The following is a 72,089-nucleotide window of genomic DNA, read 5'->3' on the forward strand; positions in this document are numbered from 1 at the left end:
TGAAGACTCTATCACAAACTTCCTTTCCCGTTCACAAACGACACCACCGACGATAAATCCCTACTATTCTCCGGTTGAAGAACACGGTTGTGGGATCGTTTTGTTAGTGAAAATAAGGAAATTTCACTATAGAAAGAAAGAGAGTAAAAGAGAGTTGAGGTGGAAGAGTTTAGGTCAGAAGTTGTGGAAGCATAAGTTTTGCAAATTTAAAAAACAAAGCCATTTATAGGGAAAACACATGCAAAATCTCATTTTGCATGTCTTCTACCTCAAACTCCACTAGCATGTAATCTCTAGGTGTCAAGCTTGGGAAGTGCCACTTCAAAGTCCACTTAGTTAGTGGAAAAATCCAATGGAAAAATCCAACAAATAGATTTTTCCACTAACTAATTTTTTATTAAAAAAATGAAATACAATTTCCCAAATTTAGAAATTATTTAATTAAAACAATTTCAATAAAATAAAATAAACAAATTTAATATCACATATTGAATTGTTTATGACACCTAGCTTTGATTAATCACATTAATCAAGTTTAAAAAACACTTTCATGCTAATGATCAAGTATACTATAAAAAATAATTAATTAATAAATAAATTATTTAATTATAAATTATATCTCATATAAAATATAGTTTTTCCTAAAACCCGAATTTGAACATTTCAAATTCTTATTTCACTTAGTTCTTCAATTTTGTCCATATTGAGTTAGCAAAGAGAGCTAATGGGCCTACAGATCATGGCTCTAACGATCCAAGATTAACTGGTCAAACTCTTTAACCTAGTTAATCAATATTCGTTAACTAACAGGACTGTCCACTATAGCCTATAGTTGCACTCCCCTCACTATAGATATATTATGTGTCCATTTGATATAACCGTCGTCGATAAGTTAATCTTTCACAGATTGTTCGTAACCTCGGCTAGGTCAAATACCAAAATACCCCTAAGTTACATCTTTTCTCCTTAAGTACCACTGTCCCTCTAATGAACAATTGATTTAGGATCTTAATTAATAAATCCATTCCCTCTCAGGCCAACGAGAGGACGGGGCCCCTTGTTCATGACCCGGGATCAGTCTTTAAAGGGACAACCTTTCTATTATCCCTAAAATGGGTAGAAACGAATTTTATCTTGCAAATTCTATGTACCCAGTCATCTATCCGGTCTTATCCTTGAAATGGGAGGCATATTCAGCAGCGATGTTGAGCTTATGTTTACCTATGCAGATCAAGGGACAATCGTGAATAAATAGGAGTTCGTAGACAGCTCAGGATTAAGATCAAGTTATCTAGGTCATCAAGAAGTGAAATTAATCAGTGTTAACAGTAAACGGTGTTAATACGTAACAATGATTATTTCGTGGTCTGTCTTACACAATCTCATCGTGTAGAATACCCCCACTCACATGTTTCTACATGAATGAATTGATCACATCGTTTATGACACTTTACAACATTTGTACCGATCATAAAGCGGGTGATATTCAATAGTAACTCCAAAAATAGGTACCCAACCTAATCCAAGTACTATAAATGGTTTAGGCTATTTTACTCGAACTTGATCGAGTTTATGTCTCCACATAAAGTCCAAGTATTCATGACAATAGCCAAGGGTTCATAGTTTATTGGATTTAGAGTTATTAAACAACCAACAACACTTGTTTGAATAAACTTTATATATGTTTACTGTTTACAAAACTACGAGTTTTAGGACATACAACCCAACAAATGGTAGGCTTGTTAAGTCCGCGATCTGGTCACTCTCACCCATACAAATCAAAGGACCGCCTTCATAGGCAGGAGTTCACAACTCACTCAGGATTCAGGTCATGTTACTAATGGTCATCTTGGTGAAATGAAAGTCTCTATTATGAAGGGCATTATATAATGAGACTAAACATTTTGTGGTCTGATCTTTTACAAACTCCTTTGTATAGAATATCTCCGCTCACATGTCTCCACATGAATGATCATGATCAGATCATTTGTAGCACTTTACAATAATTGTAACATCTACAAAAGTCATACTCGTAGTGTCACCAAGATAAGGTATCCAGCCTTATCTATCTACTACAGACCATTTAGGTTATCACTTAAACATGATCCACTTGTATGTCTCTACATACATATTTAAGCTACAAAAATAACTTTGGATGTTAGTTTATTAGTTTTTGGTTAATGAAACTAATTTTGAAATAAAACATCACATATTTTATTACATACACAATTTGTAAATTACAATTACAAACTATGGGAACCTACAAGATTTAGGGCATCAACCCCAAGAATCTCCCACTTGACCTAAAGCTAGTGGGGTGTACAATGTAAAAGTCATACTATAATACAAAGTACATAAAACAAGAAACGAAGGCACAAAACACCCAATACATATCTTCCACTTGCCCTAGTCTAAATGCGGCATGTCCCATAGACTCATACTCTATAGGTAACCCTCAAACACCTTAGTCGTGAGGACCTTTGTAAATGAATCAGCAACGTTGTGCTCTAGAGCTATCTGCATGACGTTCACGTCCTCTCAATGCACAATCTCTCGGATGAGATGATACTTCCACTCTATGTGCTTTCCGTGTTTGTGACTCTGAGGCTCTTAGGAATTAGGCACAACATCACTATTATCACAATAAAGTATGATGGGTTTTGAAATGTCTGGAACAACTTTCAGATCATTCAGAAACTTCCTGAGCCAAACAACTTCCTTAACAATTTTACAAGTCGCTACATACTCAGCCTCCATGGTGGAGCAACAATGCACCCTTACTTGGTGCTCCTCTAAACTGCTGCTCCTTCCTTAAGAGTGAATACTGATATTGATGTGGATTTTCTAGAATTCTTATGAGTCTGAAAATCAGAGTCTGTATATCCTATAAAGATCAGATCCTTAGAACCATACACGAGCATATAGTCTCTCGCTCTCCGTAGATATTTAAAGATATTTTTAATTGCAGTCTAGTGATCATATCCTTGATTAGACTGATATCTACTAACTATCCCTTCTTACGTGAGTTGCTCAAACAATCCCAATCAGCCCCTCTCACGGTAGAAGAACAGATAATGACTATTTATACCGGAACTAATGGCATAACAGATGTCATGTCTAATAAATAACATTGTATACATTAGGCTGCCAACAGTCGATGCATAGGGGATCCATCTCATTTCCTCAACCTCTTGAGGTGTCTTAGGACATTATACCATAGACAATGTAACTTCGTGCTTGAAAGGCAATAAGCCTCTCTGGGAGTTTTGCATCGAATATTTGACAATCATCTTGTCAATATACAACGCTCGAGACTAAGCTAGCACTTTGTGTTGGGGTCGATGCCCTAAAGTCTCATGTCTTGTAGTTTGTAAACACATTTTGTACGAATGCTTGTGATGTATAATATATGATATTTACTTTACTTCTTGACTTTGCACATTGGATGTTTTATTTGCTTTATCATAAACCAATAAACTAAAATCCCTGGTTGTCTTTATATAACTTAAGCATATATGTGGTGACATACAAGTGGATCATGTCTTAAGTGATAACCAAAATGGTATGTAGTATATGGATATATGAGGGAAACCTTATCCTAGTAACGTTACGGACGCGACCCGCTTTGTGGCATAGTTACAAATGTTGTGACTTATCACAGATGGTCTGATCCTGATCATTTGTGTAGAGGACACGCGAACGGGGGCGTCCTATACAAAGAGTTTGTATAAGATCTAACCATAAAGTGTTAGCGTGTCGTCATATAACCCCGTTCATGACAGAGACTTCACTTCACTAGGATGACCATAGGTAACATGATCTCAATCCTAAGTGAGTTGGGAACTCCTGCCATTGGGGCGATCCTTTAATTTGCTTGGGTGCGAATGGCCAGAGCACTGACTCAAACCTACCACTTTAGGGATTTGTCTGATTTGGAAGCTGGGAACTCAACTTCACAAGATGAAGTTCACTCCTTCCCCAAAGTAGGGGTAAGTAGATAGATTGCTCCCCTAAGGGTTGATCCTGGGGCTTGAACAATGTGGCACCACACACCTTCTCATGGCCCGAAAGGTGTTTACACATAGTAGGACTATGTTGTATTGTTCATTAGAGGGACCAGTGGTACTTAAGGAGTAAGGTATAACTACAGAAGCAAAACGGTAAATTGGCTCAGCTGTACTTACGAGCATTTGTGAAGGATCATCGTACTGATGATTGGTTATATCCAATGGACATAGAAATATATCTATAGTAAGAAGAGTTCAGTTGTCGGTCTTTAGTGAAATTCCTGACAGTTAATGGATGGTGGATATCGTGGCTAAAGAGTTTAGTCAGTTATTCACGTACCGTTGGAGCTTCGAGCCATAGATCCATAAGGTCCCCTTGGTAGCTTGGATACAAGTTAAGAATCAGTTTTTGGGTCAATTTGAAATGTTCAAATTGACAAGAGAGAGTTCGATTATATATGATATAATTGAACTAGTTAATTATATGTGATATAAATGACTTTATGTATGAAATACATTAATTTGGAGGAAATTGAATATAAACATGATTTATATCTAGTGGAGGAAAAATACTACAGTTAATATATGATATTAAACCATAGGTTATGAATATAATGTGATTATATTTAGTATTTATTAATTGGACAATTATGGGATAATTGGTCGGCGTCTCTTCTATTTTCATAACTGATGAGTAAGATGAAGAATCGTTTTGAGATGCTTAAATAGCTCATGGTGTGTTGCGATTTGAAGTGAGTCATCGCTTAGTAAATCAGAGCCTATACGATAGTGCTGAACAATCGCTTACACCCGCGCACGCTACTTACTAAACGATCGCTTATCTTTTACTAAACGATCATTTAGCGCCCGAGCTTTACTAAACGATCGTATAGACGATCGCTTCGCTTTTCCTACACAATCATATACTTCACTTAAACAATCAAGCATTTTGTCTATGCGATAGACGATTCTTTCTCCCACATGCTTGATCGTTGTATACGATCTCTTTTCCTCCTTCCCTCTACCAAATCCGAACAAAGTCTACCCTTTGGATTCTCACTCCAAGAATACTGAGGGCTCCAAGTGGTGGTGTTGTCCCCGTTTCCTTCTGTTCGTGTGGAGACTGTTCATGGTAGACGATTGGGTGTTGTTGAATGTTAGCTTGTCGTTCCAACGAAAGCAAGATTTTCTGTGAAGAAAAGTCTTCAACTGGTATGATCTCTCGGTCTCTTATTTATTGATCCTTTAAGCATGCCAGTAATTTAGCATTGTGAATGCATATCTGTATGTTTGAATGTATATGTCGAAATTCTGTCACAATGAATTGGAAAGATCTGTTTCCGCTCATAGGTAATCTTGTATAAGAGTTCCTTCACTTTGTTCTTTCGATCTCTAAAGATCTAAATACCTAAAGCTAACTGAGCCTCTCCTAAATCTTTCATTTGGAATTAGGTCGCTTGCCAATTCTTAACTCCAGTCAGTAGATCTACATTATTCCTAATGAGTAGGATATCGTCCACATACAACACTAAGAAGGTTACTAAACTGTTGATGATCCTCTTGTAAACACGAGGCTTATCAATCTGGTCAAAACTATAAGATTTGATCGCAATATCAAATCTTATATTCCAAGATCGAGAAGCTTGTTTCAGTCCATAAATGGACCAATTAAGCCTGCAAACTTTTTACTCTTGACCTTGGATTATGAACCTCTCGGGCTACTCCTGAACGACAATCTTGACGTCCATTTGCCAAATCTCATAGTCATAATATGAGGCAATGGACAGTAGGATCCGGATAGACTTTAACATGGCAACAGGTAAGAAAGTCTCTTCATAGTCGATTCCCCCAACTTGGGTATAACCCTTTGCCACTAGTCTATCCTTGAAGGTTTGCACCTTTCCATCAGCACCACGTTTTATCTTGTAGATCCATTTTCAACCTATAGGTTTAACCCTATCAAGTAGATCTACAAGATCCTAACCCGAACTGAAGTACATTGACTCCATTTCGAGATCCATAGCTTTGATCCACTCATCTTTGTCAACATCCTCCATTTTCTTCTTTTAGGACAATGGATCCTCAATATCTTCGTCAGCTACCATAGCTAGGATTTCCGTTAAACCCATATAACGAACAGATGGGTTCGCAACCCTCCCATTACATCGAGGTTCCCTTAACACTTGAGGTGGATTTGAGCTACTAGATGATGAAATTTCAACAACTCTTGTTCAGATGTTAGGTTCTTCAACAACTCTTGTTAAAGGTTCAGTAGATTCTTTGGAAAGTGCATTCAACACAACTCTACTGCGGGGCTTATGCTCCCTTATGTGGTATTCTTCTAGAAAAGTAGCGTTTATCGATACAAACACTTTATTTTCCTTAAGATCGAAGAAGAAACTACCTCTTGTTCCTTTGGGGTAGCCTACAAATAGACATAGTTTTGAACGAGGTTCCAGATTCTTAAAATTTGCCTCAAGCACATGTACTGGCCAACCTCAAACTCTGAAATAACGTAAGCTAGCTTTACGACCATTCCATAACTCCAAAGATGTTCTGGTAACACTTTTGGATGAAATGCAGTTCAAAATATACGTTGCAGACTCTACTATATAACCCCAAAATGAGTCAGGTAAGGAACCATAACTCATCATAGACCGAACCATGTCCAACAAGGTTCGATTTCTCCTTTCTAATACACCATTCTGCTGAGGTGTACCAGATGCTGAGAATTGGGATACAATTCCATGTTTTATAAAATAGTTTTGGAATATCTGATCCATAAACTCTCCACCTCAATCAGATCGAAATGTCTTAATAGTTCTATTTAATGCATTTTCCACTTCAGCCTTGAATTCTTTCAACTTTTCAAAAGATTCAAACTTATGTTGCATTAAATAAACATACTCATATCTTGAATAATCATCAGTGAAAGTGATGAAATATTCAAAACCTCCCCTTGCTTTAACATTCATCGGGCCACAGGGTCTGAATGTACCAGCTCTAGAGGTTTTTTTGCCTTGTGACTTTTTCTAGTAAAGGGTCTTTTAGTCATTTTGCCTTCAAGGCATGACTAACACATAGGTAAAGAATTTTTCTCCAACTCACTTAGAAGTCCATTCTTCACCAGCCTTTCAACCCTATTGAGATTAATGTGTCTTAATCTCAGGTGCCAAAGTTAGGCATTGACTTTAGGAGAAATTTTAAATCTTTTATGTTGAGTTACCGCAGTTTTAAACATTTCAGTGTTATGGAGGGATTTAGTTGCTAACGGACTTAACACATAAAGATTGTTTTCAAGTTAATCAGAACAAATATCAACACCATTTTTTGGAAATAAACACTTTATTTACATGGAAGTTGATACAATAAGATTGTTCTAATAAACACTTTACAGAAATTAAGTTCATTTTTAAACCAGGAACTACAACACATTTTTTTAGCAAAATGAATTTATTCTAGAAAGTCAACTAGAAATCTCAAGAGATGTCCAAAAATCCCATGGGGTCAAGGCCCCGAGGGGACTTAATCCTCGAATACACCAGGAATGGGGGAGAGAGTGGGAAATTTTTTTTCTCATTTGCAATTTGAGGTCGGGGACAGGGAGTATATTCCCCAATCCCGACCCTACCCCTTGTCTCTGCCCCACCCCAAATTTTGTGTATATAAATTATAAATTTATAATATATATATATATATTGTAGACTTTGTTAGGATAACTATGGAGGTTTTAATTATTTAAGTTTAATACTTTATTAATTTAATTCCTTAGATGTTGTAATATTTAAGATATGATATTCTAATTGTTGAATTTTAATTTATAAAAATTATGAGAATTTAGCATTTTAATTATATCTTTTTAAATTGAATGTGTATTATTGTTTTTATTACCAATATTGATAATATTTTATTTAAATGAAAGTTGTATTGGACGTGTTTAAGGAATTTTTTAAAATATATATTTAATTGAAATAGAAAAGAATTATCAGAAAAGATGATGGCAGAGAAATTTCCATGCGGGGAACCCGATTCCCGCCTCGTTCCCCATGGGAAAATTCCTAGGGACAGGGAATGGAATAGAGGGCGGGGACGGAAAGGGCTTCCCCATCCCCGCTTCGCCCCGTAGACATCTCTAAAGACCTCCCACTGCCACAGTCGAGAGGAGATGCCCAGTTTCAACTTGCATCATAATCTCACCAGCATCAAGTTGCCGCCAAGAACTAATTTCCTAAAATGAAGAACAAACGTGGTTAGTGACGTCAAAATCTATAATCCATGCAAAATCATCATTCTTCACTAGACATGTTTCTAAAACAAGTAAATCATATTCACCATGCTTAGCCTTCTTCTTTTTCGCTAAGTACTTGGGATAGCTCCTCTTTCAATGTTCTACTGGTTGCAATGGAAACAAATTCCCTTTGCAACCTTGACTTTTTTTTTTGCAACAGCTGGTGGGTTAGCTTTTCCCTTTCCACCTTTCTTCTTCTTCCACTTTTTGGTGTCAGAAGAAAAAGGCGAATTTATTCCATAGGTTGAACCTTTGTGGAACTTTTTAGTGGATGGGGTGACGTTAGATTCACCTTCTATCCCTTAATTTTCATCAAGGACTGAAAGGTCTGTAGCTCGTTGAGCAAGGTGGTCAGGTTGTAGCCAATCCTGTTCAAAACAACATTGCTACGGAAGTGTAGGAAACTTTCACGTAAAGATTCCAAAATGAAACTAACCCGTTTAGCTTCATCGATGACGGATCCATTTATCTCCACCACGTTGAAGTGGACCATCATATTGAGAACATGTTCTCAAAGAGATGCCTCTTCTTGCATACGGGTATTGAAGATGTGTTTTAGAGTGTCTTGCCTAAGTTGTGCGGACGGTTTTCCAAACATTCCCTTCAAGGACTCTATGATCTCACAGGCTGTGAGCATGGGTTCATGCTTTTTGGCCAAGACTTCAGAAAGACTTGCCAAGATATATGCTCGGGTCTTTTCATTTATTTGTGTCCAACGCTCATATGCTTCTCGAACATTTCAAGCAACATTTGGAGCTGGAATGGGAGAACAGTCCTCCATCAGGACAAAACGAACGCCATCGATTATAAGTATTGTGTTGGTCATGTTTTTCCATGAATTGTAGTTTTCGCCCTTTAATTTATCAGCGACAAGTAGATTTAAGGCCACAAAAGTCATTGTGAAAAAAAATTGGTGAAACCATACAAATTATTTATTATTAGTTTATTTGCATTAAACCAACAAGACAACCAATCAATTTTTTCGCAAAAAAATCTAATGTACCCTAAGTGACATCTATTTTACAATGATGTTTCAATGAGGTAGGACAAAAGTCACCGTAAAGTGATCAAGTGCCCTTTTACTGAAATGAGACATTCTCAACCAATAGACAGAACAACTTCTTATTCTCGTAATTATCAGTCACCATTATTCAGTCTATAATTTGTTAAACTCGCTTAACAATTCTTGTAAGTGTAATCCCTTATTTTAACTCCTAAAGTTCCGTCCCAATGAGCCAACCGTAGGGAAAAACTGATTGAAACATTAAATTAAAACAACCCTATCTATTTCTAGAGTTTGAATAAAGCGTCATGCAAAAATGCGATCCTTTAGGGGGACACCCACGGTCCCATAAGACCATGCATGAAAATTTACTTCAAATTAATGAGAGAGACCGAGGGATATATTGTCACACGTCCTGCTCCTAGCTACTATAAACACTCTCTCCATTCACCTTCATATTGATCTATACAAATGCTACCCATAGGGGGACACCCATGGTGCCTCGAGGCTGAATATAGGCCTCACGGTGTGAACTTTAAGGAGAAATGTGAAGAGAATAAAATGAAGTATCATATATCCCATTTTCCTCCTACTGAGTATTTTACATAGGGTTAATTAACTTAGGAAAATCCAGCTACTAATTTTATCTAAGTGGTTGTTTAATGTTCCCAAAAACAAAACTTGCCTTTGGATAGTTAAATAATTTTGATTAAGATTTGTTAAACTCTTTAACAAATTTCAATCAAACTTGCATGCATATAACAAATCTATCTAATTCACCTTTTCAGGTAAGTTTTCCAAGTAAAGGTGTTACGTTTCCGTCATCTTAAATACCCAAGCCTAAACAGAATCCGCCTTAGACAAAAGGTCCCTTATAGATACATTTGTTATAGATTTAATCTTTTATTAAGAATCAATTTAATCCTATTAAACCGAATAAAAGATTAAACTTATATTTTTAATCTCATTAGAAATGTGATCATAGGTCTATCTGACTCATGTTTTAAAACAATTTTAAAAGATGATTTTAATCTAATATTTGCATGCAACTCTCTATTATTGATTTTAATTTCTAATTTCATCTTGTTATAACAATTATAAGCAAATGAAATAAATTAAAACCATACATTGCATGTAAAGCATACTTAGGTAATTTCATAACAATTATAAATTATCTCAAAGTGGTGACATGCTTCATGCAATTTCATTTCATTACTAACATACATAACAATTATATACTAAAGTAATGAAATTATTAATAATATACTTTAAACATACATTCATAATATATATTATAATTCGTATAATATAAATGATGCATGTATATGTTATCAATGCATGAATGCATATATTATAACATTTATACTATATGATGCATGAGCATGTATCTAAACATATATTATAACAATTATAAAATAAATGATACATGAAAATTAAATGCATAATATGGTGAAATTTTATACTATATGACATACAATATGACATATAATAATAAAATAATCATAAATCACATGCATAATTTAAAAGGACAATTAATGGACCGAGATTGGACACCTAAAAGGAATAAAAATCTAATTGTTACAAATTAAGAGTCAGTCGGTTTGAAACAAGTAAATCGGGTCTTAAACTGCTCGACTCGAACCGCCCAACTATGATCACCCACATCCATCGCATAGCAACAAACATCCAATGTTATCGCATATCAACGATAGCACAAAAGTATCGCATAGCAACAATCATCCAATGTTATCGCATATCAACGATAGCACAAAGGTATCGCATAGCAACGATAGCACAAAGTTATCACATAGTCATAATCGCATAATGCTATCGTATAGCCACGAACACATAGGGATATCGCATAGCCACGATGGCATAGTGTTATCGCATAACAACTCACGCCAATTGCTATTGCACAACAGGCATCATCTAGCAACGAACAAACGAGCTTTCTTGTGCCTCCAAAGTGGACTTCATTTTCTCCAAAAAAAATTTCACCAGGAGTAACACGAACTACTCAAAACTTTAAATACATACTCGATCACAATTAAATGCCCAAAAATATGGGCTCTTACAAACCAATTTGTAAATTGAAAGCGATAAATCCATACATCTCAATCCTGAAAACATCCAATAATTGTAAAACCATACATTCTATAGAACATTCATCACATGAATTATAGAATGAAAAATTCCATCAAAACACTGTAAAATTAATTCGAAATTTTGGAGAAAAAAATTGGGCCAGAAACCGCGCTCTAATACCAATTGAAGGTCCTTGAACAGAAGCATGGGAATCATACCAAATATCCAAAATTTACAGAACATAAATTTTACAGCAAAAATAAACAACTTATGCATTTAAAAGATATTTACAGATGCTTAAAAAATAGAACATGAAAGAAAAAAAGGGTTTAAGAAACTTTACCCTTGAAGAACTCTTCTTCAAGAATTTCATTCTCTGAATCTTGTCACGATCGATCTTGAACTCTCTATCCGTCAACGAGGACATCACCACAAATATTTCCTCTGTATTCTTTGGATAAGAATCTAGGAGTTTTGTGGACTCTAGCTATTTTAGAAGAGAGGGGTTTGAGAGTATTGAGAGGAAGAGATATGTTTCATTTTTCTCACAGAACTCTTCTGTGTATCTATCTCTTGTAAAAAACACACAGGGGGAAGATGAAGAACTACCTTTTTTTTTACTCCCCACTACCATGTTTTTTTAGAGAAAATAGGGAATGGAGTTACAACTCCCTCCCAAGAAGATTTAAAAGTAAAATAAAATAAATTTATTTATTTTCATAAATCAACTTAATATATATTCACTACCTTATCATATATATATATATATATATATATATATATATATATATATATATATATTAAACTATATGTTATATCAAATAAAACACATAACTTATAGATTCTATATTGTATCAAATACAATATATCCTATAGTTTCTATTCTCTCACCAATGACATTTAATATAAATCTCATTTACATTAAATTTAATTATGTGAATCAAATTCATATAATTAATATTTGAATCATATTCAAGTATTTATATATATATATATATATTAAACTATATGTTATCAAATAAAACACATAACCTATAGATTCTATATTGTATCAAATACAATATATCCTATAGTTTCTATTCTCTCACCAATGACATTTAATATAATTCTCATTTATATTAAATTTAATTATATGAATCAAATTCATAAAATTAATATTTGAATCATATTCAAATATTTATTTCCTCTCAAATAAACTTTATACTATAATGTATCAAATACATTATAGCAATTATATCATATATATAATTGATTAAATTAATTATATTACATATAATTAATTCCCTCAATTAATTTGAACAATTCAAATTAATCCAAAAATTGATTCTCATTAATTCTTGTTGAGCTACAGAGGGGACCTCATGGATTTGTAGCTTGAAACTCCAACGATACGTGAATAATTAATTAAACTTCTTTAATTAAATTATTCACCATTTGTTAACTGTCGGGCAATCAACTAAAGACCGACAGTTGCACTATTCGCACAGCAGATATATTTCTGTGTCCATTGGATATAAACAATCAATAGTATGATTACCCTTCACAAATTGCTCGTAAGTACAACTGGGTCAAAATTACCATTTTGCCCCTATAGTTACAACGAAGTCCTTAAATACCATTGATCCCTCTAATAAATAGTAAATCATAGTCCAACTATGATTAAACCTTTCTCGGGCTAGAAGAGGGTGTGACACCACATTGTTCAAGCCCTAAAATTAGCCCTTAAGGGAATAATTTATTTACTTGCCCCGGCATGAGGAAGGAATGAATTCCTTCTTGTGTAGCTGTGTTCCCAGCTCCCCAATCAGACGAATCCTCAAAATGGTAGGCTTGTTAAGTCAGTGATTTGGCCACTCTCACCCATACAAATAAAAGGACCGCCTTCAAAGGCAGAAGTTCACAACTCACTCAGATTCAGGTCATGTTACCTATGGTCATCCTGGTGAAATGAAAGTTTCTATCATAAACAGCGTTATATAATGAGACTAAACATTTCATGGTCCGATCTTATACAACTTTCTTTGTATAGAATGTCCTCGCTCACATGTCTCCATATGAATGATCAGGATTAGATCATTTATAGCATTTTATAACAATTATAACATCTACAAAGCGAGTCATACTCGTAGTGCCATGAGGATAAGGTATCCAGCCTTATCCATCTACTATAGACCATTTAGGTTATCACTTAAACATGATCCCCTGTATGTCTCTACATACATGTTTAAGCTACAAAGATAACTTTGGATATTAGTTTATTGGTTTGTGGTTAATACAACTAATTTTGAAATAAAACATCACATATTTTATTACATAAATAAAATGTTTGTACATTACAATTATTACAATCACAAACTTTGGGACCCTACGAGTTTTAAAACATCAACCTCAACAACTTTGATATACTAATGTGTTGTTGGAAGATTAATCTGAGGTTAATCATTTTGTTGATCATAGATGATCATGTCTACTGCATTTTCTAATTTAAGTTCTTACCTTTAACGTTCTAGAGTCCAAGCTATAATGACTTACTTGCTAAATGGATTTGGTTGTTTGTTATTTGAAGTGTGTGTCAGACAAAGTAAAGAAGGTTGTGGCCTTGAATCGGTCATTCAACTAGATTATGTGATAAATAGGTTTAAATCGTTGGTAATTATGGATAATTACCTTGAAATTTCACAGAAAACTCCACTCTGATTTATGAGAAAATTAAATTAGGAATAATTGTGAAAAGAATCTACAACTTGAATGGATTTTTGCTATATAGTCCTCACCTATGTAGGATTTGAGAAGATCAATTTCTACCTAAGATCATTAACTCATTGTTTTTTTTTTTTTTTTTATTAGTTTGGGGCTTTGAAAGCTCTATTCTTATGATAATAAACGGTTGTCTACACAATTAAGAAGTATACCTAAGCTTCTAAAACTTTAACAAATTTAAAAATAGTATTAAACTTCAACAGTTGAAATAAAAATTTTCAAAGTTCAAGGTATAATGCATAACCAACTAGGAACTCGTAGAAGTATTTTTTTTTTAGTTTAACATTTTTATTTTAATTATAAGTTTAGGTTGTGCACTTTTAAAATTGGATTTATTTTGTGTTTATTAGGTTCTTGAATTGTAAAAATATATTTATATTTTGTGATTTATAACCTTCAAATACTGTTGTGAATATGAATAAATAGATCATGTTTTTTTGCATGTTGGTGAGAATTAGATGTATATTTAGAATTGTTGAATAATAAGTCCACTTCCTTTTTCCATAATACATTAAAAAATATGAATAAATAAATTGAGTTGTTCTGTATGTTAGTGAGAATTAGATGTATATTTGGAATTTTTTTAATAATAAGTCCACTTCCTTTTGTCATAATGCATTAGAAAAATATTCTCTTTTAAACCATTTCAAGGAATAGAATACTTAATATAAAAATAATTAAACCAAGTAATTGTTTCTTTTTTATAATTCTTTCAAAGGATGATCTCAACTTAATGAATTAAAATTATGGGTTTTAAGTACTCTTTCGCCTCCACACCTCCCTTCATCTCAATTTTATTGTTTAAATCATACATGTTTTAACTTGTCACATATTAGTTTGTGCTTGGTCAAAATATATATTATTGATGATGGATAAAGAGTGGATTAAGCTTAAGAACAAGTTATCGATCGGGTATGCAGAAGGAGTAGCCCAATTCTTTGAAGTGGAAAAACATGATGTCAATAACTCGGAAAAAACAAGATGTCCATGCAAAAAATGTATGAACGTAATGCAAGAGCCAATAGATGGAGTTGAACGACATTTGTTCATTAATGGAATATTTTCATCGTGTCATTAATGGGTGTATCATGGGACCCAGTTGACCTATCTAGGGGATACGAAAGTCACACATCTCAACTAACACATGATGATGGTTTAAGTACAACAGAGTTTAATGTTTTGGATGAAGAAAATGAAACGTTGAATATTATAAATGATCTTGAATTTAAGTTTTATATCAAGTTTGAGATTGGTATATGGATAAATGCATTATGTACATTATGTTTGGGGGGAGGGGGGGCGCTAAGGTACATTTTGTGTTTTCTTAGGTTGAGCATTGAGTTTCACATTTAGTTTAGTTTAAAGTTGTTATAGGAGCAAATGCATTGTTGACTTGAGCTATACTTACTAACCTTTCAGCATAGTGTTGTAATGCAGCAAAAGTACTCGGATAAAAATAAAAGAAGAAGAGGAGAAAGAACAAACAACACAGAAATTATTGTGGTTCAATCTCAAGGTGAGATTTACATCCACTGTGAAAGGTCTCACAATCTTCTTTATTGATATTCATAACAAGAATACAAAGGAATTCTTTTTGGAAAAGGAAATACAATGTTCGTCATCACAACAACAAGAAGAAAACACTTAAATAGTCAGTGCTTCAAAGTTTGCATACACATACTCGATCCTCGCTAGCATCTTATTCGATGCTCGACCGCTCACTTACTCGCTTACTTGTTACTCACTGCTCACTTGAAATCTTACTTGCTTACTCGATGCATACTTACTTGCTTCCTCAGTGCTCCCCCGAATGCTTGCTCAACCGACCATTGAATTACATCAGGGAAAACACTTCAATTGGGACCACTTTACGCACAATAAAATCCCTTGGAGGAGAAACAATTCATGTGACATACCTCAACCAATCCCATGCAACCTTGCGTAACAGATTTAGTGGAGGAATATTCCTTCTTCCAACTCATTCACAAACAATTTTAAGATAGCCCAAAAAACAACAATAACAATACTTTTTCTCTATAGACTACAAATAGTATATCAAGCCCAATAAGAAGCCAAATTAATGTATTGAAAAGAATAGAAGCCCACCGAATATAATAAAGAGCGCAAATATATTAGGCTAGCAAAAAACTACAACAATTCTCCACCTTGCTACATAATACATCAGTAAGAAAAATATAGGACCTTTCCCAATAACAGAGTTCATAAAGAACCAACCTTGAGAGCCTTCAAACAACTCTTAAGTTTATGTGCAGGTAGAATCTTTGTCAAAGCATCAGGTGATTTTTCAGAGGATGAAATTTTCCCAATCCTTACTCTTTCTTCTATAATTACATCTCTTATGAAATGAAATCTAACATCTATATGCTTGGTTCTTTCATGGTAGGTCTGATTCTTTGACAAAAAAAACTACACTCTGACTATCACAAAAAATACCAAATAATCCTTTAAGCAAATATGAAATTCTTCTGCTAACTCATTAAACCAGATATCTTCTTTAAATGTTTCAGTTAGAGCCATGTATTTAGCTTCTGTGGTTGATAAAGCAACCACTGGCTGTAAGGATGATTTTTAGCTCACTGTGTTTCCAAAGAACTTGAAAACTAAACCAGACAATGATCTTCTCTTGTCTATATCAGTTACATAATCTGCATCCACAAAACTTGTGAGAACCTCTTGATTACTTAAGTGTTTAGTATATAACAACCCATATGATACGGTTCCTTTAACATATCTCAGGATCCACTTGACTGCTTGCCAATGATAACTCCCTGGATCAGCCATATATCTACTGACAACAGTTAAACAATGAGCTAAATTTGGTCTAATACAGACCATAAGGTACATGAGACTTCTTATAGCATTTTCATATGCTACAGCTTGCATTTGATCTCTTTCATCATCAGATTTGGGGGCATGCTCAAGGGATAACTTAAAATGAGATACAAGAGGTGTTGTAACATATTTAGATTCATTCATTCTAAATCTTATAAGCATCTTATGGCATTATACTTCTTGAGAGTCTCATAGTACCAACATCTCTATCTTTATCAATTGTTATTCTTAGTATTTTCTTCGTAGGTCAAAGATCTTTCATGTCAAAGACCCTTTTTAAGCCTTTTTTTAAGCTTATTCACCTCTTATCTATCTATTCTTGCTACTAGCATACCATCAATATATTACAATAAGAAAACAAAATGTCTTCCTACTTCATGTTTAAAGTACACACAATGATACAACATACTTCTTTTAAAACCATAGGACAACATAAAAGGAAAAAGGAAAAAAAAAACTTAAGATACCATTGCCTAGGTGCTTGCTTTAGATCATATAATGATTTCTTAAGAAGACATACCTTATTTTTAGTTCTTGCTTTTATAAATTCAGGTGGTTGATGCATATAGATAGTTTCAGACAAGTTTTCATATAAGAATGTTGTTTTGACATCCAACTGGTCCAGCTCCATGTTGTACTCAGTAATCAATGATAATAGCATTTTGATGGAGGTGCGTCTCACTACAGGTGAAAATATTTCATTGTAGTCTACCCCTTCTTTCTGATTGAATCCTTTATAAACAAGTCTTGTTTTATACCTTGGTGAATATTTAGTTTGAATGTCATTTTTTAGCTTATATATCCACTTATATCCAAGCATCTTCTACTTAAATGGTTTGTCCACAAATTCCCAAGTTTTATTCTTGATCAAAGAATCCATTTCTTCTTGCATAACTCGCTGCCATTTGAGTTTTTCTTTAGAATTTACTGCTTCTTCGAAGGTCAGTGGTTCATTATCAACATCTTCCAGATCGGTGCAGAATGCATAGTGAACTATATCAGCATTTGTATACCTAGAAGGTGGCTTAATCTTCCTTCTCGATCTGTCTCTAACTAAAGTATATGACTAAAGATCATCTTCTTGGGAAGTTTCTGCTTGAACTGCCTCCACCTGAGAGTTATTTTCTTCATTTTCCTGATTCTCACATTCATTTGAAGTGTGGCTCAGTGCTTCAAACTCAATATAAGTTTCAGATTCTGCCTCTGACTCTTGTGCAGTCTTATTCTCTTTGTTGGTTAATGCCATCTTGGTCTCATCAAATGTTACATCCCTACTAATGATGCATTTCTCTTGTCCTTCTCCTATACACCATAGTTTATAGCCTTTTACACCTTTAGGGTAACCTAGAAAAAGACACTTCTTAACATGATTGTCTAACTTTCCCTTTTTGGAATGAGATATGCAACACACCCAAAAATCCTCAAGTTAGATAAGTTTGGTGGATGTCCTGTCCATTTTTCCATGGGAGTTTTAAACTCTATAGCTGAAGAAGGACTTCTATTAACAAGGTAAGTAGCCGTTTCCAATGCTTCCCCCCAAAAATTTCTTGGTAGATTAGCATTTGACATAATACATCTTACCTTTTCCAGCAGTGTGCGATTCATCCTTTCGGCGAGGCCATTTTGCTGAGGTTTCCTTTCACTGTAAGATGTCTCTAAATTCCATCTCTCTCACATAGGAGCTTGAATTCATTGCTCAATAATTCCAAGCCATTGTCAGTCCTCAATGACTTTAACTTCTTGTCTGTTTGATTTTCAACCAAACTCTTCCATTCAAAAAAATTCCTATTGGCTTCAGCTTTGCTTTTCAACAAATAGGTCCAAATCTTTCTTGAATAGTCATCAACAATGGAGAGGAAAAAAACGTGCTCCACCCATGGTAGGAATTTGTTCAGGACCCCATAATTCAACATGCACATATTCTAAAATAGATTTAGACGTGTGCAACCCTTTATTGAATGAAACTCTCGTTGACTTGCCATAGATGCAATGCTCACATGTGCCTAGACTAATTTATGATGTTGTTCCCAACAAGCCTTGCCTGAAAAGATATTTTAAACCATTCTCACTGATGTGTCCCAACCTCTAATGCCATATTCTTGCTTCTATGTGATGTTTCTATGAAGCAACTGATGAGGAACTAACAACAGTATTTCCCTTTAAAACATATAGTCCATGTCGAAGCTTTTCTTTAAGTTTCACCATCACTCCTTTTATGACTTTTATGACTTGAGTCTACAAGAATATTCCGCAGTATCAAAAACTCCAAGAGAAAGAAGATTTCTCTTCAAATCAGGAACATACCTCACTGAGGTGAGCTCCCTGATATGTCCATCAAACATCTTCACCACCATTGTTCTAGTTCCTTCAATACTGTATTCTTGATGATTTCCTAGAAGAAACTTTCCCTCATTGATCTCCTTGAACTGTTGAAACCAATCCCGATTTGGACTCATATGAAAAGAACATCTGGAGTAAAAAATCCATTATGATTTGAACTTGCCATCCGAAATAGTGAAGACTTTAGCTTCTTGGTAGTTCTCTGTCACAATGACATTTTGAATATCATCCTCTTTTCTATTTTCATTTTTCCTTTTATTTTTCTGCCTCAATTCCTCCTAATGTGACCTTTCTTATGGCAATAGAAGCACTTCTTCATTTTTCCTTGAGACTTTGATCTACCACGGCTTAAACTTTTGTTGGATTTCTTGTCTGACCTTCCTCTTGTCATCAGGAAAAGGGAGTATGCCTCCAGACTGCTAAAGAATTAGAAAGCCTCTTTTCCCGTTCGTGACCTAGTTGGCTATGATAGATTGGGCATGTTCTCGCTTACGACTTGGGAGAGTCTGGGACATTCCCTCATGATGGAACGACTACCTTCTTTGTGTTGTCTACTCATTAAGGCTTCAGGTTCTTTTCCTTTAGCCTTCCTTAGTTCTAAGTCTCTTGATCTTAAGACATTTAAAAAAATGTCCATGAGACTATCCCTGCCATACTTAATGGTCATTTTAATTTCATTATAAGAATCAGGCAAAAAATTCAACAATATTATGGCCCTATTCTCATCAGACATAGTTTCACCAATATTGCTAAGATCCAACAAAACTCGATTATACTCATCTATATTATACTCTACATCTTTAGTGGGATCCATTTTAAAACCAAATAATCTTTCCTTGATATACAGTTTATTAGTGAGTGATTTTGCCAAATAAATTGCATCAAGTTGTTTCCATACCTTGACTGTAGTATTTGCATCATTCACCTGTCTTAAAACATTGTCTGCAAGATACAAAATGATAGTGATGTAAGCTATTTTCTTAATCTCAATCATTTCTTCTAGTTTCATGGTTGTCGATAGGTCTAACTGCTCATCCAGAGCTTTTGCCACTTTCTGTTGAACAAACTAAGCATTCATCTTCTTCTTCCACAGAGCGAAATCGCCCTTTCCATCGAATCTCTCGATCTAAAACTTAGTTGTCATGGACTCCAGTTTTAAATTCTCTCCAAGCGTCTGAATATCGAAAGCTCTGATACCAAATTGTTGACCTGACTATACTTACTAACCTTTTAGCTTAGTGTTGTAATGCAGCAGAAATACTCGAATGAAAATAAAAGAAGAAGTGGAGAAAGAACAAACAACACAGAAATTGTAGCGGTTCAATCTCAAAGTGAGATTTACATCCACTGTGAAAGGTCTCTCAATCTTCTTTACTGATATTCATAATAGGAATACAGAAGAATTATTTTTGGAAGAGGAAATATAAAGTTTGTCATCACAACAACAAGAAGAAAATATTTAAATAGCCAGTGCTTCAAAGTTTGCATACACATACTCGATCCTCGCTAGCATCTTACTCGATGCTCGATCACTCGCTTACCCGCTCACTTGTTGCTCACTGCTTACCTGAAAGCTTGCTCGCTTATAAGCTCACTTGCTTACTCGATGCATGCTTACTTCCTTCCTCGATGCTCCCCTGAATGCTTGCTCAACCGGCCATTTAATTACATTAGGGGGAAACACTTCAGCTGGGACCACTTTACACACGATAAAATCCCTGGAAGGAGAAACAAATTCAGGTGACATACCTTAACTAATCAACCAATCTCATGCAGCCTTACGTAACAGACACTACTACAAAATCTAAATTACTTGACACTTGCAGTTTTTAATTACTTGACATTTGTGTGAAAAAATGTCAAGTTATGACCTTTTAGAAAAGAAAATGTCAAGTAAAAAGGTTAAAAAAGTGGAGATTGATGAAATGTTTCGGATACTTTCATGCGATCCATTACTTGACACATTTTTCTTGAAGTAATATAAGGTCTTACTTGACACGTTTTTCGTGTCAAGTATAAGAAGCTTTTACTTGACATATTTTTTATGTCAAGTAAAATATAAAAATAATATTTTTTTTAATCTTTATTTTTTCCCTCCCTCTCCCATTTTTCATTTCCCTCTCAAATTTGGTTTCCCTCCTACTAAAATTATTATTTTAAAATTAAATGCCCTAGACCAAAATTATTATTTTCAAATTGGAAGGGGAATGATTGCTTTTGGAGATTTGGGGGAAAGGAAATTAATAGAATGAGATGAAAAAAAATAATTAAAAAAATTAAGTAAATATGTTATTATATTTTTTTTTTTTACCTTTTTTTTCTTATTTCTTCTTTTTATTTCCCTCTCTCTCTCTCAATTCACCCTCACGTCGTCGAGACCTCCCTCCCAAATCTTCATCTTCTTCGTCCGTCGCCCAACCTTCATATTGCTCGTTGTCCTTCGTTGTTGCCGCTGATCATCAATCCCGCGCCGTCAGTTTCGTCGACGGCAGCTTCCATCACTCAAAGGGACGCCCCCAATTCCATCACCGTCAATTTCTTCGCCGCATCCCTCCAGCGCTCGCACCCAACGGTCGTCCAATGCCTTCTTCACCGGTCAAATCAGTGCCGTAGGTAAGTCCATCGAGCTGCCTTCAGTCGGTTCCACCACCAAGTCCGTTCACGTCAGTCGTTGTTATTCGTCTCAGACCCTCCATATCTGACATTCAGCTATCGTTCTGCTTGGTTTCGCCAGTCGCCGCTCTCGAAAACTCCATGACCGGTGAGGGATCTAGTGGGTAAAGAGATTCATGAATTTTTTTTTTCTTGTTTTCTTTGGTTAATTTTGGTTACCCACTTAATTTTGGTTTGGATTTTAATTTACCCATTATGGTTGGATGCTAGATTTATTGGTTTGAAGGTTTTGAGATACTGTCTAGTGGGTCGAAGGTTGTTTTGGTGTGTCATAAGTCATTTTCCAGCAGATTTGAAGTTGTTTTGAAGGATTTTAGTGAGTACGAAGGTTTTGAAATACTTTTTGGTTGATTGTTATTGCTAGAAATTGGTTATGTGAGCTTTAATTGTGACTTATGCATATGTTGAAGTCCATTGGTGAAGTAATAAAGCGGATTTAGATTTTAGCCTAATTTTTGGGTAAGTCGTGTTGGCAAGTTTGGAATGATTGGTCTATTGGATTTGGGCTTAAAAGTTAAAAGTGATTTTTTATTTATGTTCTATGATTTTTGAAGTTTTGGAAAGAGTTGAGTTGTTGTCCAATAGGTTTGAGACCGATCTTTGCAAGGTTTTGGTAAGTTTGGAAGTTAGTATTAATAGTTCTTTGTTAGCCATTGAAGTATTGGTCAAATAATTGAGTTATTTTCAATTTTTTATGTTCAATTCAAAGATTTCAAGGGATTGAAAGCAAAGTTAACGATGTTTGGACGTTTTGATAGGTATTGAGGCCTTCAAACTCTTTTGGAATTGTTACATAGTTGCTGAAATTTGTATTTTGTAACCATTATTATTGACTTTTCGTAGGTTGGATTACTTTGTTGTAGTTTGAAGTGGCATTCGAATGATGTTTATTTAATGCATCTGTATGATATGTGTATTAATTATTGGCTTTGTATTGTAGTGTCCTTTACAAGTGGGAATTGTCGAATGTGGGTATTACGTTATAAGATATATGCGAGAAATCGTGACTAAAGAGAAGAATATTATAACAGATGCAGTATGTCTTTAAACTACTTATATATATTGTAACATTATAGATAGTGTAAATAGTAAATAAATATGTATATCTCACTTTCTATGTTTTATAGATTGATACAGGGAGCTCGTACTCGTAACTTGAATTTGATGAAGTATGCGTGGAATGGGCTGTATATTTAGGTCACTATTTCTGATAGACTTCCTATAAATTGTGTATATGGCTAATGGGAATGCCCAAAACTTTTTTGTGTAAATGTTTTGTTCAGCCATTATAGGTTATATACTTCAAAGAAATGTATGGTGGAGGATAAAATTTTAGTATTGTGCTTTTTGGAATATATAGCACATATAGATTAGTCTTACAATTTTGGAATTATCATATATTGGGATGGATTGATGGTGTATATACTGTTGTACGATTCGTCTTGTAAATTTTAGAATTGTTCATATAGACATGAGTAATAGAAGAATAGAATCGTTTATTTTAGTATTCTCAATTGATGAAATATAGGTGTGATTGTTTAGTTGATGAAATTATCTTATTGGAACAAATATAATGCAGAAAATGAGAAATGGAAATTAAATTTGAATATTTAATTTGGAAAAAAAAGCATAGATGACATTGGAAATAGGTCAAGAATTAGATTATTAGACCATTATTTCGTGTCAAGATAAAAATATATTTGACAAATAAAAAATGTCAAGAGTAATCACAATAATAAGAATTAATACACTTGACATGTCATTAGTGTCAAGTGTATTATATTTCTTGACACGGAAATTGTGTCAAGAATTATTTCTCTTGACGTTTTTACAGTATCAAGTTATGACATTATACTTGACAGTCGAATAGACGACGCTTTTATTAGTGTCAAATATACCCTCTACTTAACATTGAAAAAATGTCAAGTAATCCAATTTCTGTAGTAGTGAGATTTAGTGGAGGAATATTCCTTCTTCAAGCTCATTCGCAAATAGCTTTAAGTTGAGCCTAAAAAACAACAATAACAATACTCTTTCCCTACAAACTACAAAGAGTATATCAAACCCAATAAGAAGCTAAATTAATGTGCTGAAAAGAAAACAAGCCCACTGAATTTTTAATTTTCTTAGGTTGAGTATTGAGTTTTATGTTGAGTTTCAAGTTGGCATAAGGGTAAATGCATAAATATGTTAATGTTTGAGTTGAATTTAAGTTTTATATTGAGTTTGAGATCTGTATATGGATAAATGCATTGAGTTTGAGATTAGTATACATAGGTAAATGCATAATTATGTTTGAGTTAAAATTTATAACATAGTTCATATATTTATATAAAGTAGTTAATTATTTGGTAGCATTAAAACTATTTTAATTTGTATTTTGTAGGTTGCTCGAAGGACTAGCTTCGAGATGCATCTTTGGATGAAGATAACATGTTATGTTATTTTGGTGTTAATGTTTTGCAGATATTAGATAATGTTCAAGATGAAGATAATATATAATTTTAAAGATAATGTACAATGTTATTTTGGTGCTGTTGATGTCTTAATTACGTAATGTTATGGAAAAAAATAATTAAATGTTGAAGATTTTAGATTATTTGACTACATGCATGAAGTTTAAACAGGTTTGATATTTATCAAATTATAAAAATTTAATTTGGAAAAAAATAACCTCTCCCGACGCTAAATTTAAGGGTGTCGGAAAAAACATCATCATTAAATATTTTTAAGACCTTTCTCGATGCCATGCCCATATATAATCGGCAAAATATAACCTCTCCTGATGCCAATATGTGTTGTCGTTGGGATATATATCTTTTCCTGACGAAAACTTCATAATTTTAATGACAGGATGCATATACCATCCACACAATTTCAATCTCCCAACGCTCATAAACGACGCCATGAAATGTGTTTTGGTGTCGGGAGAAGTCACTTCTCTCGACACGGCCAGATTATGAGCGTCGGGAGAAATCTTCTTCATTCTTCTGTCGCGAAATCTTTTAATCCCGATGAAGTGACTTTTTTTCGCCGGGATAAGGCTTTCCCAACGAGGCTATCCCAACAACGTTGCCAACTTTGAAAACAGCATCGGGAAAGGTTTCTTCGATGCTTTTATTGGCTTTTTTATGATTTTGGCCGTCGATCGAGAAAAGGCAAATTTCTTGCAGTGGTACTAGAAATTGGATCTGGACTCCCAGATGATAAATATTGAATCTTTCAAACTAATACAATTTTTATAACTTCTATAATTATATAAGTTTGAGAGTCCAATTTTAACACGTGCATAAGTTTTAGGACTCGATTTTTACAATTGAATATTTTATGGTATAATTGTAATTACTGTTACATTTTAGGGGTGATTTCTACCCTTTTTCTTTTTTATTATTATTTTTTTCTTTTCTGGAAGTCTTTTCTTAAGTCAATAAAAACAACATTTGACCAACAAAAAATAATTATTTTTTTTTTTTAAAAAAAAAAAGAAAGTAAAAAGTGAAAGTAGTTAATAACATCATTTCCTAAACACTACTTAGTTTTTTCTTCCTCTACCTTTTACTTTCATTTCTTAGAGTTAATTATAAGTTATACTAAATGTGGTCGCCCTTAATCATAACTCCTAAGGATAATTTTAAGAGCTTTTGAATCTGCAAATCTCATACTCGATCGTTCTATCAAGTAATTTTAACATAATTTATACACCTAGCATAGAAAGTAACGATGTTTGTATTAATATTTGTTAAGGCCATATTGATAAATAACCATTTGAGTTTTTAGTTTTTTAAAAAATTAAACTTATTAATAATACTTCCTCTTATGAATTTTTTGTTTTAGATATATACTTTCTAACTCTAACAATATTTTCAAAATCTATGTTAACCTTTGGATATTATTATTATTATTATTATTATTATTATTATTATATAGTTTTTAAACATGTGTGTTTTGTTTTCTAAATTTGACTATTACCTTAAAAAAATATATATAATAAATTATTATAGTAAAATAAACCATAAGAAAGTTGGTACAATTTTCAAAAATTTAAAGTTAAAAATTAAATGGCTATTAAAAAAGAAAAAAAAATAACAAAACCTTTTTTTAAAATTGCCATGTTTGAAATTTAACAAAAATGTTTTTTTTTTTTTTTTTTGTTATATCACAAGAATAAGATTTTGTAAAAATTGACAAATTATATCAACGTAATTTTTCAACAATATGTGGGATAAAAAAATTTAAATCTCTAATATCAAAATCGATGATACCAACTTTGTGTTAGGTATATTCATATTTGCTATGTATATGGATATGATTAGTGATTATTGATGTAATCTGATTAGAATTGAATGAGGGAAATGGTGAAATACGAAAGACATGTAGACAGAAACCAATCCCACCATTTTCTCTGCCTTGTCTTTCCTTTTTTGACGTTTGACAAAATTTCTAAACACTTTTAAGACTTGATCATCTTCGCATCTTTCTTCTTACACACACCAACTACTCCTTTCACACATTATTGAAGAAACTTCAATCTAACCTAAACACTTATTGAAGAAATCTAGCCTCCTTTCATACATTATTGAAGAAATCTAGCCAATAGACTTTACCCCTAAAAATTAGGGGTATTCAAAATAGCTAATAACACGAAAAATTGATCAATCTAACCTAATCTCTATCGTTTGAGTTCGGTCATCAACTCATTTGGATTAGATTGGATTCAAATATATTAAAATTTTATGGATTTGATTGGTTTGTGTTCACTTAAAATAACTCAAACCAATTCGAAACAACTCGAATTTATTATTGATTTTGAAGTTTTTTTTAACTTATGATGTAATTATATATACATATATTTATTTAATTTTATCTTATTTCGTGATTTTTTGGATAATTTATTCTCCAAGCACTATAAATAATTTTTTAGCGCTTTAGAAAGAAAATTTCATAATATAAATTGAAATTTAGTTGTTAATATTAATGCAATATATGAAAATAATTAAATAAATTCTTAAATATTAACATATACTCATTTTTAGAACAAATATTTAGAAAATGGCCCGAATAACCTGAACCAACCCAACCCAAATGTTTCATGATTGGATTAGGTTGGGTTGATTATTTAATAAGAGTTATTTGGATCGAAAAAATTTACAACTCGAACAATTAGGTTGAGTTCTAAAAAGTGCATCAACCCACGAATACCTCTATTAAAAATAAGTTAGGCATGTTTCGTTGGCATTAATCCATATCCAACTCAAATGTTTCATGGTTTGATTGGGTTGAGTTCATTATTTAATAAGAATTATTTGAATTGAAGAAACTTACTACTCGAACAATTGGGTTGAGTTCTACAAAGTGCATCAACCCAATCCAACCCACGAATACCCCTACTAAAAACAAGTTAGGCATGTTTGGTTGGCGAATCATATTATGTTTTATGTTTTCAGATTTACTGAGTTCAACAAATATTTGTTTAGGCGACAATCCAGATTCTATTTTTGAAAACTATTTCCGAATTATGTGATCCAAACCATATAAATCCTGACAACAATATTTTTATGATTTCATTATATCTAGATTTTGAATTTTTAATCTTAAAATGAAAAATTATATTAAATATAGATAAAACATGTTGAAATTATAATATATCACATTATAAACTCAATTTATTTTTTAATTAAAAAATATATTCAGCAATATATTTTAAATTATATAATAGTATAAAATAATAATTATAGATTTTTTTTATATAAAACATGTTCATAAATTAATTAATAATAAATTAGTGTCATTTAATTGGTAATTATACTAGTTTTATAATTTAAAAGGAAAACCCATATATTCAAATGTTTAACACCAAACTCTCTTATACCTCTAATTCATGCATTTAACTTAACTAAAATTGGATTTCTACAAACTAATTAGTTACAATGGCCTAGTCTCTTAATGATGAATAGGCAAGGGGGAAAAAAGGTAAAAGTAATATTTTTCGAGACATGGGTTCAAACTTCATCACTACTTACCCACAATACTAACAAAAAAGAGTAGATTTTAAATTAAAATGTCATTTTGTTCTCTATATTTCGAGGTTTGTTTAATTTTACTTCCTTACTTTTAAATCTTCAATTTTAGTTCCTATACTTTTTAATAGATCCTAAATATAGTCTCTCAAAGTTAATTGTTGGCGAAATTGGCTGAATAATAATAGTAATTTTCATGAAAGGAAATATAATATGTAAATATATTTTTGAAATTTAGAGTTGTTGGAATGCCTTGAAGCCTCGAACTACCAAAAACCAAACTCTCTAACATTAGAGGTGTTATTTTCATTCTACAATTTGTAATATTATCTCTAATAAAATCGTTCTCCCCATATCTCATGAATGTAGCTAACACAGTGTTAATGAACCACATAAATCTATGTATTAATTCTCTATTCTTTTTACATTTTTGGTGTTCTTTAATTGTTTATTTGTAACAAGAGTGAAAATGTTAACAAATAACAAAAAAAAATTAAAAAAACTAACAATAAACAAGCCGTATGGTCTAAATTTAAGATTATTTTAAGTACATGAACTAAAATTTAACGTTTAAAAAGTGCATAGACTAAAATTGAACAAAACTTTATAGTATAGATACCAAAATGGTATATTGACCGATTTCACGATAAAAAAGAATCTCTAAATGCTAAAATCTGTCATTATAAATTTCTAGCAATTAAAGAAAAAAAGGTCATAAAAACTATGTCTTTCTTCTAATATGAGAAACTTCACAATCACAAAAGAAAATCCATTTGTAAGAGGGCATTGGAAACAAACAAAAAGGAATACTATTAATTACGTCATAATAAGAAGAAAGATTTAACTTCTCTCTAAGAGACTGTTTGGGGTGTAGAATTGAGATAAGATATACTAAGTTCAAATGTCTGTGGAGTTCATATTTCTGTGTTTGAGGTGCAAAGTGATTTGGTCTGAGTTCATATGTCTGTGTTTAAGGTGCAGAGTTCATATATCTGAGTATCTGATGCAGTTTTTGAATTTTTTTATTCAATAATTCTACTCATCTTTGTTTGAATAAAATATGGATTGCAGTTTTTTAAAAAAAAAACAAAATAAAAATTCTTTCTTTATTGGACAATGAACAACAATTAACTCATTACATTTCTTGTAGAACTATGTTTAAATAAAATGAGAAACCAAAACAAAATCAAAACTTTTTATTCTAGCTAATTTTTCTTCATAAATTTTTTGTTAATTAAATCTCCCCATCATCATAACAACCAATAGAATGTCACCACATGCCTTCAATAATTTCACTTTCATTTCCTCTAAATTAGGATCATTAGAGAACAAACTCTATTTTTCACTATTTTTGTTGGAAAATGTTTTAGAAAAAAAAATCATTTTATGATTTTTTTTTTGTTATATGTTACATACTTTTCGTCTAAATATTCTTAACACTAATTTGATATGTGAATTAAATTAAATAAATAATAATTTTTTACAAATCTTTACGTATAAATATTGCACTTAATGTAAACAAAATAATATTTTTATATAATTAACAACCTTACAACATACTTTAACAGTCATCAGTCTTATAGTAGTCAGGAGTGGTTATCGAAGTTGGTTGCATGAAGGTGTATTGAAGTTGGTCGTTGAAGTTTGTCATCGTAGGAGGTTTTTTAATCCTAGAGTTGGTTGGACAAAAGTGGTCGTCAAAGTTGATTATCGAAAATGATTTTCGCTGGAGATTGTAGTTGGAGGTAACTGTCGGAGCCCAAAGTTAGTCGCATGGAGGTGGTATTAGGATTGGTTTTTGGAGTTTGTCGTCGAAGGTAGTTGTCAAAGCTTGGAGATGGTCGTCGGAGTTGCTCGCTCAAAGGTGATCATCGAAGGTGATTTTCATCGAAGTTTGTAGTTGGAGTTGGTCATCGGAGTTTGTTGTCGGAGCTAATTGGTCATTGGAGTTGGGGTCACTGGAGTTTGTTGTCGGAGCCAATTGGTCGTTGGAGTTGGGGTCACTGGAGGTGGTTGTCGGAGGTAAGAATTGGTTGTTGGAGTTGGTCGCACAAATGTTGTCAAAGCTCGGAGTTGATCACCGGGGCTTTCATCGGAGGTGGTTGTCGGAGTTCGGATTTCATTGTCGGGATTCTCATTAGAGGTGGTTGTCAAAGGTTGAAGTTGGTCACCGGAGGTGGTTGTTGGAGCCTGAAGTTAGTTCTTGGACTTTTACAGTGACCAATGAGTAGAACCATTGAAAACATGGGAAGAAGAGAGAGTTGTGGTGAGTTGGTAAAATATACCAATTCAACTTCACCAATATTTAAAGTTGATGATTATACCAACTCAACTCAACTCATGTTGGTAAGCCAAACACTCTCTAAATCTTTGGTAGTAAAAGAAACAAACAAGCCAAAAAAGAAAAAAAAAAAAAGTTGAAAAACGATAAGCATAACGAACAGCATGAGTGAGCAACGTGATTCCCAGCCCAATGTTTAGCTTATATATTAATACTACACATTTACACCAACCCATCTCAGTTGGATTTTGACCCTAAACCCCTTTTCGGGCTAGTCATGAAGATTTTTGGAAAAAGTATTTTCCAAAGAGATAATGATATAGTTTCAAAAGAAAAAAAGATAATGATATTAAATTGGCTGAGTTGAGTGCTTAGCCCACACGTGCTACTTGCCAATCGTGGGAAACCAAGCAGGCCCACACGTGGCTCCCACAAGCCATGAGCCAATCACGGGCCATAGCAAAAGCCAATGTATGCCTTCGATGACTCATCTAACGTGTAGATTATTATTAGTTATATGATAGTCTATGCGGATATCGATTATTATTATTAATAATTCATTGTTTATCATTATTTTTATTTTTTTATTTGACCCATTAATTTATTTTAAAAAATTTGTTAACTTTAATTAGACTATACTAATCTTTCTTAGATCTCTGTGTTGTTAGATTTTAGGTTAAAGGTTGTTTGTCTTTACGTATGATCATATCAAAACAAAAAGGTGGTTTAATTTAAAATTACATAAAATGAAAAAGGTTTTTAATTAATTAAAAAAAAGAAAACAATTAATATGATGTTATTCTTAAACTTAACATACTCCCTCCTTGCCGACATTAATTAAAGAGAAAGAGATTAGATTAAAATCGCATCAAAACACTGTCTAGGTGTTTTTTTTAATCTATTAAATGAAATGTTTGGGATTAAAATATTGATAATTAAAAAGATGGAGAGAATTGCTTGGGAATTCATTAAAGAGAAGGGACTTTTGCTATCGAGGGAATCGAATTTACCAATAAAGTATTCATTTTTTCTTTTAATTTTCTCTTTTCATTCCATCTTGAAAAAAAGAGTTGATTTTCATTAAATTTGCTATCGGGGTTAATTTCGTACTTTAATTCAACCAATCAATCGTGGAACCGTCAAAAACAACTTTTTATGGTAGCTTTTGTTCCTGTTAACCCTTCGTCCACCGATGAAAGAATTACAAGTAGCAAGGGGGAAAAAAAGTTTAGAACATCTTTTTGGTTCGGGAAATTTGTACCTATAGAAAACATGTCAATCAATTTATAAAAATAGCAAAAAAAATATCAATAGATATTGATATCAATTATAGAAACTGATAGAAGTCTATCATTGATAGAAGCCGATAGAAGTTTATCGATATCTATCAACAATAGTAACTAATAGAGTTGAAGAATGAGAAATTTGGTTTTTGAGAATGTCTTTTCGTCTTCCTCCTCTTTGTATTCAATCAATGCTTAGGTATATATAACCTATTTCTTTATCCTTCAATGTAGTTACACAATAATACAAAAGAATAAAGAATATTACATATGGCTTGTTTTGGTTGGTGAAGAGAAATCATTCTAGCTAAATTCTCAACAGAATATGGTGACTTATTTCTAATTTTCTTCCATCTTTCCTCTGCCTTTTCCATCTTTATTTTCTTCCTAGAAATCTAAAATAGTTAAATTTTACTATTTTGTCTAAATAGTTTCTCTTATTTTTTTATTTTTGAAAATCTCCCTTTTGATTTTCTAAAAAAATCATTTTGGTCTTTATATTTTCAAATTTATTCAATTTTAATTAATATATTTTCAAATATTTAATCTTAGCCTTTTGTACTTTTAATACATCTTAACTTTAATCCTACATACCTTGGTTAGGTTATTATTATTATTTTTTAATTATTTTGTTATCTATGAGTATTTTCTCTATAAATTTTGAAAATATATTCACATTTTTTTTTTTTGCATGCAAATTATTAATTATTATTTAGCCAATCTCGATAAAAATGAATTTTGAAGGAATAAACTTAAAATTTATTCAAAATACATTTATTAAAATTAGACTAGAAACTATATTGAATCAAAATATTATTTAAACAAACAAATTACTCCAAAATTACCATTAAACGTCTACTTTCTATTACTTCTATTTCATTAAAGAAAGTACTAACAAGCAGTGCAAAATTACTATTATATTCAAAAGTTGTTAAGAATTGGAACCTTTATTAAAAGTTTCGTTGAATGTATTGATATTGTGAAGAAGGGATGTTGACACCATATAATGTCATAGAGAAGAGGAGTTGTCCAACAAACCATACTTCTAATATACACAAATATTATTGGCCAAAGCATGTGATATTAAATTCCACCAGAGCCTGAATAATTGTATGGACATTATCACATCATAATTATCTAAGCAGGACTTGAATTATTTTAAATAACTTTTAAAATGGTATAAATCACTTTTCAAAATTTTATTGTTTTGGTTAAATGATTCAAAATGATTTTAAAAATATTAAAGACATAATAAATATTTAAAATATTGGGAAGACTAAAGAGAGACATTTTAATCTATGTTACGAGGGGATAAATTTTATCTCTCTATTTCACCTATATATATATATATATATATATTTAAATGAATATCTATTTTATCCCTTCTAGATGGGACATGACTCTTTGACTTCAAGTACAGGCGGGATGCAACCTTTTGAGACGGAGCATGATTCGTTGATTGTATGCATATGTTGAGTCCAATAGATACAATTGATAACAGTGAACATTCTGATTGTTCATGTTGATGTGGTTACATAACGAACTGATGCATTCTTTCACTTATGGATCGAGTAACATGTATAATAATCGTTAGAGTTGGTGCCTTAAATCTTGTGGTCTCGTTATTTGTAATCATTTATATACTAATTATTTATTTAATAGAATAAAACATTTTATTCAACATTTAGTTTGCATTAACATTATCCAATAAACTAAGATCCAAAGTTATTTTATGTAACTTAAACATATATGTGGCTGTCATACAAGTTAATTATGTTTAAGTAATAACCTACATGATCTGTAGTATATGGATAAGGTTGGGTACCTTTTCCTGGTGACAGTATGAATACGACTCACCTTGTAATTGTTACAATAATTGTACAGTTTTACAAACGATTTGATCCTAATCATTCATGTAGAGACATATGAGTGAGGGTTTGCTATACAGAGGGTTTGTATAAGACTGGACCGCAAATTGATTAGTCTCTCTTTACAACATCGTTACGTGAAGAGATTAACATTTCAATAAGATGACCATGGGTGACTCGACCTTAATTTTGCGTGAGTTGTAAACTCCTGTTTATGAGGGTGATCCTTTGATCTGTATGGGTGAGAGTGGCTAGATATGTCGACTCGATAAGTCTACTATTTTGGGGATTTGTCTGAGTAGGGAGCTGGGAACAAAGCTACACAAGATGAAATTCATTCATTCTGTATTTAGGGTAGGTGAATGAATTGCTCCCCTAATAGCTGATTCCAAGTATCATGAACAATGAGGTCTCACCCTCCCACTAACCTAAGAGATTAGCTTATAGTTGGACTATAAAAAGTTTGTTCATTAGATGGATTAGCGGTATTCGATGAGTTAGTTGGAATTACAGGGGTAAAATGATAATTTTGACCTATTTATAGTTACCAGCAAATGTGAATGGTGGACTTACTATTGATTGTTATATTTGTGGATGCAAAAGTATATATACAGTGCGAAAAGTACAGTTGTGGATCTTTAGTGGAGTGCCATACAGTTGGTGAATGTTGATTAATTTAATTAAAAAGCTTAATTAATTAATCTCGTATCATTTGAGTTTCTAATTTGTAGGTACATAAGCTCCCCTTGCTAGCTCATTAAGATTGAAACGATGAATAAATGGTTTTGAAATAATTTGAATTGTTTAAATTACTCAAGGAAATTAAAGGTATTGATTATATTATTATGATTAATATACAGTATAATGTTTAGTAATACATTATCATATATAGTTAATTTCAAATATGATTTAAGATTCATATATTTATTATATGAATGAAATTCAATATAAATATTATAGGTTAAAATTTAATGTGATTAAAATTCATATTAAAACTATAGGTTAAAGAGTTGTATTTTAATACCATTAAGATGCACAATATATAGTTAATTAATTAATGATTTGTTAATTAATCATTCATATTGTATTTAATATAATATTTTATTATTATCATTAACTCCCCATTACAGGGGAGTTATTGATCTCATGTGGTGGGGTGTTAAACTCCCCTCCATCGTCTTTATTTTGTTATTAAAAACGTAGGGAGAAGTTGGTATATACGCAAAAACACACAGAGAAAATGAATTACTCTCTCAACAACTACTCTCTCAATTTTATTTGCAATTCCATTTTCCCTCTCCCAAAACACAAAAGAGATCCCACCATCTCATCCCTTGCCCGAGAATAGTGAGGACTTTAAGTGGTAGTGCCCAGAGAAGCCTGTTTCCTGTGTTCGTGTTATTGGAAGAAGATCTATAAAGGTGTTCGTGACTGTTGAGGAGATAAATTCGTGAAGAGGAATTTCATGAAAAAGAAAGATTTACAAAGGTAAAACTACTTTCTCCTCTCTTCCTCTCCATCAAATCAAGCTTGATTGCAAATATTTATTTCATAGTTCCATTGTCTTGCTTCTCTGTATTTTGATTTTTTAAAAAATTGAATGTCATTGACTTGTTCACACACTTTCACGAGGAATTCCATCTCTTCAATATAAAAAACGTGTTTGTTTACCATCTTAAGAAATGTTTACAATCTTAAGAAATAATTTCATGGGATCCAAGTTAAATATATATATATATATAGAGAGAGAGAGAGAGAGAGACAACTTTGAAGATAAAATAAATTTAAAAACTGATGTATTGTTTCACTTATGGGGGAGATGTGTATATAAAAAAGTAAGTGTTTGTTTCCACATGTCTATTTACATTATAATTTTTTAAAAGACAATTAAGTACTATTTTAGAAATTAAAATTAAAATTTTGACATTTTGACATTGCCTCTATTACTAGTTGGTTAAAAATAGGACTAACCATAGAAATAACATTTTTAAAATTTTGATTTTGGAAATGACAAGATGTTTTTAGGTTACGAAAAATAGCAAAACTAAAATAAATTTAATTAATTACTTATCATTAGATTATAAAAATACCCCAAATATTATACACAATTCATCTATTCAAAAAATACATATTTTTAAAAACCTAAATTTTATTGATATTTGAAATATATTTTATTAAAAAAAAGTAAGATATTATCTAACATTCTGATAAACTAAAGTGTGATGCAAACATTTCAAAATGAATGACTGATCTAATAACACCAAAAATATTTGGCAATTGAGATCATAAAAGAACTCATTACAATGTAATTCTTCAAGATTCAAACACAAAACCTCATTCAAACTCCAAATCTAAAGAAACCCTCAATTGCAAGTAACATTGGTCGATAGAAAAAATTATTTACATTTAATTCCTCTCCTTAAATTCCCCCTCCCCGAAACTTTTCATAATCTAAAGCATTGAGATCATATATAAACACAAGGAGGTACAATCATACAACACATAAATGTGACATACAAAATCTAAACAAAATTGTGGGTTATGGGTATTTTGAACGAAATTTCGAACCTAAGGACGGTCCATAGCAGTATTAGCACCGACAAGATTTTTAAAGTCAGGGTGAAGGATATCGAATATGAAGTTAGGATTCTTGATTACCCGTAGACCTCCATTATATATAAAAAAAAACACCTTCTTCAACTGAGCTTCATTGTTCTCCAAACCTATTTAAGAGAAATCAACCGTGTTCTCTACAAGGTATCATCCCACTCATGATTAAAAAAAAAAAAACTTGGTGGTTGAAAAACCAGGGCAAGAATAACAAAAGTTTATGGATGCTTATTTGGAAACAAGAAAAAACAATAAAATATTAGGATTGATTCTGACATAGCAAAAATTATGAAGCTTATTTCAAATCGATTGGAAGAAACAACAAAAATATGATAATCAACTAGAAAAAAATTGAAATTTCAATAAAAATAAGTATTTAAAAAGTTCAAACTATTATAGATATAAAAAAAAGCAAAACAAATAAAATAAAGTGATATAAATCAGAAAACGTAAAAATATGTCAAAAGAAGGGAAAACGGAAAAATATTTAGATAAATTGAGATTGTTTGATATTTGAAAATAAAATCTAAAATACACAAAAATATGTGAACAAAACGAAATAATTAGGTAAATTCATATTTGAAAATAAAGATTTGATCAAAATTCAAGATTCAAATCAACTTTTTTTTTTTTTTTTTTTGTAAAGTCAAATTATGTTTATTATCAAATCTATAGCCACCAAATTTAATTATACTGTATTTACTATAATTCGAAATAATTTCGCAGTTTATTATTTTTCTAAATGAAAGTGTAATTAATACTATAAGTGAATTTTCCTTATGATGGAAGTTGGACATGGGCTTATGGGCTCAATGTTTCATTGGGCCGTTTAACTTTCTTAACTGGGCTTGTTAAAAGATTTTGGGCCTTATTGGGCCAATACCTGGCCTTTGCAAAGAGAGATGGAAGGAAAACAGTCTCAGATGAATCCGCCGTTCGACAGTAAAGCCGAATGATTCATGAAATATGTGTCTGTGAATTCGACATCGCTCTTCTTTTTGGATTTAATTCTCTCAACTAGCTTCCCTCGCCATCGTCGGCAGTGATCTATTGCGTTTCTTCTTGGTTGCAGTTTCTGGCGAGAAGCTCAGTTTCTTAGGGTTTGCATTTCATGGCGTCGCACGCTCACCTCGATGATGTTAGTCTTCCCTTCTTATCCTCACTGTTCTGTATGCTTTTTACGCGATTTGTTTCTCAGAGCATCGCTTTGATTTCTTCATTTTTTTTTTTCAGGATGATGATTTTGGAGGCGATTTCACTGGAACGCACAACAACAGGCATTCAGGCATAGTTTCGCATTATTTGAAATGAATCTTTGGGGCGAGATTGGCCTGTGTTTACTGATTTAATGCTATGTTAATGGAAAATGTAGGAAATAAGAGAGGTTTTGGCGATCTTGAAGATGACGAGGACGACTTCTTTGGTTCTAAAAAGGTATTTCTACCTTTTATCTACCCGATTTACTTTCTTCTTCTTCTTCTTCTTCCTTTTTTTTTTTTTTTTAAATTTTTTTAAATTTTTTTTTAATATGTGTGTGTTTTGAGCACAAATTATTGCTTCAAGCTTCACTTTGTTTATTTTACTCTAATTGCTTCAATGTAGGCTAACTCTAAAGCAGAAGAAACTGCTCCAGGTGTAGCGACTAGAATGATTCTGTCTCTTCGTGAGAGGTATTGTATTATTAAATGTTAGACATATCTTCCCTGCGCAATGTTGAGATGCACTGAGCCTTCGAGTTCCTTATGTAAAATTATATATTCTCAAACTTTGCGTGCAGTCTTGAAAGTTGCGAGGATACACTTTCAACATGCCGGGTATGTTTGTTGTTTATCTTTTCACATCCTCGTTCTTCTTTGCCTTTTTATTTGTAGCTTATGGAGACTCGTTGATCATTTGGATCTTTATATTAGAGGCCTACGAATCTAATATTGGAACTTCTGTTACTTTGCCATTCAGTTCCTGATATTCCGCATTTTACTAATTTAATATTCAACTCCTTCACGTTTTACAACTTAACCTAAAATGATAGAGTAGTATATGCTTATTTAGAGAGATCTATTCACGTTAAATTCTATTCAATAAATATAGAAAATCTTTTAGGCCACCAATAATATTTACATCACTAGGAAGGGCACAAAAGGGAAAGGCAAGGAGTTAGTTATGGCTGACGAAGCATCATCCAGTGGCACCAAAGATGATTAACGACAAGTGGATTAGGCAGTTAGTATAAGGCTGTTACGTGAAGGCAGTTACTTATAATTTTATCATAGTTATTTATATGGTATGTAATAAGGGGATGTTCTTATGTTCTTAGTATGTTTTGTCTAGGATCTTCTCTCAAGAGTGAAGAAGAAGATAGTGTTGTAATCCCTTTGGGAAAATCTTTGTTTCTTAATAAGAATCTCTATATTTGATTCCTATCATATTGGTATCAAAGCCCACAACCTGCGGCATTTGAGTAAGATGGTGCAGAAGAAATTGGAAGAACGAATGGACGCTACCAATTGGGAAATTGAAGAAATCAAGGTTAATGGATGATACTCTTACTTCCTTGGCAAAGAGTGTGGAATGCTTGACGGTTCCAACCGATAAATAGCATCGGGCTTCAGAGGATATGCAACAACTTTTGACTAAGTAGCAACAGGCTTAAGAGGAAATGCGGAAAATTTTATTGGCCTTGATCATGCCTCGATTGCTATTGGACGGATTTGCAGTGGTTGGATGCTTGCCCAGTGTTGGAACGGTCAATACAATGCCAAACGCTACTGTTGTAGTAGAGTGTGATAGGATGTCAGCGATGGAACCGTTGATCGTAGTAAACTTAAAAAAGTTGAAATGCCGGTGTTTAATGGTTTAGATCCAGATTCTTGGTTATTCAGGACTGATTGATTTCACATCCATAATCTCTTTGACTCTGAGAAAATGACAGTAGCCATTATTAGTTTTGAAGCGGCAACATTGGATTGGTATCGAGCAAATGAAGAACGCCAGCCGTTTTCCAGTTGGAACGAATTGCGACTTCGATTACTTGAATGTTTTCATTCTCCCAAACAAGGAACCGTGTGTGGGAAATTTCTTGCCATTAAACAGGAATCCACCGTTGAGGAATATCGGAGTCGATTTGATTGCTTGGTTGCTTCGCTCCCACAACTTCTCGAAGAGGTCCTCGAGAACACTTTCATGAATGGGTTGTTTCCTTGGATTAAGGTTGAGGTGGAATGTTGGGATCCTATTGGGCTATCACATATGATGAAATTGGCCCAATTAGTTGAATATTGTGAATTGACTTGCCTTGATTCAAGCCTTTCCAATGTTTGTGACCCCAAGGCCCAATCTCGTATTCCACCGGCTATTACACCAAGTATTCCTCTGATTGCGAAGGATGGTATGACAATCAACTGGCGGTGTTTCGATGCGGACGATTACTCTTCGTGGCGTTTCCACTACAGTTCCCGTTGCAATGGACCCACACAATGCTTGTCGGACGCTCACTGTGAGAAAGTTTATGTTTTGATGATGTTGATTTGCTTGTCACCAATCTTCTGGTTAGTGATTATTCCGAAGATTGGTGGAAGTGTTTGGGGATGGGGAAGAACTTTGTGGGCCCGTTGAATTACAACAAGCGGCAATGGAATCGAATGTTGAACCGGTGGCTAATCCATTAGTGAATTCAATGTTGAGTCTTACTAATCCGAGTACAATGAAGATCTGAGGAGTAATCGGTTTTGAAAGTGTCATTGTGTTAATTGACTACAGTGCGACTCATCATTTTATATCTCAGAAGACGGTGGATTTGTTGCGGTTACCTATGATAGACACTACTAGTTGTGCCCTCTGGAAAGGTAGTTAAGGGGTAAGGGTGTATGTGCGAATGTTGAATTGAAATTGGGTGCTCTGTGCATCTGCGAGGATTTCTTACCATTGGAAATGGGAGGAGTTGATGTCATTCTTAGTATGCAGTGGTTATTCATGCTGGGGTCACTGGGGTTGATTGGTGTAATCTGACAATGACGATAAACAAAGGGCCTAATGAAATCATTTTGAAAGGTGATTCGAGTTGTATGAAGGCGCTAATTAGCTTTAAACAGCTGATTAAATTCTGGGAGCCGATCGATCAAGGCTATTTGATCGAATGTCATGCAATGGAAGGGCGAGGGTTGTTGACGGAGTGGTACGGAATCGAAGAGGTCTACACCATTACAAAATCGACATTGGATGTTTTAAATGAATTCAATGATGTCTTCAATTGGCCTGGTTCATCTCCGGTCAATGTCTGGCCTTATAGATATGTTTATCATTAGAAGAATGAGATGGAGAAGTTGGTTTAAGAGATGTTGGACTTGGGAATCTTCAGGCTCAGCGTGAGCCCTTATTCCAACCCTGTTTTTCTAGTTAAAGAGAAGGATGGGGATGACGATTTTGTGTTGATTAGAAGGCTTTGAATAATGTTACTTTCCCTGATAAATTTCCTATTCCGGTGGTAGAAGAATTGTTTGATTAGTTGTACGGTTCGGTATTGTTTTCCAAGATTGATCTCACGTCTGATTATCATCAGATCCTTATGCATCTGAATGACGTAGAGAAAACAACTTTCAGGACTCATGAGGGACATTATGAATTTCTTGTCATGCCTTTTGGGTTAACCAACGCCCAGCTACTTTTCAAGCCTTGATGAATAAGGTGTCGTCCCTATCTCTGTAAGTTTATTTTGGTTTACAGCTGTAGTTTGGAGGAGCATTTGATGCACTTGAGGCTCGTATTCACCGCTCTGCGCAACAACAGTTTGTATGCTAATCGGTAGACATGCCAATTTGCTCGTGGAAGAGTTGTCGGCCATATAATTCTTGGCAATGGTGTGGAAGCTGATCCGGAGAAGATAAGAGCAATGCTTGAATGGCCAACTCCTACTAAGGTAAAGGAGGTTCGTCATTTTTTGGGATTGACCGGGTACTATCGACACTTTGTACAAAATTATTTCAGTCTGGCTACTCCCTTAAGCAATCTATTGAAGCATGGAATGTTTGATTGGACACATAACTCGAGAAGCTTTTAAAAATTGAAGAATGCCATGGTGATACTTCCAGTTTTTTAGCCTTGCCTGATTTCTCACAACCTTTTGAAATAGAGATTGATGCTTCTGATCATGGAATTGGAGTGTTTCTGACTCAAAACAGAAGCTCGGTTGCATTTTTTTAGTCACGCTCTATATCTACGGGAGCAAGCTAAACCCATTTATGATCATGAATAGGCTGTAGTGTTGGTTGTTCAACAATGGTAGCCTTATTTGTTGGGATGCAAGTTTATTGTACGAACTGATCGATGAGTTATACAACCTCAGTACCAAAAATGGATTTCTAAACTGCTTGGGTATGATTTTGAGGTTTGGTACAAGCCTGGAATTGAGAACAAGGTTACTGATGCCCTATCCCGAGTACATCCAATTGTGCATCTAGCCCATTTTTCCGTCCCAACTCTCCAAAATTGTTCAGGTGGTGTGAAATGAGGTAGCAAAGGATCCCAAGTTGAGTGCCATTATACAATAATTGCACGAAGATGAATGTAGTGTGCCGTGGTTTACTTTGCATCAAGGAGTTCTTAAGTACAAAGGTCTTTCAGTTTTATCCTGTACTTCTAGTTTAATTCTTTCCGTGCTTCATATTTATCATGCCTCTGTTTTCAGTGGTCATTCTGGTTTCTTCAGAACCTACAAGAGGCTGATTGGTGAATTGTATTGGGAGGGGATGAATTGTGATATAAAAACGTTTGTGGAGGAATGTTTGGTTTGCCAATAGAATAAAACATTGGCTATGAGTCTGACTGGGTTGCTATTACGCTTAGGTATTCCTGAAGTAATCTGGGATGACATATCAATGGATTTCATTGAAGGATTACCCAAGGCCAATGTATTTGATGCAATCCTTGTTGTGGTGGACAGATTGAGTAAGTATAGTCACTTCTTGGGTCTGAAACATCCCTTTACTGCTAAAACTGTGGCTGATGTCTTTGTGAAGGAAGTCGTTCGTCTTCATGGGTATCCTAAATCGATTGTTTCAGATCGTGACAAATCTTCATGAGGAGGCACTTTTGGCAAGAGATGTTTGGAGCAGCTGGTATGAAATTAAATCACAGCTCGGCCTATCATCCACAATCAGATGGACAAACTGAGGTCTATGGCCGACTTTTGTCCAAAGAAGTGGGTTAAATGGTTGCATTGGGCTGAATATTGGTATAACACAACCAGTCGTAGGTCTACTGGTTTAACCCCTTTTCAGGCAGTCTATGGCCGTGTTCCTCCACCATTGGCCTATTATGGTGATTCACCAATGCCAAATTCTACTTTAGATCAACAACTGAAGGAACGCAATTTTACCTTAGGCATTCTTAAGGATCATTTGCATGTAGCTCATGATAAAATGAAGAAGTTTGTGGATCAGAAGCGTCATGAAGTGGAATATGCTGTTGGAGATTGGGTGTTCCTTAACCTTCAGCCGTATCGACAAACTTCATTGGCCCATAGACGGTATGCAAAGCTGTCTCCTAAGTATTTTGGTCCCTATCAGATACAAGCACGAGTGGGGCAGCTTGCTTACAGGTTATCCTTGCCTGATGGGACTAGCATTCATCCAGTGTCACATGTTTCTCAACTTAAGAAGATGATTGGATCTGCTCATGTTGTTCAACCAACAGTTCCTCAATCTTCTGATTTAGGCCACCTATAATATTTACATACACTAGGAAGGGCACAAGAGGGGAAGGCAAGGAGTTAGTTATGGCTGATGAAGCATCATCCAGTGGCACCAAAGATGATTAACGACAAGTGGATTAGGCAGTTACTTATAGTTTATCATAGTTATTTATATGGTTATGTAATAAGGGGATGTTCTTATGTTTGTAGTATGTCTTGTCTGGGATATTCTCCCAAGAGTGAAGAGGAAGATAGTGTCGTAATCCCTTTGGGAAAATTTTTGTTTCTTAATTAGAATCTCTATATTTGATTCCTATCAAAATCCTGCTCGAATCTGATGTCATAATAAAAATTGTAAACTAGCCATGGCTCTTGGTTATTGTCCAAGTAAATTCCGGAAAAAGTTATGTAAGATGCCTGTAATCCATCAAATTTTTATTCATAGCTGAAGAAAGCTGTGCTGTTGTAATTTATCAATCCTCAGTGAGGGCTCTAGAGTCAAAGCTGATGGCAACATGTAGTCATACCATTGTCTTGAACATAATGAAGTAATTGAATATTTGCATATTATGGATATTCACATATTTTTAGTTTCATGCTCTTGTTGCAATCACCCTGATCTGTAGCCTACTACTATTCTCACATTGAGTTTGGATAGCTACTTGCTATTTATAGAAGTATTTCCTATAAAAAAATTCAAGGATGCTCGTATACATAGTTTAATTGCTTACTGGATTGACCTTGGTTTCAGACAGAGCTTGAAACTGCTAAGTCTGAGATTCAGAAGTGGACTTCTTCATTTCAGAATGAGAATTTCATTCCTTCTGGGACTTCCCCTGGTTAGCCTATTGAACTCTGCAATTTTTTATTTTTATTTTTATTTTTTGTCATCCGATATGAACTTCTCGTCCTTGAAACAATTGAAATTTTTGTGTAGAACCTAAATATGTGGTCAGTTTTCTTCAATCCCTGAAGTCCTCAGAGGAGTCTCTGAGAGACCAGGTTTGCTGATTATTTTTCCGTGTTTGGTTTTGTAGATTCTCTTTTGTAACATAATGATGCTTTACATTTAGGACTGGTATTTTGTTATGCTAAATGAATTATGTGTTTCATCCTTCAGCTAGAAAAGGCAAAGAAGAAGGAAGCTGCTTTTATTGTTACTCTTGCAAAACGAGAGCAGGAGATTGCAGAGTTGAAGGCAAGTTCTGCATATCTTTCCTTTTAGACTTAATGATAAATAATCTTATTTGTTTCTACTATGAAAGATGTGAGTCGTGAGGTATTCAGATGATAAGAATGGAATATATTTTGTTTGTTGTGCATGATTTTCACTATTTGTTAGCTTATAGGACTGACCGCTAAGCCTCGCTTATGCACCGAGAAAGATCGTCGATAGGAAAGCTCTGTTACGCACCAACGACGGCCCCTTCTCTTTACCTTTCTCGTCCCCTACCTTAGTCCTTTGCTGGCTTGAATTAATTCCATCTCTTTTTTTCTTTGTTTGCGAGAATGACTCAGAGGACGAACGATCACCTTTGGTGGTAGGGTCGTTAATTAGATTTGAACTTGAAACCTTAATTTATGTGTGACACTTCCACATAAAGCAAACAACAATCGAACATGATTCCTCAAAGCTTCTTTATCCGCATCCAGGACAAGATGCTAGGCTTAATCAAGAAGAGAACTGCTAACTCTGTAATTGCTTGCTTACGAATCTGCTACTTTTTGTGATTTGTGCAATGCAGACGTTTTCATCTTTATTGCCCTTCCACTTGCATTTTGTTTCACAATTTTCTTTTGAATGATTTATGGAACTCTTTATTTTCCATTTCATTTTCAATTATTTAGATCATGCTTCTCTAATCTTGCTAATATATCTAGGCTGCAGTCCGGGACTTGAAAGCACAGCTGAAGCCACCATCAATGCAGGTAACGAAACTTCAATTATTATTATTTTTGTAGAAGTGAGTTAGTTGAGATGAGAACAATATAGCATAATTTATCGTCTTCATGTACTTTCACAGCCTTTTCTAATATGGTTTTTCCTTTCAGTTTTAACTTCTATAATATTAAGGTTCAAATCAAGATATTGATTTGTTTATCTTTGCTACATTTAGTCGATTGATCAGAATATGTCATGTGGTTGTTCTTGGTCTTATATCTTTTGTTGCTAAGCTATGGAACCGGCAATTTTAGTCTTAATGGTAAATCTCCTTAATGCAAGGAGAGGGCAACTAACCATTTTGACTATCCTAACGTGAACCTGGTAAGAAGGGCTCAAGTGTTTGGAGATCCTTCCCAAGTTTCTAAATTCAAGCTCTAGGCTTAAAACCCTATAATTAAAATCCTTCGTTGTCTCTCACTGACCTTGGGTCAAAGCCTCTTCAGCAATTATTGGAGGTGCAGGTGGAGGTGGGCCATAAGCATAGTGCTAGCAGTAAGCCCTTGATTCCTTAGTTGTAGTCTTATAATAGAAGAAAAGGGAGAAAAGGCCATTTTGATTAGAAGATCAATTGCCTCTTGAAGATTTGTAAACACATCTTAAGTTTATCAATCCATGTCTGGAACATGATGCTTTTGTTAAGAAAATAATTTCCGGTGGATATGAGAGAAGCTCTTCAAATGAATACAGCTGTTATCTATTTTTGTGTCATTTATATAATTTGCTTGAACTTCAATTATTGCTTCATTATGTTTGTAGATGTAGATCTTTTGCCTACTTGTTAGGAAATTACTAGTCTCCAAGTTTTACTAATTTGCTTCCGACTAACTTCAACAGGCAAGGAGATTATTGTTAGATCCTGCAATACATGAAGAATTTACTCGTCTTAAGGTCTGTTTCACATGCACTACCAAAATTGATATCTTTGTTACCTCCCTCTTACATGCATCTTTTTATTCAAGCGAGATGGTCTAAAATCTTAACTAGGAGAAGGATCTTCCACACGTCTGACCATCATATATTCTTGTATTAACGATCTTAGCATTTTCATGTTCTGTTCACACACACACACACATAAGGAACCGACTTTCTTCCAGAAATATGGAAAAATGTACAAGGACAAAACGAAAGGAAGCGAAAAACTATCCCCCTACCCTATTTACTAGAGAGGACCTCAATCTAAAAGCACGATGACCAAGGAGCCGAGGCATCAGGAGGAAACATGCACCACCAAATTCCAAATTTTAAGCTACTGCTTTGTAGAATTGAAACACGTGTATTTCATCTGAACGAAGGTCTCAGAAGAGAGCACAAACCACATTCCTCCACAAAATCCTAACTTGCTTATTCAAACAGACTCCACTTAGTGAACAAAGAGTAAATATGATCTTGGATGGTTCTTGGTGGAAATTATATCTCTAGTCTGAAACATAGAGCAAGATTCCTGAATTTTGTTCCGAGTGCTAAACCTTTTTCTGTCTCGGTGTTTTCTGGTTCACCTGTTATTTTAACAAGAAACACCTTAACTTATTGGCTATTGTTCACCGAAAACATGAAATTCTGGGTTGGATCCCAACAACGGCCTGAGATCCAGGATAATCTGATTTACAGCTCCAAAGATTAGCCATCTCATCAATTATATTTTAATTATATGCACATACAATTAATTTTGAACTTTTGAATCTGAGTGATGACAAACTGGTAATCAAGCTTCATGAATGAGTGTTATTATTCTCCTGACATGCAGAATTTGGTTGAAGAGAAAGACAAAAAGGTAAAGGAGCTGCAAGATAATATTGCCGCTGTAAGTTTTACTCCATCTAGCAAGATGGGTAAAATGCTGATGGCTAAATGCAGGACTCTGCAAGAGGAAAATGAAGAGATAGGAAATCAAGCTGCTGAAGGAAAGGTACGTATAGCCATTAATTCACTTCATGGCCATTGTGCATCACTCATCTTACTGTTTCAACCTTGTCACCTTACATTCCTATTTTCACTTTTGAACGATCTAATTCTATAGGCATATTTGGAAGTGATACTAAAATAGTTAAAATCACTTTAAAACATGATTGTAATAATTCAAAACCAATCTTGATATGAGAAGTGTATTTCAAAGTACTATTTAGTGAATATGGCTTTTAAAATCACTCCCAAACATGCAACATCTTTTATTCACCTCTCTTGTTCCTCGGTCTCAATTTCTTTTTTCAAATGGAGCTTTTTCGTGTTGGGTTACAACTTTGAAATTGATCGGAAAAATATATAGATTATCATTTGTTCTGGTCTCCTGAAATTTTAAGTCTGATGTGTTTGTGATCTTTCACCCCTCACCTGAAACTGCAGATGCATGAGTTAGGAATGAAGTTAGCCTCGCAGAAAGCTCAAAATACAGAACTTAGAATTCAGTACGAAGGTTAGTATCTTTCAGAAAATATAGAGTTTGGTACCCATTGGTTTTTTTTTTTTTTTTTTTTTACAAGTTATGAAGGCTTGTTCGATAACCAATTTATTTATGGTTTTATGTATTTAAAATTTATGTTTGTTCCCCCAATTACCGTAGTTCGAGAAACATTTTAATTTTTAGTCAAATTTTAAAAACAAAAAACAAGCTGATTTTTATTTTTTTATTTTTATTTTTGAAAACTTAGTTTGGTTTTTATAAGCTCAATTTTCAAAAACTAAAAATAAAAAAACCAAAACCAGCTGGTTACAAATCAAGACTTACTTTCTATAATTCACATTTTAGTTTTGTTTTTGAATATTGGTTGAAAGTAGAAACTGAGTATTTATCAATTAATGGATGAAATTTTAGAGACCTTTTTCATGAATAATTTCGACCAAATCTTGTGCAGCCTTACAGAATCATATGGAAGGGCTAGCAAATGACGTTGAAAGATCAAATGAATTGGTATTCATCATTCCTATTTTTTTCATCTTTTTAAATAGTGACTAATATATTTATCAGTTTTTATTTTCCTTGGCAAAATTCAGGTTATTGTCTTGCAAGAGAAACTAGCAGAGAAGGATCGGGAGCTCCAAATCTTGAAGGAAACTTTACAACAGCCGAAGAGCCCAATAGTGGAGGATAAAGCTGATTCACCACTGATCGAGAAGCAGCAGCAGCCCAAAGACGAGATGATTATTTCTGCCGATGCTGAAAGCTGAGCTGAGATTATACAGATTTTAAAATTTTTGCATCAAATCAAATCAACGTCTTCCTCATGTATATTATATTTCATTTTAACTCGGCTCTGCTTACGGGTGAAAATGAGGATAAATTTTAGTTCCTTATCGTTATTTATTTTACCTCTATTTTCTTTGCAACGGTCACAATTTGAGATTTAATTTATAGGAATCAGGCCAGGCTTATATAGTCTGCAGGTCGACAAAAACCTTCCCTACAATCTACACAGGAACCATTTACCATACCTAAAGGGGTGGGATGGGATGCAAAGCTAAATGAGACTTGCGATTCAAATTTTGTGCTTCTTCACTCGGATCACACACCTGGAGAAACGTCCCTTGACATCTTTTCGATTATATTGAGAAGTTGATGTCGAGTTTTTTAATTCCCCGAGGCCAGCCTAATCCAGCATTTCCTACGTTTCCAAAAGCTTGAAGTGGTTCCACCATGCCCTTCGTGCTGTTGCCAAGACCCTCTCCCTGTTACGGTTACAAATCAGTCATAAGACTAAGCCATTTGTACATATTTGAAAATGATTTTGAAATTATTAAATTTTTTTTTATCATGTGTAAAAATCAATCCGAAACATATATTTAATCATTCGAAATTAATTTCTATTTTTAAATACAATTTTCAAATCACCAAAATTGATTTTGAATCAACATGTTTCATTGTGATTCAAAAATAAGTGATTTTGACCATTTAAAATCACTCTCAAACATGAGTGATTCAAAAAAATCCAAATACATAAGTGAAAAATTTTACTTGAGAAAAACAAAATGGAGAGATTTAGTGGGACTGATTCTCAGTCAACAAAAACTGATTATTGAAAAACCAATTCGAAATAATTTAAGATTCTTCCCAAATCAATTTCAATATTTACCAAACATTATTTTTCTTTAAAAATATTTTTAAGATGAAAAAAAAGATTTTGGTCGGGTAAAAATCACTCCCAAACATACATTCAAATATGCCTGGAACTTAAACACGAATCAATCAAACAACTTCAGAAAAGAGCCAGGGGGATAGATTTTTTGACAGACCTCTTTCCAGCCCATGCTTTTCAAGATTTTTCGCCCACGACTACCAGCTCCAAATGAAATATTAGAGGCTTCAGCTGCAGTGCTCTCCGAATAGCCATAAGAGGATGATGATGTAAAATTGCCATGACCGATAGCTGAATTCTTCTGCCCAGGACCAACCCCGAAACCACCATGAAGGATTCTTCTCTCAGCCGCTCTATCTCTATAATGATTTTGGTTTGAACACTGAGACTGTACAAAGGTATTTTGGAAATAAGTGGAGTTCAGGTAGAACAATCAAGCATATTATTAACAAGAAAAAATTATAAGCTTTTTAACTTAAACACGAATTCTGGATCGACCGCCAAATTATAAAGTTCACCTTTCCAGTCGCAGCCATGCTAACAATGGCTGTGCTTCCAACTTTTACTTCGTTATTAACAAGATCAATTGGCCTATCCAATAAATCGGGGAAACCCCAATCTTTTGTAGGGTTGGATGAATTAAAAGTTGACATGGTCGCCAAACACTTCTTACTAGGACTATGTAACTTGTAGATTCTCCCTGAAAGTAAACTTCGGGTGGTCATAACATGGTAAAAAATGAGAATGGCCATGGATTTAGAAATGAGCTAATGTCGGATCGGCATTTCTCTCACCGGTTGTAACTCGAACCAAATCTAAATGTACTTCACATATTGGAGCCGTTTTAAAAAGAGCACCATTTGAAGACAACGAAGGATGAAGCTTCCCAGACTTCCTCACCAGTCTTCCAACCAACCTCATAACCCTCCCCTTTCCCCCTGTCCTGGACTCTAAAACCGTCGACCAGTCCCAGATATCCACAACAGAGAGCTTGGGAATTGCTTCCACATAATCAGTGACTTGACCATACTGGGCCTTCCAGTTATCTTCATCCGTGGACACACCTTCAGAAAGAGAGAGGGAGAGTGAGAGAAGGGGAAAAACTAGATATTCAATAATAATATATTATGGGACCGAACATCTTGTAATATTCCTAAGTCTTGCAAGAGATTACGTACAGGACAAGAGAAGTAGGCTGTAGGAAGAAGCAAGAACGTAATCAGGTAGCTAGACTTCAAAAGGTGTGATAATTGGTAATGAGTTTGAAGGGCAAGGCTAAAGTTCTCTGGATGAGAGCAGCAGAGCATATTTTTGGAAAATTTTGGAAGGAGAGGAACCTTAGACTCTTCAGAGATAAGTTTCATATCGAGGATTCTTTTGTTATACTTTTACAGCATATGACTTTTTGGTGACGTTCAACTCACAAAGTTAGTTACAGTCTTTCCACGATTATTAGAAATTGGAAAGCCTTATTGTGTCATAGGTCCTTTTTGGACATTAGGCTGTCACTTTCTGTGATCAATTTTATTGTTTTATTTCTATAAGGACAATTGGTACTAAGTGAGAGCAAAGTCGAGAGATGAAAGAAAGAATCAAAATTCATTCCTTAGCCACAAATATATATTGTATCATTGCTAAACTTTTTAAATAGTATTCCCTATGTGCGGCTAATAAAAAACATATTAATCATGTATGTTCATCATAAACATAACAATAATGAACAAGTAATGTTTGATAATTGAAAAAACGATGTTTAAAATGTTAATTAATAGTACATAAGAAGTAAAGTTTTAATTAATAGTACATAAGTACATAAACATTGAAAAAGAACGAACTATATGATGACATAAAATATATTTAAAAATTGTAAAACTACCGTAAATTTTCACTATTAAATCACATGCGTGATGCTGATGGTAAAAAGAATCATTCATGCATCTTTCTAAAATCCTTATAAGAATGTTGTTTGATATTCTCTAATTGCAAAATGTACTGATAACTAAATGCATCATAAATAACTTCATGCTTGACAACAGATTTTTAGACTTGTAAATGTGCATTTGAAACATGATTGAAGTTGCCAATTATTTTAATGTCATGCAATGAAAAGAAAAATGCCACATGCAACAGACTCCTAAGACTAGCACACTTAAACAGTAATTGACCCCAAAAGTGAGACCAAGTTGCCAATTCATAGAGTTATATTACCTCCATCTGATACACTTTCGTTTGGATTCAATATGGTATGATTTTCTTCTTGGAACCATTCACCTTCCATATTCAGAGGATCATCATAGCCTGAACCACAATCAAAGTCATTTTAGTTTTACGGTAGATATTACTTTCTCAACTAATGAAGTCTAATTATACCTCCATCTAATACTTGTTCGCTAGAATTCAAGATTTCATGACTTTCATCTTGGAACCATTCACCTTCCATCCTATGAGTATCGCCATAGCCTGAACCACAGCCAAAATCATTCTGTTTTCATAAAAATCAAGAAATTGCCATCTCAACTTCTAGAGAAGAGTTTGAGCACACCATCACTTGATGACTGAAAGTTATTAGCATCATTAGTTCTTGATGATGTGGGAGATATGCTGTCATTAGTGGTTATGACTTCTGAATTGGAATAGCCGGACAAAAAAAGATCAATAAGCGTATCTTCTAACCTAAAAAAGTGAAAATGTATATGAAAGAGAACAAAAAGCAGCTACAAACTAAAATTAACATCTCAACCAAATATAGTATACCATAAAGATGTGGGAGGATTCTCGTGGTCATGAACATCAACACCCTCCACTTTTTCTCCTGTTGAAAGTAAAAATAAACGGGACATTATTTGTTAGTTAAGTACTAAAGACAGTATCGGCTGCATCAAGAGCTGTTATAAAAATAAAGCTTCCTTAGTATATGTTATAATTATCCTTCATCCATTTAGTGAGGGTCCTTAAATGTGCATAAACAGCCAACTAGAGAGATGTTGCAGAAGGCATAGTCATGGAAGCAACAACATAAACAGCCAACTAGAGAGATGTTGCAGAAGGCATAGTCATGGAAGCAACAACATAAACAGCCAACAGTGTTGCAGAAAATGGCAGTGGAGTATTAAAAACTTAGGAATACCTACCATTTGAGATCAGATAAACTTGGCAAGTAGTAGGCGCAACAGCAGTGATATTGATTCACAAGTCAAAATAAAGAGATCTATGATGTCTTGACATGCAATTTGAATACAGAATATATATCCAGGATTTAACGAAGGTAAAAGCTGATCCAAAAATCCAGCTTAAGGAAGGTACTAAACATTCACATTTGGAAACTAACGGCCTGAAGCATTTTATAAATAACAATGTCTGGATCAATATAAGATGTATATTTAAGCGGTCATCCAAAGTATACAAGTTACTGGTCCAAACAAGCGAGACATGTGAAACTTCACTTGACACTGTAATCAACCATAGGTCCATCTGACAGAATAATAAAAGAATGAGCAGCAGCTCTTTGTTAACTGCCAAACTTAATATCTAATTGAAAACAAAGCAGCTGCAGTGTAATTGGCAGAAGAACGTTTACGTACATTGATAACTAACCTAATGGTAGCCCGTCGTCATCACTTCCTTTGCATTTAGAAGTGTCAATTTCAGTGGCCTCAAATAAAGAGTGATCCTCGCTGCCAGTATTACACACTTGACTAGATGAATCGCCTTTAACAGGATTATCAAGATACGTCTTGCATTCTTCACCCTGCTACGATGTTCAAAAAGAAAGAAACTACTTAGAGTGATATCAAATCAAAACGAAAGAAGATCGCAGAGAATATGAAAGGCGGTAATAAGTAATGACCATATAAACAACAAAGCTACGGTACCTCGTTCGACTGAAGAAGCACATAGATTCCATTTTCGAATTTGTAATAAGAACCATCTCGACTGCTATAATACCAACCGGCAGCAGGATCGTGATAAAATCCACTACTGTTGGAAGTAACGCAAGTAAGTAACAATTTCAGTAGAAAATGTAGTTGAAATGGCAACATTGAAGCAGAAATATTGAAATTCGGCGACGATCTTTCACAGGAAGAAATAACGGACTAACCGTAGGATAAAATTTCGCAAATGATAAAAGAAACTATGTGAAGATACCGGTATACTTAGCATCTAACAGTTTGATATATGACAAATGTTTTTATTCAGTTCATCAAATCGCTACCTATTAAACAAGAAAATCGACAAAATTACTACGAATTGCTCGTGATTTCAAGTTATAGAACAATAAGATTACGAATTGCTCGTATGAATCATCTATAACTTCAGAAACAGCAAATTTCCTTCTCAAAAAGATTGTTGCGCAAATGTTGGTTGATTTGGCGATGAAAAATCCGCAAAACGAAATGAATTTATGAGAGTATAGTTAAAGAAACCTGGAATGGAAGTACAGCTGAGAATTCTCATCCCACACGAACGGGCAAGTACTGTCCTGCAATTCCTCGGAACCGAACTGTGTCTCGCGCTCCTCCATTGTATTTTGGAACCTTTCTTCCAACCCCGCAGTGTTTTCATATACCGCGCAAAATCCGGCCGTCTTGGGCCTCTTAGTGGCTAGCATAGGCCGAAGCTGTGGGCCCTTACGAAGCCCAACACTCCATTGGGCTCGAACTCTTCGTGGTTTTAATAAGAGGTTTCTTCATAGATGGGCCAAAGTAGATCTAATATCACACTAAATAAACTTTCCATTTACAAATCCATCTTTTTTTTTCTCACTCTCTCTCATAAATTTGAAATAATAAAAAAGAGGATGGCAATGAAGAAAGAAAAAGGAAGAGGAAGAGGTCATAGGGCAGGGGATATATAGACAGAAGAAAGGGTAGGTTGTGGACAGATGGTGATCGTCATATCTTACATGTAATGATCATAGTGGGAATCGTCACTCTTGTATTGTGTCCTGAATCATTATAATTAGTGTCTGATGGTCTCTCCTTCTAATGATCACTGTCTCATGCAGGTAGATGAGAAAAAATTCCTTATCTAGATTCTGAACTGATGTATATATAGAAAAAATGCGTCTAATATAATTTGAACCTAATACTTATATTAGTTGTAGATCTTCTTTAAAGAGAGTAAGAGAGAGAGAGAAACCAATGATGTGATTAATGGTAAAGCAACGGTAGTATTTATATCATTTGCGGGTGTAAGGAAGCATAATTTGCTAGACCCACGAGCTTAGAGAATAAAATGGTTCCTGTCTACTTTTTCCTTTTTTCTTTTCCCTCCCGCTCTAGGAATTCTACCTTCATCTTTTTCGTGGCTTGAGATTCATCCAACTTCGCTCTCAGAGATGACCACCGCTTATTTCTTTCTTGGTTATGCTCAGTCCAGGACTACACGTCAAATGAAGCTTGGGTTGTCGTGCCTGGGCCCTAAACCCAACCTGAAAACAAGCATGGGAGCATATACAATAACTAATTCTTTCAGGGGAGACACCTTAATAACACAAGCACCTCTAGAGCCCACATTCAAAGTCTCCTTCGAGAACTCATTAGATTGTTGCGAGCGTATCCTTCTACCGTGAGAGGGTCTTTTGGTGACCTATTTTTAGTGTGGGAAGAAGTTCCTTGATTTCTAACTCCATTCGTCTCTTTCAGGTTCAGTCGAAGAGATCGAAGTGAAGCCTCAATCTATTGGGTTTTCTTCACTCATGTATTGTATTTCCACTATACTCCTAACAGCTAGACTGCCAAGCACATTTCGGTTAGCCAGAAGATGTCGAGCAAAACAGTAGCTTGAAGAGTGGGCTAATTTAACAGTGAATCAAGTTGAAAGTTAAAGTTGCCAAGGATGTTCGAGTAATTGGGGAAAAAAAACCTGCGACCTAAAATTCAATTATGGGAAAACCCAACAACTGCCGGTCGAGGTGGAAATAAGCTTGTGAAGAAGCAAGCGGCAATGACTCGCAACTCTCGAAAAGGAAGAGGCCATTACAAAATAATACCGAAAGAAAAAAAAAACCTTCTTTTCGGAATCAAACTACATGAACTAAAAATTTACAAACTTGCCAATTTTAAAAATAAATACATAATACAAATATTCAAAGATTCCAATTTAATAATAAAACACCAATATAACTAATTGTAATAAGGGTATTTTGGTAAGCTCAAAATTAGAAAAAATGTTAAAAATTTATAAACAAAAATTTGGTGTGAATTTGAGGAGCACAACGGGAGCATGGATATGGAGAAAATATAATATAATAATAATAAATAAATAAAATAACTAAAAGCATAAAATAACTAAAATTATAAAATTGGATAATACATAAATTGAAGTGGAATTCTCACCAATATATATAAAATTTTAAGATTCACTAAATGCCACTATTTATAAGCAAAGCGGCAAGGGTGTGGATCCTTCCTGAACGAAAGTATTACAATCTCTTAAATGAGGTAAATTGGGTCAGACATCAAGCATGAATAACTATAAGGTACATGGACAACATGAATGGTGACACATGGCCTTTTGGACACTAAGTAATGAGCATCTATTTTCTATTATAATATTCATAATACTCCCCCTTAGATGCCCATATATATATATATATGAAATATGTCTTATTAAAACCTTAATAGGAAAAACCCTAGTGAAGGAAAAATAGTACATATTTCATATAATACAAATACAATATATTTACTCCCCCTCATGAAAACATCACTTAAGATCTCTGAGTCGCCGTATTCCAATGTTATGCACTAATTTTTCAAAGTTGAGATTGGTAATGCCTTTGTAAATAAGTCGGTCAGGTTATCCTTCGAACAAATTTGTTGTACAGTGATGTCGCCATTTTCTTCAAGATCATGAGTGTAGAAAAGCTTCGGTAAAATATATTTTGTTCTATCTCCTTTAATATATCCTCCTTTGATTTGGGCTATGCAAGCTGTGTTGTTGTCGTATAATATTGTTGGAAGGTTTTTATTAGAAGACAAACCACATGTTTCACGAATGTGTTGAGTCATTGATCTTAGCCATATACATTCTCGACTAACCTCGTGAATTGCAAGAATTTCAGCAAGGAAGTGGCCGTTATAATCTGTTTCACCAATCGCCATGATATAGCAGTTCCTCCTACATGTGAATAGATAACCTGTTTGAGATCTAACTTTATGTGGATCAAATAAATATCCAGAATCTACATAGCCAACTAGATCGAAATTTGATTTATTTGAATAAAACAAACCCATATCGATTGTTCCTCGGAGATATCAGAGTATATGCTTAATTCCGTTCCAATGTCTTTTTGTAGGAGAAGAGCTATATCTAGCTAATAAATTTACTGAAAATGCAATATATGGTCTTGTATTATTAGCAAGAGACATAAGTGCATCAATTGCACTAAGATATGGTAGTTCAGGACCAAGAAGTTCTTCATTATCTTCTCGAGGTCGAAATATATCTTTTTTTTATATCCAATGAACAGACTTCCATTGGAATATTTAAAGGATGTGCTTTGTCCATGTAAAACCTTTCAAAAATTTTCATGTATAAGTTGACTGATGAATAAATATTCCATTTGCTAAATGCTCAATTTGTAAACCAAGACAAAATTTTGTTTTTCCGAAATCTTTCATCTTAAATTTTTTTCTTAATATAATATCGCTTTTGAAATCTCTTCAGGAGTTCCAATTATATTCAAGTCATCAACATATACAATAATAATGACAAATCCTTATTGTGATTTCTTTATAAAAACACACGGACATATTGGATTATTTTGATATCATTCTTTCAATAAATATCCACTTAGGCGATTGTACCACATCCATTCTGATTGTTTCAATTCATATAGGGATCTATGTAACTTTATTGAATACCATTCTCGGGAATTTGATGTATATGTTTCAGGTACCTTAAATCCTTTTGATATTCTCATATAAATATCATTATCAAGAGATCCATATAAATATGTTGTGACTACATCCATAAGATGCATATTCATACTTTTATACATAGTCAAGCCAATCAAATATCTTAATGTAATTGCATCCACCACCGGAGAATACGTCTCCTCAAAATCAATACCAGGTCTTTGTGAAAAACCTTGTGAAACTAGTCTTGCTTTATATCTTATGGCCTCATTATTTTTATTTCTTTTTCTCACAAATACCCATTTGTATTCCACAGGTTTAACACCTTATGGTGTTCGGACTACAAGTCCAAAAACCTGACGTTTTGAAAGTGAGTTTAATTCTGCCTCGATTGCTTCTTTCCACTGAAGCCAATCTTTTCTATGTCGACATTCTTCAACAGATTTTGGTTTAGAATCCTCATTTTTAGATATAATATCAAGAGCAACATTATACGTAAAAATGTTGTCAATAATTACATTAGTTCGATTACATCTTTTTCCTGTCATGACATAGTTTATTGAAATCTTATTATTATCTTTATGTATTTCACCTTCCTCACTAGTCATGTCGAAGATTTCTTTATGGGTATTTACATCCTTAACCAAGTCTTTTTCACCATTAATTATTTTTCATTTTCGAGGATTTTTATATTTGGAACCCACTGGTCTACCACGCTTTTAACGTGTTCTAGATTAATTAGTGACAACTTGTTGTATTGGGATATCAATTTTTTATGAAACATTTGCAGATGGTATATGTGACTTAGTTACTTTTTTTGTATCTATAAATGCATCTGGTAATTGATTTGCTATATTTTGTAAATGAATTATTTTCTGAACTTCAAGTTCATAGTGATCTGTTCGGGGATCTAAATGAGATAATAACGACGCATTCCATGTAATGTCTTTTTCCAACTTCTTAATTCCTCCCCCTAACGTTGAAAAATTAGTCTCATTAAAATGACAATCAACAAATCGTACACTAAATACATCACCTGTCAGGGCTCAAGATATTTAATAATTGATAAGGAATCATATCCAACATATATTCCTAACCTCCATAAATGGACCGATTTAGCTTGCAAACCTTTTGCTCTTGACTTTGGAATACGAATCAATCGGCTTGCACCATATAAATGGTCTTCTTAAGATTGCCATTTAGAAAAAGCAGTCTTGACATCCATCTGCCATATCTCATAGTCATAATATGAGGCAATGGATAAGAGGATGCAGTTAGACTTCAACATGGCAACATGGAAGAAAGTTTCATCATAGTCAACTCCCTCTACCTGGGTATAACCTTTTGCCACCAATCTAGCCTTGAAGGTTTGCTCTTTCCCATCAGCACCCTGATTCCTTTTGTAGATCCATTTACAACCTATAGGTTTAACCCCACTAGGTTCATCTACAAGATCCCAAATTCAATTGAAGTACATAGACTCCATTTCGAGATCCATGGCTTTGATCCATTCATCTCTGACAACATCCTTCATTTCCTTCTTACTCATATCCAATAAACAAAGATCCATGGTTATTGTATGTAAACTTAAGCATGTATATGAGATATACAAATGAATCATGCCTTAAGTGATAACCTAAAAGGTCTGTAGTATACGGATTAAGGAGGGATACCTTATCCCGTGACACTACGGAAACGACCCGCTTTGTAGAGGTTTACAAGTGTTGTGAACTACTACAGATGGTTTGATCTTGACCATTCATGTGGAGACATGCGAGCGGGGGTGTCCTATACAAAGAGTTTGTATAAGACTGGACCACGAGATGATTCGTCTCTTTATATAATGTCGTTGATACTTGAAACTTACATCTCACCTAAACGACTACAGGTGACATGACCTTAATCCTAAGTGTTTTGGGAACTCCTATCTTTGAGGGCGGTCCTTTGTTTAGTATGGGTGAGAGTGGCCAGATTGCCAACTCAATAAACTTACCTTTTCGGGGACTTGTCTGGTTAAAGAGCTGGGATGTAACGACCAAAATTTCTAGTATGTTTCTAGGACGCTACTTTATGCATGCATATGCTTGGCAATACATTTCTCGAAAAATAATGAAATAAAAGAGATAATTTTTTTTTATTTCATTAAATAATGCTCGAATAAATAAAAAGAGAAATCCTGAAAATACCGTTTGGGGTACCCCTATCCCAACTTTAAAAATAAATAACAATTAAATAAATCAATAAATGAAATTAAGGAATACTTCACAAGATTTTAGCATGCCTGACTCCTAAACCAGACACTAGTACATGAAACCTAAGTGCAGAAGCAATAATTCGTCCAAATGGCTAGGTCACGGGTCTCTCTTGTCATCCGTCGGTCTATCTCTACCTTTACCTGAAAAACATGAAAGGAAAAAAATGAGTAAAAGAGTATACTCAGTAAGTGACCCACTACTGAGCCCACTCAGTGATTTGTTAGCCTTCCCATTGGGACACAAGTGTACAAGGGTATCGTAGGCATAGGCATAGGCATAGGCATAAGAGGCGAATCTGAAGGCACGCTTTCATAAGTAATGACCTCAGATGGCACAATCATAAACATAAATGGTGGTCCCAAAAGAACATCGTACATAAGCATAGGATGTGGGCTTGAAGGCTCACAACATGCGATGTGCATAGCCCAATGGAAACGCTAACAGTCACTGTAATCTCATAAGACATAAGCATTCATCCAACATCATAAATCATGCTAAGATTACATAACTGTTCTCAATTCATCCATCCATATACAGACATATCAAGATATTTCATTCCAAATAGAACCAGTGGTAAACATGCTTAGGTTCGATGGCGAACCGTTAATAAATCGCTTACTTAAGTTTCACACAACGAGGAAATTCAATGCAAGCACGAAAACAACGAAACCCACACACTCGAACGAACTCTCAATACTTCAAATGAACCATCCAACCTGGCCACACAACCACAACAATGGTTTGACACAAAACACAGTAGCATAACCCACCCTACAAAAGCATTGAAACTGCATTCACTTACCTAAAGATACTGAACTGCTCCAAAATGAACCTCCACTCTGCTTGGAAACTTCTTTCACCACCACAAGTTCCTAAATCCAACCACAAAATTCTATGGGTAAATTAACTTTGGCCAAAGAATAACCAACGACGATGGGCTGCCAAAAGAAACCAAAACTTACCCCCAAACAAAAAGATGGGGCGGAAACAACCGCGATCCGGCGACAATCAAAACCGACTGCGCCAAGACTGACGAACGACGCTTGGGTTTAGGCAACAGTTGGTGAATGGGAAGAACGACGTGGCCTAGGAGAAGAACGCGGCTATGCCTCCTGGTTGCCGACTTCGGGTCTGGACGAATGCAGCTTCGGGTCAATGAAAGCAAATTCAGGTCGACGACGAACGGTGACGCCTCCTGGTGCGTGATCGACGACGGCTACGGCTAGGCGGAGGGTTCCTCGCACGGCTGGAAGAAGAAAATCGACTGGGAGAGGGGGCTTGGAGAGGGCGACGTTGAATGGGAGAATGAGAAAAAGATTTTCTTTTTTTTTTCCTACTATACGCTTCCCGAAGTTCCCATTTTTAAATAACCAAACCCTTAACCCTAATTCTTTTAGGAAAAGACAAAACAAAAAAAAAAAGAAATAAATAGAAATAGAAATAAACAAATAAATATAACAACCTCAATTTCCTTTTTTCCAAAAAAAAAAAAAAAAAAAAAAACTCAAACCACCAATAAATTATTTAATTGCCTAAGCTTTGGCCTTGAATTAAAAGAAACGATCAATTCCACGAATTAATTTAAATCTTACCTAGATTCTGGGACGTTACAACCTTCCCTCCTTAAGAAACTTTTGTCCTTGAAAGTTCTAGTCCTGGAAGAGCTCTGGATGCAGTGTTCTCATCTCGTCCTCTCACTCCCAAGTTGCTTCCTCAAATTGATGATTCTGCCACAGAACCTTCACCAGTGGCATCTCCCTGTTGCACAAAACATTTACCTCCCTGGCCACAATCTGCACAGGTTGCTCAAGTTAGTAAAGAATTACGACTGCGAGATCCTCTACCACCCAGGTAAGGTGTATGTTGTGGCCGATGCCCTCAGTGGGAAGACCGCTCATTCGGCTGCCTTGATCACTAGGCAGGTTCAGTTGTGTAAGGATCTAGAGCGAGCAGAGATTACGGTGGCAGTAGGGGAAGTCACTTCATAGCTAGCCCAGTTGACAATACAACCATCCTTGAGGTAGAGGATTATTGTTGCGCAGCAGGGTGATTCGAATCTTGTTCAAAAATGTCATCAGGTAGGGTCAGGCCAAGCCAGTGAATTTTCTGTATCGGTGGACCAGGGCCTCCTGTATTAGGGACGGTTATGCGTACTTACAGATGATGGCCTGAAGGGGGAATTATTGACAAAAGCTCACAACTCCCCATTCTCGATTTATCTTGAAGCGGTATTACTGGTGGCTCAATATGAAAAGGGAGATAGTGGACTATGTAGGCAGATGTTTAGTTGACACAACAGGTGAAGGCCCCAAGGCAAAAGCTAGTAGGCTTGCTACAGCCATTGGATGTGCCAGAATGGAAGTGAGAGAGCGTGTCCATGGATTTCATTATGGGTTTGCCCAGGTCAACATAGGATTTCTCAGTGAATTGGGTTGTGATAGATAGACTCACCAAGGTGGCGCATTTTATTCCAGGGAAGCCCACGTATGCGGTGAGTAAGTGAGCTCAACTATACATGAAGGAGATAGTAAGATTGCATGGTGTGCCAGTATCAATTATGTCTGACAAAGACCTCGTTTCACCTTCAGTTTTTGGAAAAGCCTCCAGACAGCCTTAGAGACGCAGTTAAACTTCAGTACAACCTTCCACACCCAAACAGATGGGCAAACATAATGGTTGAATCAGACGTTGGAGGACATGTTACATGCTTATGCATTGGAGTTCTCCAGGAGTTAGGATTCCCACTTGCATTTGGCAGAGTTTGCTTATAATAATAGCTATCAGGCTACCATTAGCATGTCGCCATTTGAAGCTCTTTATGGTAGAGGTTGTAGGTCTTTTGTTTGTTGGGGTGAGGTTGTGGAGAGGAAACTGATGGGAACTGAGTTAGTGAGTTGATAAATGAAGCCATGCAGAAGATCAGGGCTCGAATGCAAACAGCACAGAATGGACCGAAAAGTTACACTGATGTTAGGCATAAAAATCTTGAGTTCGAGGTAGGTGACAAAATGGTCCATAAAGTGGTGCCAATGAAGGGTGTTCTGAGATTCGGAAAGAAGGGTAAGCTAAGTCCACGTTTTGTAAGGCCATTCGAGATCTTAGAGCGATTCGGCTCTGTGGCTTTGCCACCATCTCTCTCCGCGGTCCATAATGTTTTTCATGTCTCCATGCTGAGGAAGTATTTAATGGACCTGTCTCATGTGGTGGACTTTAAGCCTTTGCAACTGAATGAAAACTTAAGCTACGAAGAGAAGCCTGCGCAGATTGTGACCTGGGAGAAGAACGTGGATATGCTTGCTGGTCGACCACTTTGGGTTTGGACGAATGTAGCTTCGGGTCGACGAACGCAACTTTGGGTCGACGACGAACGGCAACGTCTTCTAGTGCGCGATCGACGACGGCTATGGCTAGGCCTTAATTCTTTTAGGAAAACCAAATTCGACGATGAGGTCTCCCTTTTTAAATAACCAAATTCTTAGCCTTAATTCTTTTAAGAAAAGTCAAAACAAAACAAAAAGAAATAAATAAAAAAATAGAAACAAACAAATAAATATAATAACCTCAATTTCCCTTTTTTTTAAAAAAAAAAAAAAAAAAAAAACTCAAACCTCCAATAAATTATTTAATTGCCTAAGCTTTGGCCTTGAATTAAAAGAAACGATCAATTCCACAAATTAATTTAAATCTTACCTAGATTCTGGGACGTTATATGGGAACTCAGTTACACAAGATGGAATTCACTCCTTCCCCGAAGCAAGGGTAAGTAGATAGATTACTCTCATAAGGGTTGATTCCGGGTCTTGAACATAGTGGACACACCCTCTCTTTGGAAGAGTGAACTAGTCATAGTAGGACTATGGCTTATATTCATTAGAGGGATCGGTGATACTTAAGAAGTTAGATGCAACTACAGGGGCAAAACGGTTAATTGATCCAGCTATATTCACAAGCGATATGTGAAGGATTATCGCACTGTTGATTGGTTGATATGGACACAGAAATATATCTGTAGTGAGGAGAGTGCAGCTGTCGATCTTTAGTGGAGTATCCGATAGTTAATGGATAGTGAAAGAGTTTAGTCAGTTATTCACGTACAGTTGGAGTTTCAAGTTACCGGTCCACAAGGTCCCCTTGGTAGCGCAATGGATTCAAGTTGAGAATCAGTTCTTGGGGTTGGTTTGAAATGTTTAAATTAACATGAGAAAATTCAATTATATATGATATAATTGGTATGATGTATGAAATACATCAATTGGTGGATTAATGTAAATATGATTTACATTAAGTACCATAAAATAGGAAAAGAACTATGGTTTATATATTTCATGAGATGAAATATTAAAACTATAGGTTATAAATATAATATGGTAAGTTGGTTATCATATTTATTTATAATAATATTAATTATTTGATAATTATCTCGTTTTCTCTAATAATCAATTGAGTGGGAGGTTATTGGTGGTTTTATGGTAACCGTGAGATAAAAGGAAAAATGTTTTCCTAAATTCAGAGAGTTACTCAATTCGGAACATACTCACGGTAAAGCTATCAAGTGAAAGTGTTTCACTAAGCAATAGCTAGTAGAGAGACTAAACGATCGTGAAGTTTAACTATATGATGGTTCACTCAGCTGATCGTAGCTAAACGATCACGTGGCTTTGTCTATACTTGGTTGTCATCTTCAACACGATCAAGCATATTGTCTATACGATAGACAACATCCTTTCTGCCACTTGCTTGATCATCTACATAATTTCTGCCACAACTCCTAGATTCTCACACCGAGAATACCAAGGTAACCATAGTGGTGGTGTTCTTACTCAACTCGATTGATTTCGAGATTCTGGACACCGTTCGTTGGGTTCGTGATCGTTGTGTTCGTTGTGTTCATGCTGGTGATCGTGTTGCACTAGTTGTTGCATTCGAGGGCTGTGTTGCTATGGACGCATGTAGATTGATCGAGGGAGTTTGAAGAATATTTCTTCAAAGGTATGCATACTCTATCCCTTGATATTCTTTATAAGCATGTTGTAATTTCGTATTATGCATGACCTGTTAGTTTCCGTTGTACTGTAATTGTATATGTTCAATTTCGAATGAAATTTGAAACGATCCTTCCACTGCTCATGGAAATCCTCATGTCTGATTTCCTTCAGGATCCTCAATCTCGCCATCAGCTACCATAGCCAAGATTTTAGTTAAACCTATATAGCGAATAGGTGGGTTCACAACCCTCCCACTATGTTAAGGTTCCCTAAACACTTGAGGTGGATTTAACCTACTAGATGAATCTACATCAACAACTCTTGTTGAGGTAGTATGCTCTTCAAAAACTCTCGTTGAAGATTCAATAGTTTCTTTAGAAAGCTTATTCAACACGATTTTGCTTCTAGGTCTGTGCTCTTTTATATGATCCTCTCAAGAAAAATAGCATTTTTCGATACAAACGCTTTGTTTTATTTAGGATCATAAAAATAACCTCCCCGCGTTCCTTTGGGGTAGCCTATAAATAGGTCTTGAACGTGGTTTCAATTTCTTAGGATTAGCCTCAAGCACATGTGTTGGGCAACCCCAGATACGAAAATGACGTAAAATAGCTATACAACTATTCTATAACTCCAAAGGTGTTATGGCAACACTCTTAGAGGGAACACAGTTCAAGATATAAGCTACAATCTCTACTTCAAAACCCCAAAATGAGTTAGGTAAGGAAGCGTAACTCATCATCAACCGAACCATGTCCAACAGGGTTCAATTTCTCTTCTCTGATACATCATTCTGCTGAGGTGTACTAGGTGCTGAGAGTTGGGAAACCATTCCATGTTCTATCATATAGTTTTACGCGCTCTAAATTATTCTAACTTGAAACGCTTAACTCTCAAAGCGGTCACACAAAAATGCCAATCTTCTGGTCTATTTTTAAGCCAGCTAGGCAAGTTGGCACGTGCTTGCTGAGGATTGCCACATTTCTTGTAATGTCTGTGCAAATCTGCTCTAAATTCGTTGACTGGATAGATCAAGAACGAAATGAGGTTACAAAAGAATAAAGGAAGAATTAGACATATGATGTTCATGACTCTTAGTCTACTATTGACTCTAAAAGAATAAACTTATAACTTACCAACAATTGACTCTTAGCCAATTCTATAAACTCGTTTGGAACCTCAGTAAAAGTACGACATTGTACTGGAAATGCAGATCTCACGGTGACACCAATCACATTACTAATCGTACCCAATGTTGAGAAATCGGCTTCGTCTCCCCCTCATTTATCACAAGTGTAATTTTGCCATGTTTTTGGACATATTTTTCCAACTCGATGTTCCGGAAATGTTCGCATTTCCTTTGAGTGGATGCTGAGCTACTATCCGAGGAATAAAAAGTTTAAAACAGTTTAGGATGTATTTCAGTTATCTGAATATATTTTCAAATATACTAACCTGAAGTATCATCCACAGAAGATCCCGTGTTGCCTGGATATATTCTAGGGGTTGACATCGTATTTATACAAAACAAAAAAGACAAAACAATATAAAATTAATATGAAATACATGTAAACAGAGAAAGAGAATTGAGTAGATACATGATTACTCATCATCGTCATCTAATCAAATTATTCATTAGCATTTGAACTGTTATTAGGAGATAATTGTTATTCATCATCGTTTATGAAGTCATCATTGCCATGTCGAATAATTTGTCTTTCCACAACTATAGGATCAACGTCAACTCTGCATAAAGTAACCTCCTCAATGGTTTCATCCACTCAGACTCCACTGACAATTTCTAGTAAATCTAGTTGTGCATTTTCAACATCATCCACTTCTGGTACATCCCATATTCGCCTATTTTGGACTACTTGAACAACTTTTCAATTTCTAGCATGTTTTATGTCATCAATGTAAAAGACTTGTTGTGCTTGGATAGAAAAGATGAAAGGCTCATTGGCATATCAAAAGCGTGATGTATTGATTGATTTGTATCCTAAATCCACATGTGTTCTATTGCTTTTGATGTTATCTGTGTCAAACCATCTAACTTGAACAATAAAACACGTTTCACATATTGGAAATCTAATACTTCGTCTACAACACTGTAGAAATTATTATCCACACTTCTATTCCCATTGATCTCCCCGGTCACTAGGACTTCACTATTTTGTGTTGCTCGACTGAAATCGTACCCCATTAACAATGCATCCATTGTAAGAGTGCACCTCAGATGAAGGTCCCATTGCAAGTGAAAAAAAATCATCGAAGATATCTTCTCTCTCGCGCCGTTGTAGAACCTGATAATTAATTATACATTAAAAATGACTGCAATAAATGAATCATCTTTCAACTTCTAATACTATGTATACCTGAGATTTGAACCAATCGGGAAATTTGTGTTGATGTCTTATATATAATCAGAGACGCTTTGAGTTTCACAACGAATTAACCTCAAGTGTTGCCTAGGAAATTGATCATTTAAAAGTTATATCAAAGTATTTATCCTAGAACTTAGAAATTTATAAAGTTTGTAACGTACTTGCGATAGTCTGTTATTTCTTTATAATTGTTAAGAATGTACCAATATGCGATACGCTTTTCCTCCGCTGATAGTGTCCGTAAAGTTAACGCCCCTAATGGTCGTACTCTCTGCCTAAATAATTCAAATTCACCAAATATCTTATGATCGGGAATGTTATCATTATTTCGTTCATCTTTATTGAATCTCATTTTAATCTCACTTAGATATCGCGAGCAGAAGTTCCATGATTCATTCATTGCATATGCTTCCGCTATAGACCCCTGAGGACATGCCTTGTTCCGTACAAATTTTTTTATATTCATAAACTTCTTTCAATAGGATACATTCAACTATAACTAACTGGACCCACCACTTTGGTTTCATATGGTAGATGAACAACAAGGTGTACCATTATATCGAAGAAGGCAGGCAGAAATATTTTCTCCAACTTACAAAGTATGACTATGATGTCTGCTTGTAGTATGTTCAATTCATTTACATGTATTGTTTTTGCACATAAGTCGCGAAAGAATGTACACAATTCAACAATAGCACTGAATACGTTCTTCGGTAGGTATGCTCAAATACCAATAGGGAGTAGTCTGTGAAGCAACACATGACAGTCGTGTGTTTTTAGCCCCGATATTTTTCCATCTTTGTCATTCACACATTGTGATATGTTAGACACGAATCCATCTGAAAATTTCTCTGATTTCAAATACTTACAAAACGAAATCTATTCACTATTAGTTAATGTGTACACTGCATGTGGTTTTACAGATCTGTTATCGACCTGTATCAAGTATAGGTCCTTTCTTATCTTCAAATATTGTAAGTCTAATCGAGCGTTTGTTGTATCCTTTGTCTTTCCTTCAATATTTAACAATGTGCCCACCAAATTGTCGTATATGTTTTTTTCAATATACATTACATCCAATTTATGTCGTAACAATAATCTGAACCAATATGGAAGTTGGAAAAAAAATACTTTTCTTAGTCTAGTTTAGAATTCATTTTTTTTTTATTTTGCTTCGATGGATATTTGTTAAGCACAGAAAAGTTCAACATATTTATTTGTTGTAAGATCTCTTTTCCATTCATTATGACTGCAGGAGGTCTACGTTCAACTTTTCCATCATGTTGCCTACTTCGGCGCCAACTATGATTCTTTGAAGATAACGTCGATGTCTCATAAATGATATTTTTCCTCCTATCCCAAAGGATGAATTATCTTATTTACATATTGGACATGCTTGATAACCTTTTATACTCCATCCAGATAGGCCACCATATGCAGGGAAGTCATTAATAGTCCATAATAAGGTGGCATATAGTTGAAAAAACTCACCAGTAACAGAATCATAAGTTCGTACACCAATTACCCATAACTATTTCAACTCTTCAATCAACGGTTGCAAAGTAAACATTAATTTCCTTTCCAGGAGATTTTGAACCAGGTATGAGCAAAGAGTGAAGAAGTTTGTTTCCTTTATGCATTTCAAGGGGGCAAATTATAAGGAATTATCACCACAGATCACATACTATAAGAAGTACTCATATTTTGAAACGGATTGAACCTATCTGAAGCTAATCCCAAACAAACATTTCGGGGATCTAAAGCGAAATGAGGAAATTCATGATCAAAATGTTTCCACCCCTCTGTATCAATTGGATATCGCAATACATCCTCTGTTTCAACTCGTTTATCTTTATGTCATCTCATGTCAGAAGCGTCTTTTTTTTATGCAAAAAATCTTTTAATCTCGGAAAATGACACAGTACCTTATGTGGTGTTTTTTTACCCTTTTTTTTTACCGAGACTCACCACAAATGGGGCATTGTTGCAAATCTGCAAATTCTTTTCAATATAATATACAATCATATTTGCACGCATGAATAGACTCATAACCTAGGCCTAAATCACGTAATTTTTGCTTAGCTTTATAAAAGAAAGTAGGTATAGCGGTGCTAGCTGGAAACGCTGCTTTTAACAATTCCAACAACATGTCAAACGATTTATTACTCTAGCCGTTGAGAACTTTGATATGCATCAACTTCACTAAAAAGTTCAAGGACGAGAATTGTGAACAACCAGGGTATAATTCATTACGTGCTTCGGTCATTAAATCCTCGAATAAGTTCGTGGTATCTCTTTTTTGACCATTAGAGGACATTTCATTCTCAATCCCTTCTTCATTTTTATCTTCGTTTTCAATTGGAACTTGTAGATCGTTTAGAAGATTCAAAATCTTATTTTCTTCGACAACATTACCCTCTATACTATCTACTTTAACATTATATATTGAATGAGTTGTATGACTTAAAAAACCTCTAGATAAGTTTAATGGCTCTCCAAGATATACTCATTCACGTTATAAGGGAGATATTCCATATGTTAATAGATGTCGTTCCACGATATCTAATTTTTTCCAAATTAAATTCATACAATTCTTGCATGGACATCTTATTCGTTCGGAATCATTGACATGAAACTTCGCCATATCTAAAAACTGGAATTCTCCTTCTCTATACTCCATCGATAGCTTATTCCTTAGTTTAATCCATTCTTTATTCATCCTTAAAAATAAATCTTTTCTTATCAACTTGTAATCCAAAACAATAACATGTATTAGAGGACAAGGTACAAAGTCTTTATTAAACATGAATTTTGATTAATTTAATAAACAATTCCAAGTTTGTTCGGAGAATTTAAAATTTTAAATAATTTCTAATAGGTGATTTGACTTGTGTATACACAACATCCGTGGAGTATAATTTATATAAAAAAAAATAACGAGCATTTAGGAATGTGATTATATATTTCACTTTTCAAAAGCATATTTCTTCCATATTTCTTACCATGATTTGCATCTTTCTTAAGTATAATTGTTATTAGACGGGACTTGAACTTTTCAATTTTGAATTTTTGTGATGTTCTAGTTGTAAAGGACTAAAGACTAAACTAAGTCCAAAATTAAGTAATAAGTAAAAAGGGTCCTTTTTTTTGCCCCTAATGTTATTGATTTGGTTTGAAAACCAAAGTGTTTTTAGGGGTATAGAGTTGAATTTTCCTTCGCTAAGTTAGTTGAATTAACAGAGGTGAACACTATGTGATGTATCGTTTTACTTATACATATGTCGAACATCTCACAAACTAAATAACATACATCAGTTACTCCTCTCGTTATCAGTTTGAATATCCACCTCTTCATGTTTATCTTTTGAGAAGAAACCTCTTTAAATTCTTAACAAATAAACACACTATTGTCATATCTGTAAGAGAGAACAGACAAGTTTTTCACAAGTATTGCCTTAAATAGTTGATTCAGGTTAGCCAGACTGAACTGCTTTATACAATTATTAGAACTCAAAAAAATTTTAGGCTTTAGAAAGAAAACTCAAGAAAATCATCAACTTCTAAAACCAGTTTCCTATCCATGCTCATCATTAGAGACCATGAGATAACTTTTAAGAAAAGTGATGATTAAATGTTCATAGAATTTTCAATAGAAGTTTTAGTCATATACACAAACTATTAGACATAAGGATTAGTTGGAGTTTTGTTATAAATACTGCTAAATGGTTATTATTATTGTATCTTGCTTTCTGTTATGTACTTGCCTATATAAAGGCTTTTTGTGGTTAATAAAGAATGAGTAAGATTTATTTATTGCTGCCTAATATGGTATCAGAGTATTAAAAAAAAGAAAAACTGAAAAATTTTCTCTTTCACCTTCCCTCCCAATTTTTTTCTCTCTTTCAACTTTCTTCTTCCCTCCAAAATTTTTTCTCCTTTACTTCATTTTTTTCATGACCGGGAATGACGACCCGCCTTCTTCAGAAAACTCCAACTCCATGGAGAATGCTCGAGCTTCCCCTTCCTCCATTCTTGAACAATATCAGAATCCTTATTTTCTTCATCCCTTAGACAGTACCAGTCTTGTGCTTGTTTCCAATCTTCTCACGGAATCGAACTAAAACTCATGGAGTCAGGCGTTGAAGATAGGGCTCACTGTCAAGAATAAGCTTGGCTTCATCAATGGAGAAATTCCTTGTTCTTCTGGTTAGTTACTTAGCTCTTGGATTATATGCAATGGCGTAGTAACTGCGAGGATTCTTAATTCTCTTTCTAAAGAGATTTATGCGAGCATCAATTTCTCTGACTCTGCATAAGAAATTTGGGTTGATCTTCAAGAACGATACCAACGTAAGAATCAGCCAAGGGTTTTTCACATTCGATGGGAAATTTCCAACCTCACTCAGAACCAAGATTCTGTCACTACATACTATGCAAAGTTAAAAATGTTGTGGAATGAACTGATGTCCTATCGCCCTTCCTGTTCCTGTGGCAAATGCACTTGCGGCGGCGTCAACAATCTAAAAACATACTTTCAGACAGACTATGTTATGACTTTTATAATGGGCTTAAATGACACCTCTGCTCTTATTCGATCTCAGTTGTTGCTGATGGAACCAGAACCCTCTATCAATTGTGTTTTTTCCTTGGTGGTACAAGAAGTTGATCAGAAAGCTTTCTCTTTATCCCCTAGCCTTAATGCGTCTTCATCCAATGCAACTGATCTTCTTGTGCAAAATAGTTCCTCTGCCTCTTCCCAACCTACTCTAAATAATTTCTGCAACATCAGTCAACACAAAAAGAAGGAAAGACCACTTTGCACCCACTACAATCTTCAAGGACATACAGTTGATCGTTGTTACAAACTTCATGGCTATCCTTCTGGCCACAAGCTTTATAAGCCTTCTGAGTCATCAGCAAAAACAAAACATTCTGATTCCTTGTCCTCTCTTACAGATGAGCAGTGCCAAGGGTTATTAGCCATGCTTCAATCTCATTTCAACAGGTCCAAATCACCCACCACTGTAGCAGAACCAATCAATTCTAATGGACATGTAGCATGTATTTGATCCTTCCCTAATATATCTTTTGATCAATGGATACTTGATTCTTGTGCTTCAACGCTCATTTGCTATAATAAGGCCTTATTCACTTCTTTACGACCAATTAAACCAGCAATCGTTTCTTTACCAAATGAGTCTCAACTTTTTGTTGAATTTGTTGGAGATATCCAAGTCACTGCCGATATTATGCTACAGAATGTATTATATATAGCAACATTCTTTTTCAACTTGATTTCTATAAGCTCTTTAACTTCTCATCTGCCAGTAATGATCACTTTTTCCAATGATTCTTGTCTAATTTAGGATAAGTACTCTTTGAAGATGATTGGCAAGGCTAGAAAATGGCATAGATTATATCTTTTACATGCTTCATTTGATAAGTCTTTACATTATTTCACACATTCTTCTATACTTACAGAACTTGTTTGTTTTTTCACTACTACACTTTCTAATTTTACTTGGCATAATTGTCTTGGACACCCATCCCACAAGCATCTTAGTTCACTAAAAGATATTTTACATGTTAAGTTGGATAACACTTGTAATAAATGCTTGATATTCCTTTTAGCAAAACAGAAACGTCTATCTTTTCAAAGCAATAATAGGCTTGTTGCTCATGCGTTTGATGTTATACATTGTGATATTTGGGGGCCCTATAATGAGCCTACTCATGTTGGATATCGTTATTTCTTAACAATAGTTGATGATTACTCTCGATATACTTGGGTTTTTCTCATGAGAAACAAGTTTGAAGCTATTACTATTGTTCCTCAATTCT

General features: G+C 34.4%; 2 protein-coding genes across 3 annotated transcripts; one reads left to right on the forward strand and one right to left on the reverse strand.

The window, feature by feature from the left end:
• Positions 1-36,972: 36,972 nt before the first annotated feature.
• Positions 36,973-48,019, forward strand: FIP37 (FKBP12 interacting protein 37). The gene is made up of 14 exons (XM_039023031.2): positions 36,973-37,206; positions 37,302-37,353; positions 37,441-37,502; positions 37,671-37,738; positions 37,846-37,882; positions 43,505-43,592; positions 43,691-43,755; positions 43,874-43,951; positions 44,635-44,682; positions 45,533-45,586; positions 46,443-46,604; positions 47,039-47,108; positions 47,548-47,603; positions 47,687-48,019. The coding sequence occupies exons 1-14, from the start codon at positions 37,180-37,182 to the stop codon at positions 47,858-47,860; spliced, it is 1,041 nt and encodes a 346-aa protein (XP_038878959.1). The 5' UTR covers positions 36,973-37,179; the 3' UTR covers positions 47,861-48,019.
• Positions 48,008-53,322, reverse strand: LOC120071038 (D111/G-patch domain-containing protein). 2 transcript variants are annotated; one of them, XM_039023028.2, is made up of 11 exons: positions 53,190-53,322; positions 52,638-52,743; positions 52,360-52,513; positions 51,520-51,577; positions 51,308-51,438; positions 51,136-51,225; positions 50,974-51,063; positions 49,560-49,829; positions 49,284-49,465; positions 48,923-49,153; positions 48,008-48,358 (listed from the first exon to the last, which is right to left on the reverse strand). In XM_039023028.2, exons 1-11 carry the CDS (start codon positions 53,285-53,287, stop codon positions 48,233-48,235), a joined length of 1,536 nt encoding a protein of 511 aa, XP_038878956.1. In that variant the 5' UTR covers positions 53,288-53,322; the 3' UTR covers positions 48,008-48,232. The 2 variants fall into 2 exon arrangements, with proteins under 2 accessions (XP_038878956.1, XP_038878955.1); XM_039023027.2 differs by having other exon boundaries at positions 52,360-52,516.
• Between the last annotated feature and the right edge of the window lie 18,767 nt (positions 53,323-72,089).

The sequence above is a fragment of the Benincasa hispida genome, chromosome 2 (genome assembly GCF_027475165.1).
Source record: "Benincasa hispida cultivar pf3 chromosome 2, pf3_genome.v1.1, whole genome shotgun sequence".
Lineage (NCBI taxonomy): Eukaryota > Viridiplantae > Streptophyta > Magnoliopsida > Cucurbitales > Cucurbitaceae > Benincasa > Benincasa hispida.

Bases quoted from the DNA above. Each gene is read 5' to 3' on its own strand.
- FIP37 (XM_039023031.2), top strand. From the start codon at position 37,180: ATGGCGTCGCACGCTCACCTCGATGAT. The intron at 45,587-46,442 runs GTCTGTTTCACA...CCTGACATGCAG, and splicing joins AAGAATTTACTCGTCTTAAG to AATTTGGTTGAAGAGAAAGA. The intron at 46,605-47,038 runs GTACGTATAGCC...CTGAAACTGCAG, and splicing joins ATCAAGCTGCTGAAGGAAAG to ATGCATGAGTTAGGAATGAA.
- LOC120071038 (XM_039023027.2), bottom strand. From the start codon at position 53,287: ATGGAGGAGCGCGAGACACAGTTCGGTTCCGAGGAATTGCAGGACAGT. The intron at 51,226-51,307 runs GTGTGCTCAAAC...GCTGTGGTTCAG, and splicing joins CTTTCAGTCATCAAGTGATG to GCTATGGCGATACTCATAGG. The intron at 49,154-49,283 runs GTGAACTTTATA...ACCTTTGTACAG, and splicing joins GCATGGCTGCGACTGGAAAG to TCTCAGTGTTCAAACCAAAA.